At 43.0% G+C, this 60948-nt stretch overlaps 1 protein-coding gene across 2 annotated transcripts; it reads left to right on the top strand.

Annotated features, from left to right (window-relative positions):
- Positions 1-27450: 27450 nt before the first annotated feature.
- Positions 27451-60747, top strand: BEND4 (BEN domain containing 4). Of its 2 annotated transcripts, none has more exons than XM_086407730.1 (5): positions 27451-28403; positions 36042-36608; positions 49895-49986; positions 52741-52910; positions 56533-60747. In XM_086407730.1, exons 1-5 carry the CDS (start codon positions 27917-27919, stop codon positions 56540-56542), a joined length of 1326 nt encoding a protein of 441 aa, XP_086263856.1. In that variant the 5' UTR covers positions 27451-27916; the 3' UTR covers positions 56543-60747. The 2 variants fall into 2 exon arrangements, with proteins under 2 accessions (XP_086263856.1, XP_086263855.1); XM_086407729.1 differs by having other exon boundaries at positions 27540-28403; positions 52741-52981.
- Positions 60748-60948: the final 201 nt, after the last annotated feature.

Raw genomic sequence — 60948 nt, forward strand, 5'->3', positions numbered from 1 at the left:
TCATATGAATTAATTATATCTCCAAAATCCCTGTTTCCAAATAAGTCACATTCTAAGGTACTCAAGGTTAGAACTTCAGCACATGAATTCTGGAGGACACAATTCACCCCATAACACTCCCCTACTCCCTCAGTATATAAGCATGCTCTACTAATCCTTTCTCATAAATAAAACTAAAGAATAATAATGGCCCCTACCATAACCTGAATTCTTTCCATCCTTTCACAGCCAGCTTCTCAAAAGAGTCATCTCTCAATTTCTTCATCCATCTATTCCTAAACCCACTGTAATCTGGCTGGGCACCCCGTGTTCTCAGGGAGGCTGCCAACAACTGTCTAAGCTTTAAACATCTTTCTTTTTAACCCTGATCTTGCTAAACCTCTTTGTGGCTTTTCAACCTGTGAAGCACGTCCTTCAGGAACTGTATCCTTTCTCAGTGTCACCATCACTAACCAGAGCTTCTCCTGCCCGTGGGCACTCTCCACTGAAACCTCTGGAAGCATTCTGGTAGTACCATTCTTAGGTCACCTCTCTTCTCTCCACTCTCTGTCACTCACCCATCTTGTGTCATCACCCATCTCCTGTCCTTTGATGTTTTAAGCCCATGGATCTAGCACACTTCTCCCCTGAGTTCTAGGACATCCCAAGGATTTACTTTCCACCTCCTTCTTCATTTCAATATACAACTATGTGATTGCTTGTGACATTAAAAGCATTTTCTTAAACACTTACTAAACAGGTTTTTTTTTTCCAGCAAAATTGATGTTAAGTATGTTCATCATTCTGTTAAACTATGATATTGGAGGGATGATTTTTTTCTACTCAGAAGGGCTCCTCATATAATAAAGATAATAACTTTTATAAGATTGCATATCTTGGTCCAAGTTTACATGTCTTTCAATTGGGTATTATATTTTTAATCATATACAAGCTCTTAATTAAAATTTAATAAAATCAATCAACTGTTCCTATTTCTACTTTAGAGTTATGCTTTAAAAACCTTTTACCATCCTAAGATATTTCTTTTCTTTCTAATATTTTATGGAGCTAAGTTTTTACATGAAAATCTCCTCCAAATGGAATTTACTTTGATGTAAGCAATGAGAAAATACCTTGTCATTCTTTTTTCCTAAAGAATTAGAAAATGACAGAACAAATTAATTTTTAAATATCCATCCAGTCACTTTCTCACTGATTCTGTTTTCCTTTACCCAACTGGAAGTAATCTGATTCTTATCTTCTAATCTAATCTCCTGCCTAATGAGAAGAGCTGACTCAGTGAAAAAGACCCTGATGCTGCGAAAGATTGAAGGCAAAAGGAGAAGGGGACGGCAGAGGATGAGATGGTTAGATAGCATCACTGTAATGGACATGAGTTTGAGCTAACTCTGGGAGAGACTGAAGGACACAGAAGCTGGGTGTGCTGCAGTCCATGGGGTCACAAAGAGTCAGACATGGCTTAGGGACTGAACAACTGCTGCCTAATCCCTGGTCAACTACTGTTTTAATATTTGTAATCTCACAATGTGTTTTCAAATTACTAGGTTAAGTTCCCACTTTCTATTCTACTTTTTTTTTGTAATTTTGTTGGTTATCCTAGTACTTTTTATCTTTCAGCTAAAAGGAGGGCAACAGAGAGACAGAGAGAGACAGAGAGAGACACACTCAGACAGAGAAGGTAGAGAGGACACTGAAGAAAACTGACTATTTTCATTCTTCCTCAGCCTGATTCCTCCAGCTGAAGAACTTCAGATTCCATCAACATTTAATGAACACACTGTGACCCAGGGGCATTCACACAAGTAATGTCTGTTCCTTCTCCTTAGTGTCAATATCTAACTTTTAATCCATTTCCGTTTTTTTACACATTAAAACCCAAATACTATAGACTAGGCTTTTATGTTTTCAGGATTAAGAAATAAATTTATTCAAGCAAAGAACATTCTAAGGACTGATATTCCTAGATATCTTGATTTCTTGAGGAAAAAGATATTGACAAACATATCTTAATATCAGGGGTTCACATCTAGCAACCCAGTATGTAGGCAAGCACAATTAGTATTATTTTATGGCTATCAAAATTCTGAGGGTTCATTAGGTAATTTTTTTAAAGTTACTTCAGATGGTAAATATCCATCCCCAGAAGAACCCCAAGATGCTGATCTGCAAAGGTTCCAAACCCCAGAGCATTAGGAACGACTTTCATATGTGGTCACAGGATGACAGGCTCACGTGAAGACAGTTTCACAAAGGCACAGAGGCTGTGAAATTTCTGTTACCAAGATCTGGACCACGTCTGGAGAATTCCAGACAAACCACCCTTCCCTTCCTGGGAGAATGGCTCCATGCAGCCACAAAAGGGCTGGCCTTGAGGCTGACAGATCCATTTCCCAAGCTCAGCTCTCCTAGTCGGGGTCAATCATTTTACTTTCTGTGACTCAGTTTATCTGTGGAACGTGAAATAATGCCAGATTCTGGGTGGCGGTGGAGATTAAAACACCTAATGCATATAAAATGAACGTTCAACACAGAGGCTAGCAGAGAGCAAGCTTCCTTTCAATAATGACATACTTTTACTGAGGTTTTGAGTTTTAAAGATTTATGTCTTTTTAAATCAATTGCATTAAAAACACACACCCTATCATATTGTTGTCACTTAGTCAATGTAGCCAATAACTTAATAATACCTTAAAAATACCTCTGTGAGATAATGAATTTAAAAATTCATGAAAATATTTTAAAATACCAATTTTTTAAAATTCCGACATTAGATTTTTTTCCTACTCAAAAAAGTAATGCAAAAGGCAAGAGGCAAAAATGACAAGTTCTATCTAAAATGTAAATTTACAGCTTATGTTTTTAAAGCTCAGTTTTGCACTGCACAAGGAATCCCCGTCTTGACTACATGTGTTCTTAAAGATGGATGTGAACAATCCACTTGTTTTGAACAGCCTTCTATCCCCACCCAACTGAAAAGTATTATAATTTCCCTACATAATCCTCCCCCGTAATTTCGCCCTTTTACTTTGTAGTTAACACAAAGGAACAACCAAACTGGTCTAAATGCAGATGGTCCAGCTGCATTTAGAGGTTCAGATTGACCGCCCCTGCCTTCATAGTCGTTTCCATGTTTGTCTTCTCAATGGAGTAAAATGTATGAGATACTCATTTCCTATTACTTTAATTTTTCCACTTGCCACTCATTTCTATGAATATCAAAAGTAATATAAAACAACAATTTTCAGAAGTTTTTGAAATAATGAGAACCTTTCTTTTAAAAATTTCTATCCAGAAGTCAAACACGTGAAGTAGACCAAAGTGAGGTTGCCCTGGTTAGAGCAAGGTGGGAGTCCTGGAGCCCTTCCAGGGACAACCACTCGCAGTCTGACAACAAAGGCCTCTGCCATTCTGGGATCTCTTGGATGGAACCTAAGTTGGATCATGTCAGACCTTGCTCAAGACCTTCCAAGTCCTGCCCATCACAGAGAGTTTGTTAAAACCTTGCCTGACTTGTTCTGGCCTCCGACCACTTCTCAGACTTTTATGTCCCAACACATTTTCCTTCCCACCCACCATCATCTCAATGCCCCATCCCACACCCACAACTGTGCTTACTATTCCTTGAACAAGTAAAACATACTCATTCCTCAGTTCTTTGGCATTTGCTGTACCCCCTGTGCAAAACCCTGGTGGCTCAGTGATAAAGAATCTGCCTGCCAATGTATATAATGCTTATTACTGCCAATGCAGGAGACACAGGTTCGATCCCTGAGTCGGAAAGGTCCCCTGGAGAAGGAAATGGCAACCCACTCCAGTATCCTTGCCAGGAAAATCTCATGGACAGAGGAGCTTGACAGGCTACAGACAGTCCACAGGGTCACAGAAGAGTTGTGCATGACTTAGTGACTAAACAACTGTGCAAAATGCTCTTTACCCACAAAACCATGGCATTTCTTCCCTTATTTCTTTCAGGTCTCTGCTAAAATGTTATCTCCTCAGAGAGGTCTTCTTGGCTGCCCTGTACCAAGTAGTATACCCTACTCCCATCACTCCCTTTCGCTTGTCATTTTTTTTGTTCTTAGCACTTATATTATTGACATATTTCTCTCTTTATAATACATATATACTTGTTCACTGCCTGTGCCTCTCAGTTAAATGTGAGCTCATTAGGATAGGAAATTTGTTTTGTTCACCACCAGCTCATAAAAGAGCACTTGATAAACAGTGCTTATTGAGCTTAGTCGCTCAGTCATGTCCGACTTTTTGTGATCCCATGAACTGTAGCCAGCCAGGCTTCTCTGTCCACGAGGATTCTCCAGGCAAGAATACTGGAGTGGGTTGCTGTTTTCTTCTCCAGGGGATCTCCCCAACCCAGAAATCAAATAGGGATCTCCTGCATTGCAGACAGATTATCAGCTGAGCTACAAGGGAAGCCCCATATTCAATTAGTACAATAAATATGTGCTGCTTGAATGAATGAATGGATGAGACACTTATGCATGGCTCATGAGGCAGTTTTAAAGTGCTATGCATAAGTCAATACTATTCTATAGATAAATATGGGAACTCTGTGAAAATTGGCATAAAAAAGGGACACTGGAGTATAATATAGACAAATATGGGAACTTATGAAAATTGGCATAGAAAAGGGACACTTGGGTGTTATCATGTACATAACACCCAGGAGTACAAGTTGCTTGGATATCCAAAGTTTGTATCCTTGTCTTAGATGCAGGAGACACAGAGATGGGTTTGTGGATGGTGGAAATAAATCTCAGGAATGCAGATTAGTTTTACTCACAAGCTTCAGGAACTATCAAAAAGGATATGAGGACTTCCCTGGTGATCCAGTGGTTAAGAATCGGCCTGCCAATGCAGAGGACATGAGTTCAATCCCTGGTCCAGGAAGATCCTGCATGCCTCGGAGCACCTAAGCTGGTCCACCACAGTTCCCACAGCCCACTTGCCCAGAGCCCACGCTCCACCACAAGAATAGTCACCGCCACGAGAAGCCTGTGCACTGCAACCAGACGGTGGCTCCCACTCACCACAGCTTAAGGAAGCCCGTACACAGCAACGAAGACCCAGCACGGCCAATAAACAAATGAATAAAACTGTAAAGATAAAAGAATATGAGAATGACAGAAGCAAAGGCTACTGCTAGATGTTTCTGGCATCCACCATGATTCATGAAAACTCCAGTATGTCCAAAGGCTGCACAGAAAGGCTTCTTAATTCTACTTCACCCTCTTCCAGAAAGGTCATGTCAGTTCCCAGAAACAGTTATACCTGTACGTGTGCATGTGTGCATGCTAAGTAGCTTCAGTCATGTCTGACTCTTGATGACCCTATGAACTGTAGCCTGCCAGGATCCTCTGTCCATGGAATTTCCCAGGCAAGAATACTGGAGTGGTTTGCCATGCCCTCCTCCAGGGAATCTTCCTGACCCAGGGATCAAACCCGTGTCTCTTACATCTCCTGCACTGGCAGGGGTGTTCTTTACCATTAGCGCCACCAGATAAGCCAAAGAGCAAGAAATGTGCTTATCATCCAGCTGCCTCACTGTGCCCTGATGTCCAAGCTCTCCATACTGAAATTCTTGCTGCACCTTTCTTACACAGCATGTTTTTTTCCTTCATTTGTGCATCAAGACACAGAAATTTCCTTACATGTACACTTAGGGGCTTTTCAAGCACTGATCCAGCCCACCAAAGCACAAAGCTGACGACCACTTTAAAAAACATACCAAGAAATTCCATGGCGTAAGCAAAGGACTAGGCTCTGGACATGGCTTATTTTTCGGCTGCATCATGCAGCTTGTGGGATTTTAGTTCCCTGTGACCAGGTATTGAACCTGGGCTCTCGGCAGTGAGAGTACAGTCCTAACCACTGGACTGCCAGAGAATTCCCTGGAAAATGACTTAAATTATCAAAAACTAAACAAAAACAAAAACAAAAAAACAACCCTGATCAACCAAAGGGTCCTGACATTCTCATAAATATTCACTTACCACAGGTTTTGCAGAGCAGGAAGCAGGTACAAAGAAAATGTATCCTGAGTCACTGGGAATAAGATGGGTTATTTTGGGTATTATTATTACTACAACTCATGTTTAAACTGAATATGCTGCAGTCAGCCATTTTACTAGTGATAAATTAATGTTTTACATATTTTATAGATTCCCTGATACCTTGATCTTAAAGAATTTTTTATCTGCCTAGAACATCATTCTCCTCTTTACTCCTGTGTAACTCCTACCCATGCTTCAGGTCTCGGCTTCCCTCTTTCAGTACTCAAGGGGGTGCTGTCCCAGAACCCCTTTCCCACAACCCAGAAGACTGTCCCGGTACCCCCTCCCCATACAATCTTAATAAACCTGGCTTTTCCTTTAATGCTCTTAACTCATCTGTAATCAACGTGCATTTGATTGTGTAATACCTGCCCCCTTTTTAGACCACAGGTGGACAGGAGTCATGTTTGTATGGTTCACTGTTGTCTTCTCAACAGGTCATGGAGTAAGCGCTCAGTGGATCTGGTGAATAAAGGAATGAATGGAACACAGTGTGAACGATGCGCTACCACCACCATGGATCCTTGCAACAGTCGGCTTCACTGGGGTAATGGGTTCTACAAGAATAAAGCAGCGATTCTTAGAGCAAGAGGAAGATCATTTTCTCATGGCTCTCATTCCCAGACCTCCCCCCATGGGGTAATTCAAATCCTTGCAAGCTCAGACAGCATCAAGAAGCTCATGTGGGGCTTCCCTGGTGGTTCAGTGGTAAAGAAAATCAGCCGGCCAGTGCAGAAGACATGGATTCAATCCGTGATGTGGCAAGAGCCTACACGCCGTGGAGCAACTAATCCTGAGCATCACAACCATTGAGCCTGTTATCTAGAGCCCAGGAGCTGCAACTACTGAAGTCCGTGTGTCCTAGAGCCTGTGCTCAGCAACAGGAGAAGCCCATGCACTGAAACTAGAGAGTAGCCCTGGAGTGATGCAACTAGAGAAAAACCCTAGCAGCAATAAAGACAGCCAGCACAGCTAAAAATAAATAAAATTATTTTTAAAAAGAAGCTCATGTAGAATCTTGGGTTTGAGTTCTGATTAAAAGTTGACCTTAAGATTTTTGAAACATTGGTAGGAATGGTAGAAGTCAAGTCAACCATCACTTCAAAGCTTTAAGAAGACAATAAACAAACAGCAACCAAAAAAAAAAAAAGCACCCAACAATGCTTTTCAATATCCGGAGGACCAAATGCAGCAATATCCTTGGCCCACAGTCATTCCTCCACTTCTCAGCAGTGAGAACTCCAGAGGACTGGCAGCCTTGGGAGCATCAGGGAGCAGCGGCCCCCAGTGAACACCACCTGCACTGATAATGATGAGTCCTTCAAGAGATGTCTTTGGCACTGGACCTGGATTATGGACAGCTAAAGCAGGAGAGAAAGAATACAGCAGACACCGAATGGTGTCTACAGCTGACATTCAAGTTGTGGGGCTCACCTTTGAGGACTCTAAGAAATACCTATTAGGAAAGATGGTTTCAGGGCAAGAGACTCTGCAGCATAAATGAGGGTAAGAACAGGAAATCTAAACTGATGCTGTGCTTCATTTCTAACTGTAAACTGTAAGATGGTGTGCTTGATAACCTTGAAGGATATCATTATACATTAGGCTCTCAGAGAAAGAAAGGAGAGGAATGATCAGAACAATGTATAACATGGAATGAGGGGATCCTGGCAGCAAAAACGGAGAAGGCAATGGCACCCTACTCCAGTACTCTTGCTTGGAAAATCCCATGGACAGAGGAGCCTGGTAGGCTGCAGTCCGTGGGGTCACTAAGAGTCGGACACAACTGAACGACTTCGCTTTCATTTTTCACTTTCATGCGTTGGAGAAGGAAGTGGCAACCCACTCCAGTGTTCTTGCCTGGAGAATCCCAGGAATGGGGGAGCCTGGTGGGCTGCCGTCTCTGGGGTCACACAGAGTCGGACACAACTGAAGCGACTTAGCAGCAGCAGCATCAAAAAAAAAAAAACCAAACCCTCCTTGGAGAGAGAGGGGCAGCATTAGAATTGTCACTGTGGGCTATAAGTGTTGTACAGAAGCAAGAACAGACAGGTGAATGCCAAGGCAGCAAGTAAACACAGTATGACAATGATGCCCAGAATGTCATAGATTTGGAAGCTTTCCTAATCCTTGTTTAATCTCCTGGGAGACTTTTTTCATTGAAATGCATCTTTAATTTCATTATGAAAATCAAGAGGTAAACAGATTTGATTTCATAGCCAACTTACAAAAAAATACCTATTCCATTAGTGAGTGGACATCTGTATTTATTTATTTTTAATGGGGGGGCAAGGGGGTTTCTAGGTAAGGATCATTTAGCCTCTGAAGAAATTGCCATCAATTCATTAATTCAACAAATATTTATCAAGCCAGGCAGTGTTACAGATGCTAGGGATACTGCAGAGAAAACCACCATCTCCAAGGAGCTTCCTTTCTAGCGAGGGAGGTACACTGCAAATGCAGGAGGCAAGCAGAAAGAAGTAGTGATCAACTCTGGACAGGAAGTGGTGAGCAGGTCAGGGGAGCAGAGATGATCTCAGTGAGAACTGAGGGTTTGCTCTCTCACTCAGGGCCTGCTTTACCTACACGGAGAATTTGATCAAAGACTTAAAGAAGGAAGGCAGTCCAATGGTTAAAACTCCTAGCTTCCACTGCAGGGGACATGGGTTCAATCTCTGGTTGCGGAACTAAGATCCCACATGCTATGGTATGGCCAAAAAAAAAGAAGCTGCTGCTGAAAGAGCAAGTTGTGTGGATATGCAGGGAAGAGAATTCAGGCAGAGGGAACAGCCAGTGCTGAAATGGCAGCCCCTAAAGTGACCCCCAGAAACAGCAAGGCTGGTGTGGATGGAGTGGGGGGAGCACAAAAGGGTGAGAACAAGACAGGGCACAAGATGGGTGGATAGATAAGGAAGTTGTGGCACATATACACAATAGAATATTACTCAGCTAAAAAAAAAAAAGGAACACATTTGAGTCAGTTCTAATGAGGTAGATGAATGCAGAGCCTATTTCTACAGATTGAAGTAAGTCAGAAAGAGAAAGACAAATATGGGATATTAATGCACATATACAGAATCTAGAAAGACGATACCAACCATCTATGCGTAGGGCAGCAAAGGAGACACAGATGTAAAGAACAGATTTTTTGACTAAGTGGGAGAAGGAGAGGGTGGGATGATCTGAGAGAAAAGCACTGAAACATACACATTGCCGTACGTAAAATACATAACCAGTGGGAGTTTGATGTATGATGCAGGGCACCCAGAACCAGCGCTCTGTGATAATCTGGAGGGGTGGGGTCAGGGGGGAAGAGGGAGGAAGAGACACATGTGTGCCTATGGCCAATTCATACTGACGTATAGCGAAAACCAGCACAATATTGTAAAGTAATTATCTCCAATTAAAATGAATAAATACAGTTTTTAAAAAAAAGAGGGGTGGATAGTAAGGGCCTTGGCAGGCATTGCGTTGGCTTTGGTTTGAGTGAGAGCAGAAACCACTGGGAATCTGAGCAAAGCAGTGATGACCCAACTTCCCTCTAAAAATCATCCTCTGGGGCAGCAGTACAGGTGCTGGATACATTGACCTGAAGTTCCCCCAAAAAGATGAAGATCAGCTTCCAAAGTTTGTACCCATCCACCAATTCAAATTCAATATTCCCACTGAGATATTCAAAACTGGACTGAGAGGTCACTTGGCAAAGATGCAGAAAACAGCCATTCCGTCATTTTACACATACTACAGAGAAGACCAGAGCAGTCCAGGGTGGGGTACAGAGCTGCCCCTCCACGGGACGCCAGGCTCTGTGTGCATCCAAGTCTATAGCCTCTGGACCACACTCAGAGCTCAGTTTTGGTCCAGGCAAAGGTTTGCAAGTACAGTTGCCGAAAGGAACCTGAGGGGAGAAGAAAGAAAAAAAAAAAAGACTGCACCTGACCCAAATCCTAAAATTCAGTCTTGACGACAGAACCAAGGATTACTGCCCCAGACGGCAGCATGCCCTCTCTACCAGGAACTCAGCACTTACTCTGATGTTGGATGGTGACCTCCAGTTCTAGAAATCCCAGGACAGTCGTGGTTTCATAGTTTGTATCCCACTGGCCCCACGAATCATCTAAACGAACCTAAAGAACTTCCCACAAAGCTGCAAACAGAAAGCATCAGGGGTGTCTGTCACAGAGAGAGGAAAGAGAATGGAAGGCTGGAGGAGGAGAGATTCTTTCAAGGGAAACTAACTCAGGATTGGTGAGGAAGTGGACAGAGGAGATTTAGCAGGGCACAGTGGTTGAGCCCTAGGCTGGAACCACTATTCATTCCTGCGTTCCTAGGTTCACAGTTCTGATTAAACAAGATAATGTGCATATACCCAGGCACTTAAAAAGACCAATTCTCTTCCCTCTCTCCTGAGTTATCCTATCACCTTTTAGAATGGCTGCTACTGCTGCTGCTAAGTCGCTTCAGTCGTGTTCGACTCTGTGCGACCCCATAGACAGCAGCCCACCAGGCTCCCCCGTCCCTGGGATTCTCCAGGCAAGAACACTGGAGTGGGTTGCCATTTCCTTCTCCAATGCATGAAAGTGAAAAGTGAAAGGAAGTCGCTCAGTCGTGCCCAACTCTTAGGGACCCCATGGACTGCAGCCTACCAGGCTCCTCTGTCCATGGGATTTTCCAGGCAAGAGTACTAGAGTGGGGTGCCATTGCCTTCTCCGAAGTTGTACGCTATGATTTCATTTTTGCTAAACATACACATCAACACACACGCACATACTAACAAAGAACATCCAGAAGAATGTAAGTCAAGTGTTTACAGTCGCTTTCTGGATAGTGGTATTATGGGTAACATTTTGTTGTTCATTTGTATTTTTTCCTTTTTCACAATGAACACAGACTGCTCACATTTTTTTTAAGAGACAGGAAAGTATGCATTATATTGTAGAAGGTTCCAATACAAATGGTTCAGATAAAAAAAGCAAGTCCCTGCAAAGCTAATGTTTTGTTATCTAAATCCTGAATCACTGATCAGGAAGCTGGGTTTGGGTTTTGGAATATAGGACTGCCATGTAATCTAACCCATAAACAGACTAGTTTGAGGATGGCATGGATGTTGGGGATCAGAGTATGTCTTCCACATCTCCTAAAGTGAATGTGCCATACCCATCCTATTGCTTAATTATAAGCTTGCCAGTAAAACCACTTCAAGTCACTGGATCTTGGAAGGGTTTCACTGCTAGGGGAAGGACTGCCTCCTGTCCCTGTCTATCTAGCAGCATATGGAAAAGGCTAAGGACCAGCCACTGACACGATTTGCTCTCCATTTTCCCTTTTCTCTAACTAGGAGTTTTTATGTGTCTATCTTCTTTTGCCTCCATTGTGATACACCCATTGATATCCATTGGGTATTTTGGAAATGGTTAGTCACAGGTTTCTGGGTCATAAAGAGCCACGCATTGGAGCTAGATGTGGTAACTGGATGTGACATCAGGTTGCTTCTCTCAGAGGGAGTATGTGAGTGCGTTTTGGTTGAACATGGCACAGTTATCAGTGAATGCATGCTAGTGATTGTACGATATGCTCATCATACAGACAAGGGGTGGACTGTCCTGGATTCAAATAACAACTATTGGATTGCCTCTTTTCTGGGAACTCACTCTCTGTCCTGGCTACAGTAGGAAGCATCAGACCCAGGCCAACCAATCATAATATCCATCCACAGAGAAGGACTGGTCCAGGGAGTAGGCGTATGTTCCAAAGCAGAGCAAACTTGCTTCCTCACCTGGGATCTACATACAAACACAGGAAGGGTTCCCAGGTGGCTCAGTGGAAAAGAATCCACCTGCCAATGTAGCAGACTCAGGTTCAATCCCTGAGTCTGGAAGATTCCCTGGAGTAGGAAATGGCAACCCACTCCAGTATTCTTGCCTGGAGAATTCCATGAGCTTGGTGGGCTACAGTCCATGGGGTTGCAGAGTTGGACACAACCGAGTGACTGAGCATACAGTGGACAAAAGGAACTCTCTTTACCTGGGTACTAAGCTGAGGTTGAGGGTGGCTGTGTGCTCTGCCATGTGGACAGGGTGGATCTTCAACAGGAGAGACTAAGGATCACTTACACAGAAGCAAGACAAGCAGGGGGACTTCCCTGGTGGTCCAGTGTCTAGGACCCCATATTCCCAGTGCAGGGGGCCCACGTTCAAACCCTGGTCAGAGAACTAGATTCCACATGCCACAACTAAGAGTTTGCACGCCGCAACTAAAAGATTCTACCTGTTGCAGCTAAAATTCAATACAGACAAATAAACAAATATATTTTTAAAAAAATAGGCAAGCAGGGATAAAGTGTGGATGAGGAGGGAAGAGGCCTGCCAGCACCAACCCCTTGATGCCAGTGACTACAACCTTGACTGCTGTAGTAAATCTGTTACCCCATATCCTTCCCAGCTACGTCAATTGACACAGCCCTAAGCTCCTACAACTGGTCTGAGTTGAATTTATTGATGACACTGCAACCCAAGGACTTGGCCAGAATAACTATTATCAAAGAGGCACTGATCCCAAACCCACATTTTTGTCACAAAAGAAGCCAAACTAGTTCATTCAAATCCACACTGATGTTCCATAGTTTCCTATTCTTAGGCTTCCTTCAATTGGTGTTAAAAGGCCTCACGATTACAATGAGATATCAAATAAAGAACATAAACATTTTGTCATTTGGACACTCATTTCAACATTTCTCACAGCAACCACTGTGGGTAAGATAGACTTATGCTTCCTCTGTGGAATTCCCTGGCAACTGAGCATAAATAAAGAAATCAGTCACAAGAGGGGGGCCCTGGATCACGGGGTGACCAGAGTGGGGAGGGATGGAGTTCAAGGCTCAGAGGAGAACCATGTTTCCTGTGCTACCTCAAAGACCCAGCACCTCGCAGGAGTGCAACCTTGACAAATATGCAGAGTGTAGTCTCTCACCACAGGAATTACCAAAGAAGCTAAAAACAGAAACACGCACTGCATAATCTCTAACCTCAGGGGACAACAAAAACAGAGAATTGCTGTGTCAATCTCATTTCCTTGTTAGGCGTATTATCATAAGTGCGGGCCTTTCGTTCTGAACGCCACACTTCACTAACATTTACTGGGCTCCAGCTTCTGAAATATTGAATTCCATAGTAATTTTATTTTTTGCTTTTGATCTTTACTGTTTTGCTCATTTATCCATAAACAAGAGCTACTGAACTGAGATGAAATTAAATAGCTGAGGTTAGAACCTGAGGCCATCCAGACAGGACTAAACCAGTAGCCCAAGAAGGACCTCATGCTGAAGTGAATAATAATAATAAATTTAAAATGTCTATCTTTGGATGATGATCCATGTCTTGATTTATCATAGTTAGGGAAGGGAAGAGATTTCTACGACATGAATTTCCCTGGGTGTGGATGTTTCTCATAAAGTGAATTTTGTAAATCCTCCCCTTTTGTCAAAACACCCTCTTAGAGGATGGTTCTGTGAAGGGAAATTGCTAGAACCGCTCCGCAAAGCAATACTTTGTATCACTTGACTAATTTTAAAAGTAGCTCATTCAACCAATTTTGGCAGCTGAACTATTTTCTGAAATCCAGAATAGCAAAAACTTGAGAGCAAGATAGAGACAAAATGGGAGACTGTTAAAAACAAGAGCACTGTAGGTGTCTTCCGTCTACTGAAACATTACCAGTGTTGGGGGAGAGAGGAAGGCAAGTGTGGAGTGCCTCTGACCTGCTGGCTGCTCACCACTGCTGACCTCAGGCCTGGGGCAGCTGCCAAGTGCCGCCTCACTGACCTGCCCGCCCAGTAAAGCCATAAGTGTAGCAGGACCATCCTGGCTACAGGACCAAGGATGATGGGATGCACAGGCACGCCTAATCTGCCTGAAGTCACAAGACTTGCCCATATTTCAAAGAGTGGTGGAGCCTAAATTTGGGTTCAGGGCTGCTGGTACCAAGGTCCATGCTCTTTATGGGGCTTGGGAAGAGGCCAGCAGAGAAGCATAAGCTTCACAGATCCCTCTCTGGGGCAGCTGTTCCTTTGGGATTAAGATATAGCCAAAACACTTTACTTGATTGTATCTAATGATACAGACAATGGTAAGAACTACAGACAATGGTAAGAACTAATCTTGACCAAATGTTTTCTGTGTGCCAGGCTCTGCTTATGTGCCACATTCCTTTCACCTTCAGGACAATGCTGCCAAGCTGCCACTACTATTATCCCCATTTTAAAGATGGACAAACCAAGGCAGTAAGGGTTAAGTAACTGGTGCAAGAATATATAGCTGGTAAGCAGAAGAGCCAACATAAAACCCAAGGCACTGGCTCCAGAGCTCATATCCCTAATTTCTATTCTATGTTTTCTACTAAGACACATGGATAATGAATGGTTAGCCCAGCCCAGAACTTTGTAATTGTACATTGTACCACTCAGACTTTTACTCATGCTATCCTTCTACTAGCAAAAATGAGACACCTGGGATATGGAGTGGCTTACAAGTTTCTAAACAAAAGGAGATCTCTTTCAACTTTACATCATAGAAAAACAAATCTATACACTTGTAACCATACCTGTGTTCTTGGAAATCAGAAACATCTACAATAGTTTCAACAGGCTGAAAACACATGCCCCCAAGTTCAAGTCTCCCCAAGGTGGGTGTCACATCCATAGGTCTGTTCTTACCTTCCAAATTCATGGATGACCTTTCTTGGGAAGCCTGGAGTTCCACTGGGAGAGAAAAGCAAAACCAAACCACTAGGCTGTATCATTAAAGGGAAAATAACTAACCTAAGTAACAGCTGTTGTCATGCATGTTACAGAAAATGCTGTACCTGGTTTACAGAGCAGGTACAGAGTGGCAAGAGTAAGTCAAGTCCTTGTTTGCACAGGTACACCTGTCCTTGAACAAACAAGTCCAGAACAGTCCTAAATTTCACCAACTAGAAGAGAGAAACAGTTAAACCTAAAACCATTTGATTCTCACTCTTGATATTCAAGCTTGTCTTCTGTTGTCATTTCATTTTTCCCTTACATTTCCAAAGAAGGCTTTTTCCTTGATTTAGGTAGCATTCGAATCCCATAAAAATGGTTTTTATTAAAGGCTGAAAGAAGAGCTATTAATTCACTCTCAAGATGGGGTAGAGAACAGTTGTTTTTGTCTACCTGCATCCCATCCTCAGGGAATCACTTTCCCATGTGCAGTACCCCGGCCTAGCCCATAACAGAACCCTCTCTCCAAAACAATGAAGACCGAACTAAGGATGGCTTGAGACAGCCATCTTTCTGTTGTGGATTTTAAGCTAGTAAGACAACACTTTGGGTCTACTGGAGGCCATCTCTCATGCAACATGGAGAGATGAGAGTTAGATGGAGAGAGAAAAAATTCTACTGTCAGTGAGTCCCTTTTTCTAATCTCAAAGACTAATTCTTGCAGTCCTTTCACCTTTCCTATGAGATATCTTAGAAATCCTTCTGAGCTGAATGAGTCAATAAACTTCCCTTTTTGCTTATCTGGTTTGAGTTGGATTTCTGTCTCTTGCAACCAAAAGAGTTATAATATTAAAGACTCAAAGTTTAAAACCACTGCCTTGACCTCTCATGAAGATGCCTATTTGAGCTGACTATATTTTCTTCTCTTGCAAAGGACTGAGTTTCTTTCATACCCAGTAAACCTGTTTTCTGGCTAGTCTCAATCTCTTCTGCATTCAGTCCATTTCTTCCTATGTTTCAGCCCTGCTTAGCTCAGACTCCAGGCCAATATGATTGCTCTCTAACTGTATCAGTTTATCTTTGGGGCAACAGGGAGATACATTGTTCACTCATTAAAAGCAAAATGCTCAAGCATCCCAATGTATTCTAGGCTTCCACACAGCTACCTTGATATAATGATGTCTAGAGAGTTGGACTGTGAAGGAGGCTGAGCGCCAAAGAATTGATGCTTTTGAACTGTGGTGTTGGAGAAGACTCTTGAGGGTCCCTTGGACTGCAAGGAGATCCAACCAGTCCACTCTAAAGGAGATCAGCCCTGGGATTTCTTTGGAAGGAATGATGCTCAAGCTGAAACTCCAGTACTTTGGCCACCTCATGTGAAGAGTTGACTCACTGGAAAAGACTCTGATGCTGGGAGGGATTGGGGGCAAGAGGAGAAGGGGACGACAGAGGATGAGATGGCTGGATGGCATCACTGACTTGATGGATGTGAGTCTCAGTGAACTCCGGGAGTTGGTGATGGACAGGGAGGCCTGGGGTGCTGCGATTCATGGGGTCGCAAAGAGTCGGACATGACTGAGCGACTGATCTGATCTGATCTGATATTCTAGTGACACTGCTGTTGCTTCAGTCGGTGAGTCTAAAGATAGCTCTATATTGAAATCATCCAAAGAGATTCTTAAACCACCAATGACGAGGCCCCACCCCAGACACTGTTTTGACTGGTCTGAGGAAAGATCTAGGCAACAGTATGTTTGAAAATTCTCCCAGCAAAGTTAAATCAGCCAACATTAAGACTGGCTGACTAAATATATATTTATACATGCTTTTAATAAGTTTTATGTGTGACTCAACTTGTTCTCTGACCATACTTTTTGGGGTGGGGTTGGAGAAGCATAGAGGTATTAGCTCTGAGTAACTCTCGTTCAGCATTTTCAGGGATGTGCTTGAATTCATTAAATTCAAGGGGCATGATGGGAATAGTCAAAGGTCCCTGCTCATAACCTCACTTACAATTGGCCCTGTGAGCTGTAGCCTTGTGGGAAGCCACTGTTTATGCCCAATTGTGCATATCTACTGTGTGCAAATGGAGAAGGCAATGGCAACCCACTCCAGTACTCTTGCCTGGAAAATCCCTTAGATGGAGGAGCCCGGTCAGCTGAGTCCACGGGTAGTGAGGAGTCGGACACGACTGAGCGACTTCACTTTCTCTTTTCACTTTCATGCACTGGAGAAGGAAATGGCAACCCACTCCAGAGTTCTTGCCTGGAGAATCCCAGGGACAGCAGAGCCTGGTAGGCCGCCATCTATGAGGTCGCACAGAGTCGGACACAACTGAAGTGACTTAGCAGCAGCAGCAGCAGCATTATGTGCAAATAAGTCTTCCAGCAATGTATTTTAAATCATACAAGTTCTAGTAGTCTTACTTTTAAAAAAAAATCAAACATTTGACCTTTCTGCCATAATTCATTTTTGTTACTAGAGATTATCATATAATCTGCCTAAACGGTACGTGTGTTAGTTTGCTAGGGCTGAGGCAAGAAAGTATAGAAAGAGAAATTTGAACAGAGACAGGCACACAGGGATAATGCCACAGGAATATGAAGGCAGAGTTGGGGTGATGTTTCTACAAGCCTAGGAACACCAGAGACAGCCAGCAAGCCAACCACCAGAAGTCAGGTGAGAGTAGGGGCCAGGTTCTTCTCATAGTCCTCAAAAGGAAACCAACCTGGCTGACACCTTGATATCAGATTTCCAGCCTCCGAAATTGTGAGAATTTCTGTGATTAAAGCCACTAAATTTGCGCTACTTTATGACAACAGCCCTAGGAAACTAATATCATTTCTTATTGAAAAGCAAAGTCTATGATTCTACAATCAGTCATCTTTGAAGCTATTGGGGGGTGGGGCACCTAGAAGTCTGACTAACCTGAAAACAAGGCCAAAGTGTTATCATTAATATTCATGCAACACATGACATTTATTACCAGTTGCTTTTTGAAGACAAAAGCACAGGGGGGAAAAATAAAACTTTCCTGTTTTGTAGCCTTGAAAACAGATACAAAAAGCCCAGCTGCCTGGACATTATAGAATTCAGCTAGAAAATTATCATAATTTTTGCAGAAAAACATATTTCTCTTGGTTTTCAAAAATGGGTATTTAAAGAAGCCTCATTAAGGGCTTAATTTCCAAAATATACAAACATCTCATATGATTTAATAACAACAACAAAAAAAACCCAATCAAAAAATGGGCAGAAGACCGAAATATACATTTCTCCAAAGAAGACAGATGGCAAAAAAAACACATGAAAAAATACTCAATATCACTAATTATTAGAGAAATGCAAATCAAAACTACAATGAGGTATCTCCTCACACCAGTCAGAATGACCATCATTAAAAAGTCAACAAATAACAAATGCTGCAGAGGATGTGGGGAAAAGTGAGCCCTCCCACACTGTTGGGAATGTAAATTAGTGCAGCCACTATGGAAAACAGTATGGAGTACCCTCAAAAAACTAAAATGAGAAGTACCATAGATCCAGCAGTCTCACTCATGGGCATACATCCAGATGCAACTCTAATTCGAAATGACACGTGCACCCCTATGTTCGTAACACTGTTTACAATAGCTAAGACATGGAGGCAACTTAAACTGTCCATCAATACATGGATGAATAAAAAAGATGTGGTATACAAATGTATAATGGAATATTACTCAGTCACAAAAAGAATGAAATAATGTCACTTGTAACAATATAGATGGACCTAGAGATTATCATATTAAGTAAGTCAGAAAGAGAAAGACAAATACTATATGGTATCACTTATGTGTGGAATATAAAGTATGATACAAATGAACTTACCTATGAAACAGAAACAGACTCACAGACATAGAGTACACGCTTGTAGTTCCCAAGGGGGTTCAGAAGATTGACAGTTTAGGATTAGAAAATGCAAACTTTTATATGTGTATGTGTGTGTGTGTGTGTATGTGTGTGTGTGTGTGTAACTGAACCACTTTGCTGTATGTCAGAAACTAACACAACAGTGTAAGTCAACTATACTTTAATAAAATTTTAAAAGTAAATAAAACAAAGAAGCTCTGTTAGCAAACCATGAAATACTCCAAGCAGCCAGGACAACAGAAAAATAACTTTCTTGGTTGGGGACATATGGCATGCATCAATTTGTAAAAATTCCGGTAAAGCATACAATGTGTGATGTCACAAAATCTCAATATTTAACTGCCAAATACTTCAGATTGCATTTCACTTGCTCATTTCAGGACCTTCTGCATGGAAGTTGGTCCTCTGGTGGTACTATGAACTAAAATTCTGGCTCAAATGCTAATTAACATTAGGAACTGATCGTTTCCTGTTGTGATACAATACTCATATAAAAAATTTAAGAGGGACTTCCCTGACTCTGTGCTTCCAATGCAAGGGATGCAGGTTTGATCCCTGATCAAGGAACTAAGATCCCACATGCCACACAGCCAAACAATTTTAAAATTAATTAATTAAAGAAATTAAGAGAGGGCAAAATGGAAACTGACCTTGCTGGTGAAGACTGCAAATTTTTTAAAACCTGAATCACCCACAGTTCAACTTACTATTACTAGATCTCCTCAACTTTCCCTTAATAACTTGCTCCTCCTTTTGCCCTCCAGGCTTTAATATCCAACTTGATTTTCATATACTTCTCAAGCTCATACTTCTGTCCAGGGTGCTTTCAGCCCTTTGGGAGGAATGTTCGTTCAGAAATTGGAGGGAAGTGAGCAATAGAGAGTAAAAGATTATATTTACTAAGCTTAACAAGTTATATTTGCTACTCTGATTAAACATAAGAATCTTCACTCGAGTTAAATTCCAATTAATTCACTTTTTTACTTCGGGAAAATTCCTTCAGTTCCTTGTTCTCTAGTTCTTTTCCCCTTAAGGGAAACAGCCCCAACATCATAACACTGGAAGGATCAAGGAACAAGTAAACTAATCAAGACACAACAAAACAATGACGGTTCATTCTGGCATTTCCCTGGAGCTGACCGGGAAAAGGGGCTCTCTTTTCACACAGGTGATAACTGCTGGTGGCCAGATGAACACCACAAAGGAAGAGCCTGCTAGAAGATGAATAAACAGAAAGAAATTTGAAGGCAAGCAATGGAGAGAGGTAGATTCCTAATAATACTATATGAGCATATATATCTGCTCTACACATGGCCTACTTCTAGTCTTCAGGGTTATGACAGCCATAAGCATCTTTATGCAGAATTCATTTGTGTTGGGTTTCTGCCACATGCTACTGAAAGAGTCCTAATGAACACAGAATCTTATTAGTGAGAAAAATAGTAATTAGACCAAAGATGTCTATCCTAATCTACTGTTTAAAAGGATGGATCCATTTCAAATAGGTCCTAGGAACCATCACAGGAAGGAAAGAAAAAACGTTGTAAGATTTCATTCTAAATTCAAGTTAGGGAGAGTATTAAACTTCTTCTGAATAGCCCCAACAGCCAACAGTTAGAAGAAGAAAATTTGGGCTTGACATAAGCATAAACTTTCCACTTTCCAAAGCTGTATAAAAAGGAACAACTGCCTCTTGAATATATTCTGCATTTATCTATTTCCTTCCATTGAAACCACCACTGCACTGGTCCAAGCAGTACAAGTTCTCATTTGGACTATTGCCAGCGCGTCCTAAAGTCACCCATTCATCCAACAAGCCCTTCCTGAGCCTCAACTCTGTGCTAGATGCTACTCTAGATGCTGCAGACTCAAGGAACAGAACAAAAACAGAACTCCTACCCTTACGGAGTTTGCATACTACTCACTGGAAGCAAAAAATGAGTGAGTTATTCCTCAGTATCGGTTCCAGGATCCCCTGAAGATACCAAGAGCCTCCAATGCTTAAGTATGTTACATAAAATGGCTGCACAAGTCCCATATACAAAATGGCTGTTCAAAACCCTACATAAAATGGCTGCACAACTTCCTACATAAAATGGCTGCTCAAGTCTCATATACAAAATGACTGTTCAAAACCCTACACAAAATGGCTGCACAACTTCCTACATAAAATGGCTGCTCAAGTCTCTACATAAAATAGCTGCTCAAGTCTCTATATAAAATGGCTACACAAATCCCATAAATAAAATGGCTGCACAAGTCCCATATACAAAATGGCTGTTCAAGACCCTACATAAAATGGCTGCTCAAGTCCCCTCCATAAAATGGCAGTGGTACAGTCAGCTCTGCGTATCAGTAAATCAAATTTTGAAATTCAGTCCTTGGTTGGTTGAAATCAGATGGGGAATGCAAGGATATGCAGGGCTGACCGTGTAATATACATGATGTTACACAGCATATAGTCTGCATAGCATGACAGACGGTGATAGGTGCTGGATAGAAAAAGCGGTGGGGAGTATGGGGAAGGGAGGCGGGGCTTCAATTGTAAATAGGGTGACTAGTGAAGGGCTCATTGAAAAAGAGATACTAGAGCAAAGACTGGAATGAGATAAGGTACGGAGTTATGCAGACATCTGGAGAAACATTTTAAGCAGAAGGAACATTAAAGGTAAGAATCTTGACGTGGGACATTTGGAACCCTTATGGCAGTAAGTGAAGAGGAACTCAAAAGCCTCTTGATGAAAGTGAAAGAGGAGAGTGAAAAAGTTGGCTTAAAGCTCAACATTCAGAAAACGAAGATCATGGCATCCGGTCCCATCACTTCATGGGAAATAGATGGGGAAACAGTGGAAACAGTGGCAGACTTTATTTTGGGGGGCTCCAAAATCACTGCAGATGGTGACTGCAGCCATGAAATTAAAAGACGCTTATTCCTTGGAAGGAAAGTTATGACCAACCTAGATAGCATATTCAAAAGCAGAAACATTACTTTGCCAACAAAGGTCCATCTAGTCAAGGCTATGGTTTTTCCTGTGGTCATGTATGGATGTGAGAGTTGGACTGTGAAGAAGGCTGAGCACCAAAGAATTGATGCTTTTGAACTGTAGTGTTGGAGAAGACTCTTGAGAGTCCTTTGGACTGCAAGGAGATCCAACCAGTCCATTCTGAAGATCAGCCCTGGGATTTCTTTGGAAGGAATGATGCTAAAGCTGAAACTCCAGTACTTTGGCCACCTCATGCAAAGAGTTGGCTCATTGGAAAAGACTCTGATGCTGGGAGGGATTGGGGGCAGGAGGAGAAGGGGACAACAGAGGATGAGATGGCTGGATGTCATCACTGACTTGATGGATGTGAGTCTTAGTGAACTCCGGGAGTTGGTGATGGACAGGGAGGCCTGGAGTGCTGTGATTCATGGGGTCGCAAAGAGTCAGACACGACTGAGAGACTGAACTGAACTGAACTGAAAGACCATTAAGGCTGGAATGGAGTGACGGGGGGAGGGGACAGAAGGAATGAGGCCTGAGAGGCAAGGGATAGTTGCAGCTCCTAATGGGACTTTAGCAGGCAATGGCACACTCTGGATTTTAAGGAGGGGGAAGACAATGGAGGGCAGTGGAAATACATGATTGTATTTTGAAAGGGTTACTCAGTCACTGTTTGGAAAATAAATGTCTCCCTGCTTCCTGTCTGATCCTCTACAGTCCATTGTTCACAAAACAGAAGGAATCTTTTTAAATATTGTAGAAACACTCAGAGAAACAAAACTTGCATCTACACTAAAACCTGTGCCAGACTATTCAGAGCAGCTTTATTTGCAATAGTCCCAAACTGAAAGCAACCCAAATATACTACAACAGGTGAAGAGTTTAACAAATTGTGGGATATTCACTGTGGAGTACTAGTCAGCAACCAAAAGGATCAAACTGATGATACAACAACATAGATGGATCTCCAGGGCATTAACGTAAGTGAAAAATCTCAGAAGATCACATGTTGCACGATTCCACCCTTTGGAGGAAATGGATGAAGGGTACCTGGGACCTCTCTGCACTATCTTTGGACCTTCCTGTGAATCTGTAATTATTTAAAAATACTAAGCTTATTAATAAGCTTATTCTAAAATGAAAAGTTTAGAATCTATAACTGTCAAAATTAAAAGGTTTTTTTTAAAGTATTGCAGGAAGTAAATTGTATTTCATTGGAAAACTGCATTGTCTACGTACAGCACACCTTCCCCAGTTATCTGAATCTACTCTTTCATTGTCTTTGAACTGTTTTTACAATTTTGAAAGTTTAGATAACTGATAGATACACAAACCTGCCTTCATGGTAGAGGTTCCCTTTCAGCTGTCACCCACATCCCTCGTGGGAAAACCAACTAACATACACAAAATATTTATGCATTCAATTCAGCATTCCTTCTTCCACATCAAATTGTCCTTTGAATACTATGATGGCACTGAGCAAGTTAAATAAAAGCTTTAACATCTGTTCATTTTTATGTATGGGAGTCATGATTTTACCTTTTCTGAAAATTATCTTTTAAAAACATAAATCTGGTCATGTTACTCCCCAGCTTAACTGCCTGCAAACTTCCAAACTGCTTTCGGAATGAAACCAAACATTTCCTCAGATGGATAAGGCCCTGCCCAGCCAGGGCCCAGCCCGCCTCTCGGACCTCATCTCCTCACTCTGCCCTTAGCCAGGACACTGGGACTACTGGCCTTTTTTCCAGCTCTCTGAGAACTTCAAGCCTGTTCCTGCCTTATGGCTCCACAACTATTGTCCCTCAGCCTAGACTGCTCTTCTCATCAGTTCAGTTCAGTTCAGTCGCTCAGTCGTGTCTCTTTGCAACCCCATGGGCTGCAGCATGCCAGGCTTCCCTGTCCATTACCAACTCTCAGATTTTACTCAGACTCATGTCCATCGAGTCAGTGAAGGCATCCAACCATCTCATCCTCTGTCGTCCCCTTTTCCTCCCACCTTCAATCTTTCCCAGCATCGGGGTCTTTTCAGATGAGTCAGTTCTTTGCATCAGGTGGCCAAAGTATTGGAGTTTCAACTTCAGCATCAGTCCTTCCAATGAATATTCAGGACTGATTTCCTTTAGACTCTTCTGATGGATGGCTCTTTTTTAGGAGTAACTCTCAACTGGGTGGTTCCACCTCAAACAACTCTTCTCAGTCACCCTATCAAAAGTAAGATCCCCATGCTGTTTTTTTAATCATAACTATTTCTATCTGAAATAATAATAATAGTGTTATTATGCATTATATATTATTTAACATTTTAAATATTATATAAGCATAATAATTTATTTTTATAAATATATTTGTAATATAAATATATTAATATCCTTCAGCTAGCTACTTGATTATTTACTACCTGCCCACCCCAATTCTATCATAATAGGATCTTGATATTTGGCTCCACTATATCCAGAGCTTACCAGGTGGTGCTATTGGTAAAGAACCTACCTCCAAACTCAGGAGACTTAAGACATGTGAGTTTGATCCCTGGGTCAGGAGAATCCCCTAGAGAAGGGAAAGGCAACCCACTCCAGTATTCTTGCCTGGGAAATCCCATGGACAGAGAAGCCTGGAGGGCTACAGTCCATGTGGTTTCAACCAAAGCCACTTAGCATGCGTATTGTCCACTGCCTAGAAAGATCCCAGGCACATAGTAGGCACTCAATAAATATTTGTTGAATAAATCTCTGGGTGAATGATGCTCCTAGAAGTAGTGAAGTCCTCATCCCTGGAGGTATTTAAGCATGGTTTATACAACCACTTGACAGGGTCTTAGTAAAACTATGGGCATAGACTCAATCACAAGAATAAAAGACCATTTTGGTCCCTCTAGGACTGTGAGCTTATGATTCCGTGGCTACCATGCCCTTTCTACTATGCAAATGGGAAAAGTAAAGGAGTATTCCTCAGTCATTTTCCACGGAGTGATAGTACGCACACCCCTGTTCCTGCTGCAATATCATCTCAGCATTAAAATGTTGAAGCTAATCAGACATTTAATTTCAAAGTGGAAGGTCATTATCTTGTCACAAAATTTTATTCCAATTACTTTTTTTTTCTATTATACGAAATGAATTAAAAGTAGCACAAAACACTGGGAGATCAAACAGTCAATCAGAAGCTCATTAAATATCATTGAAATTGGTGCAATAAAAAGCATTTCCCATGGCTGACTTATTATTTAAAAGCTATATTCTGGATGGCTCAAGGAATTGACATGCTGCCAATCAAAAAATCACCCTATCCATAAATAGCCACTTGGCTTTTTAAAAGTTCATTATCTTTTTTTTTTAAGTAAGAGTAAATATATAACAAGATTTAAAGCATGGGTGTAATTACCATCCTGTCAGCCCCTTAGACCCTAAAGAAAGGATATCAGCAAAATCACTGATAATTTGGACTAAAATTTACAGTAAGATGCTTACAAAAGTGCTGCCAGTGATTTTATAAACACCTCAATATATTACATTTATATACAGTACTCAGGTATGTACAACCCCAGGCGGGGAACAGTGGTCACTTACAATTTTAAAATTGAGTTCAACTCCACACTTGGGAGTAAATGCCAATTTCATTTTCTAAAACGTGATTATTAAGCACTTCATTTTTCAATGGATCCAGATATAGGTGACTGCTAGCATGTGGACCTAAAAGCTGGTCATTTAAAAAATTCTAATATTTTTCCTCTAGGGTTTCTTCTTATTTTTTTAGCTAAACCACTAATTTTACCATTCAGTATTACAGAAACATCCACTTTTCAACATACAGAATGGCAGATCCTTTTCACTGGTAAACCATAACAACACAAGTACTGTTCCCAGTCTCTTAAGGTGCTTAAGTGGTGAGGCTGATACAAATTAAAAATACATAAGAGAAGAAAAAGCTCCCAGGTATAGGAAATTATTTCTTCAGTAGTAGAACTGATGAATTTCTCCCCTCTAACCACCCCCTACCTACTCACACTGGCACCACCCAATTTCCTTTCAAAAGCCAGGACTTATTGGCAAATTATCTGGGAGTAAAGTGGGAGGAAAACATTTCAATGCAAAATTCAGAACTGCTTTATAGAAAGAAAAGCGTGGGGAGGTTTGTTATCATTTATTTCCTCCAGTGTATCATTCAATTTCAGCTGTCTCACCTCTGAGAAGAAGCTCCCCCATTTTTCACTTATGTGCCTAAGAAACATCTCCCTGGCATCTCATTCTCTTTCCCTGTCTTTCACCAGCATTTCATTATTTCTTAACTGTCCCTCTCATGCTTGTCTCCCTTTTTCTTACTGATCCACGTGTCCTCATTTAGCAGTTTTCAGAAGCCAGGGAGAAACGTTGCAAATAATGTTAAATATGATTAATATCTTGAATTCCTTGAAATATGACATGCATGAGTTACAATGAAACCTCTTTTATTTCCCCATGAAATGCTTTTGCATAATGAGAAAGAAAATGTCCTCTATGCCCTAATCAGCCCTGACAGTTCCTGGACTCCCAAATACTTTTATTTATGGCATTATTTATTTCATCTCTAATAAATGGAGGGGAGAAAACCGCAGCAGGATCTGAGGAGGCCGCAGGAGAGAGGGAGACTATGGAGGGTGGAGGAACGCAGAAGCTGATCCCGCAAAGAGAGAGGTTTCCAGAGGAAGGGAAGTCTGGCGAATGAGAGACCAAGGTCCTCAGCCCGGAGAAGAAGAAAATAGGTCACTCTTCCAAGACTAAAAGGAAACTAACTTCACAGTGGAGAGATGACAGTCACACATCAAGGAGGAGACATACCCAGAATTCTAACCTGGAGAGTGAAGATTGAAGGCTAGAAACCAAACCTGGGAGGGAGTTGCTGATATTGGAATTAACCTAGGGGAGGGGAGATTTGTTCCCAAAGTGGCTGGGAGAAGCCAGGGCCGTCCTCTAGATTTGAAGACATCTCTAGCCCATGGGATCCTTCTCTGAAACACAGAGGCGCTTCCCTCATTCAAACAACTACTGAAATTGTGTGTCGTCCAGAAACCCTGCCCTGGTGGCCCCAGACACAGTGAGGAGCTGCCTGGGCAACGCAGAGAGCCAGAGCTTTTGGGCAATCTTGGTCCAACAAGGGCACGCGCGCGCACACACACACACACACACACACACCCCCCCCAAACGATATTGTTGCCAGTATCTAATCACCATCCCCAAAGGGGGTATCAGGTCATAATTTTTCCCCTAAATTGCAGTCTACCTGCTACAAGAAGTGAGAATTTGCATATCTGGGTACATCTGTGTAACTCAGCCACACACTTGAGTATCTGACTATGGGCAATTTCCTCAAAGAGCCTCAGTTTTCTCATCTGTAGAATGGGGAAACGGATTCTCTTATGCCCTCTCATAGAAATCTAATGAAATAATGTAAAAGTCTGATGCTTAGTGTGCTCTTATGACAACATGAACTCGAAGGCCATGAGCTGGATATAGACAAAAGCCCCTGGGCGCGCAAACAACTCGCAGCAACCTGGGTCAAGCCTTCAAGATGTTCTTTTCAGAAGGCTGGCGCAGAAATTTCCCATAGGCAGAAGAACGCGGTGTATTATCTTCCCAAGGTACACACGCACTCCAGCTACCCCAACCCCGCCCCGCCCCAACTACTCCCAGCTGGGTGCAACCCGAGAGTTTGGGGTCGTGCAGGGGTCGCCAAGAGCTTCTTCCTAAAACCGGGCCCCGCCCATAACAGCAGGAGCCTCAAGTGCACGGGGCTCCAAAGTCTCGTCCCGGCCAGAACCTCGCGCTGTTACCAGGACGCCCTCGGGGTCCCGGCTCTTTCCTTCCCTTCCCCCGTCGGAGGCGCACACCAGGCTCGGCGACCACGCGGGCGGCAGCGGCGGCACCAGGCTCCGCCCCCGCCCCCATTATCATTAGCAGATATTACCCTAAACACTTGCTCTTTACCTCCTTTCTCCCTCCAGGCATTGGCGAGGCAGCCTGTCAATCAGGGCTCGGGCGGCAGCCCCCCGCGCCGGGGTTCGGCGATGCCAGGCTTCGCGACAGGCGGCGGCGGTGACGGCGGCCGCGGCACAGACACCCACCCTCCCACACGCGCGCACCCGGGCAGAGCCGGCGGGCGGGCGGCAGCGGCATCTTCGGAGCCCGGCGCCGGGCGCCGAGGGGGCGTGCGGCCGGGAAGCGGCCGGGAGGCGCAGGATGGAGGAAGAGATGCAGCCGGCAGAGGAGGGGCCCAGCGTCCCCAAAATCTACAAGCAGCGCGGCCCCTACAGCGTCCTCAAGACGTTCCCCGGCAAGAGGCCAGCGCTGGCCAAGCGCTACGAGCGACCCACCCTGGTGGAGCTGCCGCACGTGCGGCCGCCCCCGCCGCCCTTCGCCCCGCACGCCGTGGTCTCCATCAGCAGCAGCGAGCCGCCGCCGCCGCAGCAGCAGCAGTTCCAGGCGCAGGGATCTTTCCCCCCCGGGCCCGGCCGGGCCAACGCCGCCGCGTCGTCGTCGTCTCCGTCCGGCACCCCCGCCGCGTCCCAGGGCCACCTGAGGACTACGGCGGCGCCGCCCGCGGCCGCCGCCGCCGCGTCATCATCCTCCTCGTTCGCCGCCGTCGTCAGGTACGGGTCGAGCCCGGCGGCCTCCGCGGGCAGCAGCAGCACGGGCGGCGACGGCGCCAGTCTGGAGCTCAGCGCAGGTACCAACTCTCGGGCGCAACTTTCCGTCCCGCCACGGCCGGGGAGAGGGGTGGGGCCCCGGGAAGGAGAAGCCCAGGGACCGCGGAGAGCCTGCGGCGCGCTGGGCCCAGCGGGAGGGCCGCGAGGGGAGCGCGGGGGTGGGCAGGGGGCGCGCACACCGGCTGAGGGAGGATTCGGACCTCCGAGCGCATTCCGGAGGCCTCCACGCGCTGGCGGCAACTTCTGGCGCTTCCCGGCCGCCGCCGCCGCCGCGTCCCGGGCTTCCGACGGCGCGCGCGCGCCTCTTAACAGGTGTCTCCGCCGCTCGCCTCCCGCTCGGCGCCCGGGGAACGCGGCGGTGGCGATGGGCGACCTGGCTGGTGGCGGGGGGAGCCGGGGGCCGCGCGCGAGCTGGGAGTGGGGGCGGGACACCCTCGGGTGGCAGCGGCGGCCGCTCCGGGAGAAGCTGGCGCTCTCCGGCGACTCTCGGGGAAGCCCTCCCTTTCTTCTCTGCGGCTTCACTTTTTCCTTCTACTTCTTCCCTTTATCTCTCTCTCTCCCCTCCATTTGCTTTTTCTTCTCTTTCCTTCTCGTTTGCTTTCTGATTCTCCCTCGCTGTGTCGCGGTCACTCAGCGGGCCCTAGGGCAGTTTCGTTTTTTCTGTGTGGGCGCGCGCGGTCTCTGCCTGCCCCTTTTCCCCCCAACCCCAGGGTCCCCGCGGGTGGCTGTAAGACGCGGGGCTCCCCCCGCAGCAGTCACGCGGGTGGGGCGGGCGGCCGCGACTTCAGGGACGGAGACTCCTGCCCCTCCCCCAGTACCTAGAACCCCGGGCGCTCCAGGTCCCGCCGCCCTCCCCGCACCGGGTGGGCGCTGCTGCACGCCGGGATCCCGCGCCTCTCGAGCTTTCTGGGCCCGGGCCCCTCAGAAATGCCTTTCGGGGAGCGCTCACCCCGGGTACGAGACTTCTGGTAGAAGCCGGTCCTCCTGCCCAGCTGCGGGGAGGGAGGCGGGCTGATGGAGAGGCCGCAGCCTGGGGCCTGGCCCAAGGGTGCTTTCTGCTCCCTGAGGACGCGCAGCCCCGTTTATCCCGCTCCTCGGAACTAAAAAGTTCCTGCTCAGGCCTTTTACTGCACTTTGGAGCCCTCCGAATCCTGCATATAAGTGAATCCAAAGGGTTTTTTTTTCCCCTAATGAAAATAGGAGCATTGTCTTGAAATGAGTTATAGAAGCCTAAGCTCATGTTCTGTTGTTTGTCAATATTTTGACACATGAAGGATTGGTTTTGAGAAAGAAAATCTAATTACAGGTTATAGTGAAGACTTGTCCTGTCACATCCCTCACTGATTTGGAGGGGTTCTTGTGTGGATGTCCTCACTGTTTGCAAGAGGTGGTTTTTTTTTCCTGTGTTTATATTCTGTTGTACTTTTGTATTCGTTGTTAGGCTATCTACTTTCATTTTCCTTATTTTTCTAGTGTTTTCCCGCTTTCTTAGGTTTGTGTGCTTTCTGGGTTTGGGTTCTGATTTTCTTATAAACTACTTCATGGTCATTCCTTGTTAATTTCCTAGCTCTGCTTTCTTGTTCAGAAGTTAGGGTCTTTTTCCCATATTCGGTACTTGGCGTACCCCTTAGCACAACCTCCAAGCCATCGTGTTCATTGGGGGTTTCCCCCTCTTTATCCGCCCACTTCACTCTTTAATCTCGTCTTGCTTTCTCCTTTGAGACTTTGCTGACTGTCTTTCAGTCTTTTACCTTTTTTAAGACCGTGTAAGTCTGCCCCCTTTCATTTCCGTGTTCATCCATAGTTTTAACCTTGCTTTTTCCTGCTGTTTTTCCTGTATTCTGTTTTCTGCACCGTTACTTGCTATCCTTTCCAGGGTCCCTTCTACTCTGGTGGCAGTTTCCCCACTCTTATCCATAAAGAGTTTTTGTTGTTTTGTTTTTCCTTCTTACCTTGTTCTGAATGACCTCTCTCAGTATTTACTCTGATGGCCTGTTAGTCTGTCTCTGTCCCCAGGTGGAAATCATGTCACTGAATCTAAAAGAGTGAAAAGGAGCTTGCTGATGCTCCTCAGATTCCCTGTATTTCTTATTTCCCTTTATTTTCAACATTTCTTCTTATTTTTTTTTTTTAAGAGAGCTCCTGGAGTAGTAAGCTTGATAGCCCCAAGAATAGGATGCCATGTGCTTGTTGGAAAGACAGGAATTGGGTTGTAGGTTTCTTCTTCTCAGTAAGGAAAATCAGATCAGTTCAGTGGCTCAGTTGTGTCCAACTCTTTGTGACCACATGGACTGCAGCACACCAGGCTTCCCTGTCCATCACCAACTCCCGGAGCTTGCTGAAACTCATGTCCATTGAGTTGGTGACGACATCTAACCATCTCATCTTCCCTCGTCCCCTTCTCCTGCCTTCAGTCTTTCCCAGCGTCAGGGTCTTTTCCAGTGAGTCTTGGCAAATGGTCAGGGGCAAAAAAAAAAAAAAAGACCTTAGTACTAGACATCATGAATTTTGGTCATAATATTAATCATTGGGGACAAAGCCATCTCTTAATGGGCACAGTGGCATTAGTGGCCCTCAGAAGGACAGGCGCCTGAAGAGTTGATTGGCTCTTTGAGGAACTAGTGGCGCCACTTTGAACCAATGAGCATGTGTGCCCAGACAGCCATGTGAGCATACTTGGTGGAGTGGAGGCAGGGTGGTGATTGGCTTGTTGCACCCTCACTGCAGTGTTACTGCAATGTCTCAGGCCCCCTGGTAAACTGAAAATAATCAAAACATCAATGAGATGAAATAAGTGAAGGATGGAAGAGAGAGAACTGAGTGTCCAGAGTAAATGCTGTGAAAAGATGAAAGGGTTGAAGTGAACCTTATTTGCCATTAAGGGCCATAAACCATTGAGAGGAGACACGTGTTTTAAAATAGATTTTTCAGTGTTCTTATAAAATCTCCTGAAGAGAATAATTTTCCTTAAAAGGGGTAATATACCATGGTTCTAAAAGCATATTTTTCCTCTGTGGGAGGCTTAGAGTTAAAACCCACGTAGATCTTGATATGCAGCCTAAATTTGGCATCAGGAAATGGGAAATTGCATCTTTAAGCAGAGTACAATCAAAAATGAATTACAATAAATCCTATATAATTGCATAGGTCATTCTCTTTAATGAGATTTTATTAACCTGACTGTCAAGCTTTTGAGTCAGGCAGATATTTTATCTTCTTCAACTGATAAAAGTGTCAGCTATAAACCACCATATAAATATTCATAAATCTACACATCTGTGGCAGCCTATCAGCATCATTCTTTTGGACATTAAAAGCATTCTAATTACTTTCTGTCTAGCAGAGCTGAAATGCTGCCTGTTATAGTATGTGCTTGGCAGGCATGATTGCTTTTGTTTGCCATCACAAATAGCAGCATCCTATTTTATATACCGATGGTCCAGAAAATATTCAGGGATTGACTGAGCAGGATGAATATTAGGAAGCACCATCTGGTTTTGATAGCACCGAGTATATTAACTCATCTGTTAATTTTTGACACATCATTGATTTATTTATTTAGAAAAATTGCATCCTGTTTTGCTGTGTTGATGTTTGCCATTAGGGAAAAAAAAACTGATGGCATTTTTTTTTTTTAAGACATACAGTAGTTCATTGATTTAAGAACAGGATGATGCTTCCATAGATGCTTTCATTTTGTAACTTCTATTTTCTACGCCACAAAGTCCTCCCATAGAAAGAAGTTATATTAATGTTTTAAGAAAATCATCCATTTTGAGCTAGTTGGAAATCCTTTTGGTAGATTGTAATAAATATATGGATACGTGGTAGTATAGGTCACAGAAATTTTTTTCTGCTTCTGCATTTTTAATATTAATATATTTCACCCTTCACTGGGCTAAAATCAAAAGGTTACCACTAATCTTGACTACTGTGATCTCCTTCATAGAAGCAGAATACTCTTGGGGATCTGCTGTGATGGGCAAATTCCATTCAAGGCTTTACTTACAAAGAAGGATGTTAAAGTAGGGAGCCTGTGTTTCATTGCTGAGTTCCCATCCCTCTTCACTTATCAGATTTAGGATGGATTAAACCTCTTAAATTCTGAAGAATTTCTAGAAATGATTTTTTGAATTACAAAAATAATCATGGGTTCAGATTCTGGAATCAGACTAGGCACAATTTGCAACATGATGTTATCTCCAGACAGGTTTTACAAAAAAGCAAAATAAATTTGAGAAATGTGGTCATTTTAGAGTGCTTTATGATTGTGATTTTTTTTAAAAACATTTTATGATCTTTCATTTTAGAGAAGTTAGGGATAAAGTAGGTTGTGTTAAAGCCTCTCTGTAATCTGTTAACTTTGTATTCCTTGCTATCACTTGAGTGGAACATTCTGTGACTAAGGGCGGGGGGGAGTTCAAAAAATTTAAAATACACGTTCACACTGCTCAATTAAGAATCATGGATCAGTGTGTCATACAACTGTGTTCATATAAAAACAGAACTTTTCTCCATTTCTTAGCAGTAAGGGGCATTACACAATACCTGCATTTCTAATTATATTCTGTCTGGAAAGGTGAAGTATTGCTGGCTGCAATATGTGTTAAGTGGAAAGATTTGCTGTTTTCCACCAAGTATAATAGTAACATTTTTCATCACACTCTTCAATGTATTGACATAAAATACTATTCAAATGTTAGAAGGTACTGAAAAGAAGAAAATTCAGCCTTTTAATGGCTACAGTGGCTATTTTTACATATATCAGTTCTGAGAACAAATTCTGAATAAAACATTTGGAAAACCTGCAAGCAAGAACTGTTTGGTGGCTATAACTATTCTCTGATGTTCTGAATGCACTTTAATACATTATCTTCATAATATAGCATAATGCATAATGACTTTTTCTCAACATATTACGAGTTTATCCTTCAGTTAAGAAAACAAATCATGCTTGTCTATACATCAGATTTTTTCCCCCTTAAAATCTATACTGTAATGTGACTTATCAGTATTCAGACAACTGAACTCCTTTTAGGACACTGGACAAATATATTCTAGCTGTTCTTTCTAAGCAATTCTGTTTTCGTCTTTCCTTTCATATTTTGTTTCTTTCATCAGGGTTGTATTAAAGGTGTATAGCCTATGAATCGATTAGGACTGTTCTGATTAAAATGCAAACAGTAAGTACAACTTCAGGTCTGAAATGGGATTATAGGATTAAATGAATGAAAACTGCTAATGTGCCAGAATTGAGAATCCCCAATCGATATTGTCCTTTGATTTCACTAATAAAAGAACAAAAACCTGGGAGTGAAAAATGAGAATGCAACATCTTAAACCTCCCCACTTGTATGGTTCAGCTGTTTACTTTCTGATTTATTCAGTTTTGGCCATTGCAAAATATAATACCCAACTATTTGAAGTCTTTCTCCATTACGATTCAGTTCAAATCATGAGCTTGTTTCTTCCTTTCCACCTGGCTGGGGGCAGAGTCATCATGACTTCCAGTGTTTGATGTAGGAAAGATAGTTCCCATATACACATCCCCTTTTCTCCGAAGTAGCAAGCCAACTTTATCTCGGCTGCTACTTGGGTCAAGTTTCACGGCCCATCAGTCAGCTCTAGACGAACACTATACGTGGCATCTCGTTCTTTCGTTAGCACTCAAAGTAATTGTGGTTAAAAAGCTGGCCTGTGCCTAATATTTGTGGGATTCAGGGTGAGGATACAAATGCTGTAAACTAAGATACTATTTTAGCTATAAGAGTCCCCGCATGTATTCAGTAAATACTTCTTGAGATACTGTGCTGGCCCTCAAGCTCGAGTCCACTCATAGAATATACAGTCTCTTAGGTCTCTGCTGAGCTGAAGAGTACTGGCCTCTGTGTTCTGACTTGTCATTTTTCCTGAGGGTTTAGGAATGGTAGCATTTTATAGATTTGGGAGATGTGAGGGGTGCTTCCTATATGCTCTGGGCCTTAGATAAATCATTAAATAATTAGAAAAGGAGACTTGAACCCCCTCCCCCTGATATCTTAGTTACTTTAGGAAGACTAGTAAGAAAAAGAAGAGCATGAAGTACTGCATGGAGGTTTCTAAAGGTTGGTTTTGCTGGTCATTAACCTGGGTTTTCTAGAGAAACCAATTTTCTTAAGTCACAATTATTCTGGTTTGTTGTCCCCAAAGAAACCCTTGAGCATCTCACCATTTTTCACTTTTAAAGGTCTTTTTTTCCTCAGTAAAGATACAGCTACACAACATTTCCAGGGACAACAAGCAGCTAGTTGTTGTTTCAGTCACCGAGTCGTGTCCGACTCTCTGAGACGCCGTGGACTGTGGCACGCCAGGCTTCCCTGTCCTTCACCAGCTCCCGCAGCTTGCTCAATCTCACGTCCACTGAGTCAGTAATGCCATCCCACCATCTCATCCTCTGTTGTTCCCTTCTTGTGCTGCTTTCAATCTTTCCCAACGTCAGGATCTTTTCTAACGAGTAGGCTCTTTGCATCAGGTGGCCAAAGTATTGGCGCTTTAGCGTCAGTCCTTCAGTGACGTTATATTTCTATAATAAACAATAGTTATTGGCATCTAGAATCTACAGTATTTTGTTTGTTGCCACTATTTTACATAGAGGGGAGAGGAAATAAGAGGCACCCTCATTGCCAAATATAAACCCTAAAAAAATATCTCTCTCTGGGTATTTATAAATTGCCCATTCTGGGTGGTGGTCTACAAAGAGAATGTTGATGTAGCATTTACGTTTAGGGTGAATTTTCAAAACCCTTGGACTGACAACATTGAGTCACATCTTCACAATACTGACTGGGGCGGGGCGCGGGGGCCTTTCCATATTTTTTCTTTTTGAGGTGAACTGATTGCTTTCTATCCGTTTTTTGCTTTCCACTGATTGACAGTTAACATGCTTTGGAATACATTTGTGGAAACTGACTGGCCCTGTCTGTGCGTGCCAGTTAAGAGATTTGGTGGGAAAAGCCCTGAGAAGGGCCTTGTTGCTTTTCAGATGCTACTGCTATAGATCAGGCTAAGGTATCAGATACAGGAAAGGATTGCCAGCCCAGATGGTGGATGACAAAGTGTTGCTTTGGGGCTCCTCCTCATTTGCCTCAGGCCTACTCCTTGTTTTTTCTTAGGTGTTTAGTGAGCACTTCACAGACACCTCTCGGTCTTCTCCAGTTTGCATCTGGGAGCAACGTACTCTCAGTGGGGATTGTATCAGCTGATTAATAGCAAGGGCATGAGGGCACTCCAGAAATAGCAGTAATGATTGCTGTAAGCTCCGCTGTCAATGAGGAGTTGAGTCTGCAGGGCTGGCTTGATTCATTAGAGTGAGGATGTTAATGAAGCCAAAGGTGTGAGTCCAGAGCTGTGCGGGCCAGCCAATGCCATTGAGAGGGGAGTCTCTATTCAGTTCCCCAGTCCCATCCAGCCATTTCCCAGAATCGAGTTGGGGTGGCTCATCAGGAGTGACAGGAAGCTGTGCATCCAGGTACATGTGGATTCACTATGTCACACTGTTGTGCGGCAGAGAGTAGAAGTCCATGTTTCTGACAGTTTCAAATGTTGAACTCCAAGTCGAGGACCCTCTTTGTCCCTTGTCTTGGCTGTGAGTCTCTGATGTGTCTTCTCTTCTGTTTCAGAGAGTCGTATGATCTTGGACGCTTTTGCTCAACAATGCAGCCGAGTCCTTAGCCTCTTAAATTGTGGAGGCAAACTTCTAGACTCCAACCATTCTCAATCCATGATATCTTGTGTGAAGCAGGAAGGCTCAAGTTACACTGAAAGACAGGAACCATGTCCTGTTGGCAAAGGGGTCCACAGTCAGACCTCAGACAATTTAGACATTGAAATGCAATATATGCAAAGGAAACAACAAACTTCTGCATTTTTGAGAGTTTTCACTGACTCCCTGCAAAATTACCTGCTCTCAGGGAGCTTTCCAACTCCAAACACCTCCTCGGTCAGCGAGTACGGCCACCTGGCGGATGTGGATCCTCTGTCAACATCCCCCGTGCACACGCTAGGTGGCTGGACCTCCCCAGCAACATCTGAATCCCATGGTCACCCATCATCATCTACGCTGCCTGAGGAGGAGGAAGAGGAGGAAGAGGAAGGCTACTGTCCCCGATGCCAAGAGCTGGAGCAGGAGGTGATTTCACTGCAACAAGAAAATGAAGAGCTCAGAAGAAAGTTAGAGAGCATCCCAGGTACCCTGCCCTGTTACTTAAAAGCCACTTGCTGCCCATTTTCCGTTGTCCCATTTGTGTGTGTGTGTGCATGTGTATATGTACGTGTGGTTTCTGTTGTTGTCTGTTGGAACCAGTGATGTAGAAAAGTTGGAAAAGCAGGCATGCGCAGTTTTAGTCTGCCAGCGCCAAACGAATTTCAGGTTGAGCTACTAATCCTGTCCTGTGTTTAAGTCACAGTCCTCTAGGGTATAGACCTGAAGGCTATAGTCCTATTAAAAGATGTCTCCATTGATACAAACATGATCCCAAGGTGTAGTGCAATGAGATTGAAATAGGCCATGTGCTGTGGGCTTGAGTTTTCTTCAAAAAGTGATCCTGTTCCTTTTAAATAGCTTTTGTATCTGTAAAGATTTTGATATATGTGTTTTATCAGTCTGTGATAGAAATTGAAATGAAATGACACCTACAAAGGCAGCACTCAGAGAACAAATTGTCTCTTCTATTCCATTAATCTCTCGCCTTTCTTGTTAAGTTTCAACAGGTGTGGTTTCTTTAGCCTCCAAACTCCCCTTAAAGTTAACAAGCTACTGTGAACTAAAAGGAATAGTTCAAAGATAGGCTAGTTGGTGAAGGCAATGGCATCCCACTCCAGTACTTTTGCCTGGAAAATCCCATGGATGGAGGAGCCTGGTAGGCTGCAGTCCATGGGGTCGCTAAGAGTCGGACACGACTGAGCGACTTCTCTTTCACTTTTCACTTTCATGCATTGGAGAAGGAAATGGCAGCCCACTCCAGTGTTCTTGCCTGGAGAGTCCCAGGGACAGGGGAGCCTGGTGGGCTGCCATCTCTGGGGTCACACAGAGTTGGACATGACTGAAGGGACTTAGCAGTAGCAGTAGGCTAGTCCCAAACCAGTTGTGCTCCTGGCTAAACATGAGGCATTCACTGCCTCTCAGAGACACTAGATTTGCAGAGTAGTAAAGTCATCTTTATGGCAAGATCTTCTGTGGGTTGCAAAGCCATTTTTTCCTTATTTGGGAAGGTTCTGATTTTGTATATAGCTTTGACTTCATTACTACATGTCTGTGGCTTTGCAGAGAGACTGGCACGATATTGTAAATCAACTATACTTCAATTTTTTTCAAAGAATATATAGCAATGCTAAATAAATAAAAGACAGTAAAACCTTTTTTTATGGGAACTCTGGCTGTCCAGTGGTTAGGACTCTGCTTTCATTGCCAAGGATTTGGGTTTAATCCCTTGTCCAGGAACTAAGATCCTGCAAGCTGCAAGGAATGGCCAAAGAAACAAGAGACAATAAAACCTTTGTAATCATGCAGCCCATTGATAAAAAATTTTGAGCATGTATCCACCAGTGTACACATCCATTGATTATTTACCTGCATGTACTACTATACTAATATATTATGTTCAAAGTAAAGCATACATAATACATTTAAAAATTTTAAGGCTGATCCATAAACAGAAGTTATGTTTTTTTCCTCATTCGATGTCTTTGCATCACAAAATTTGGCAGCTTATGTAGAAAGAAGGAAATGTTGACTTAAGTTACCCACTTGTTTATTAGAAGTGCCAAACAAAAAGTCTACTTTGCTCCTGTCCTTTCATTTAAAGCATTTCCCGGATAGTGCTGAGGTTTGGCTCAGAATATCTTGGAGTTAGATTGAGTGCAGTTTGTCCTTCTGGGAGACAAGCAAGAGGTGAAGTAAATCCATTCTTGGTTGTTGCAGTTGAGCTCTGGAGTTAGATGCAAAGTCTTGGCATTGTCCCTGCCAGGCAGACTGATTACAGGAGAGAGACTGGCGGAACCCAGAACAATGCAGTAGAACCAGAGCCCTATTGGTTTCTCCTGGTCAGAGAGATATGGGTGCAGCTAACAGACTGAAATTTTACAGCTTTCACAGTTGTGTGAATTATGATCCATTAATTGTGGGTTTTAATACCAAAAGGGTATGTCACATCTCACTCCCCACTGCTGTTTCATTAGGAGAGAACACGGTGTCCTGGGGTCAGCCAACTGCAGGTTCTTGAATTAGCCATTCAGCACTGTGGGTAGGGGTTTCATGGTGCAAGGATGGGTGACTCGCACGCAGAGTACTGCTGCCCAACTCCTCATCCTGAATCTGTGGCAAGCTGTCTGTCCTTGGTAAACTTACTCAGCCAATGTGGGGTTCACTCCACCTGCTTTTTCCTGAATCTGCACAGGTGCAATGTCTGTGTCAGGAGTAAATCATTGCTGGCCTGCCACTAATCATCCTTTTCGACTACCCAGAAAAACAAAAATGCTGCAATTTCTTGAGTCCTCTTGATGGCCAGACATTGAATGACTCTTGCTGAAAATAGGCTAATGATCCCCACTGTTAGTGTAAACACCTACCACTGCTGCTATAGAGAGTCACCTCCAGGAACTTGAATGATTAGCCATTCTACATAGAGAACCTTGATTGCTTTAATTAGTCCATGTGTTGTTCAGTCACTCAGTTCTGTCTGACTCTTTGTGACCCCATAAACTTCAGTACCCCAGGCTTCCCTGTCCTTCACCATGTTCCGGAGCTTGCTCAAACTCATGTCCGTTGAGTCAGTGATGACATCCAACCATCTCATCATCTCTCGTCCCCTTCTTCTGCCTTCAGTCTTTCAAGCTTCAGAGTCTTTTCTAATGGGTCAACTCTTCCCCATCAGGTGGCATTCAGTTTCAGCATCAGTCCTTCCAATGAATATTCAGGTTTGATTTCTTTTAGGTTTGACTGGTTTAATCTCCTTGCAGTCCAAGGGATTCTTCAAGAGTCTTCTCCAACACCATAGTTCAAAAGCATCAATTCTTCGGCGCTCAGCTTTCTTTATGGTCCAGCTCTCACATCCGTACATGACTACTGGAAAAACCATAGCTTTGACTAGACAGACCTTTGTTGGCAAACTAAAGTCTTTGCTTTTTAATATACTGTCTAGGTTAGTCATAGCTTTTCTTCCGAGGAACAATCGTCTTTTAATTTTGTGGCTGCAGTCACCATCTTGCAGTGATTTTGAAGCCCAAGAAAATAAAGTTCGTCACTGTTTTCTATTGTTTCCCCATCTATTTGCTGTGAAGTGATGGGACTGTATGCGATGATCTTTGTTTTTTGAATGTTGAATTTTAAGCCAGCCTTTCCACTCTCCTCTTTGACTTTCATCAAAAGGCTCTTTAGTTTCTCTTTGCTTTCTGCCATTAGGGTGGTGTCTTCTGTATATCTGAGATTGTTGCTATTACTCCAGCAATCGTGATTCCAGCTTGTGCTTCATCCAGCCCAGTATTTTGCATGATGTACTCTGCATATAAGTTAAATAAGCAGGGTAACGATATACAGCCTTGATGTCCTCCTTTCCCCATGAACCAGTCCGTTGTTACAGGTCTGGTTCTAACTGTTGCTTCTTGAGCTCCATACAGGTTACTCAGGAGGCAGGTCAGGTGGTCTGGTATTCCCATCTCTTTCAGAATTTTCCACAGTTTGTTGTGATCCACATAGTCAAAGGCTTTAGCATAGTCAGTGAAGCAGAAATAGATGTTTTTCTGGAATTCTCTGCAATTTGATCTCTGGTTCCTCTGCCTTTTCGAAATCTATCTTGAACATCTGGAAGTTCTCAGTTCACGTCATGGTGAAGTCAGGCTTGGAGAATTTCGAACATTACTTTGCTGGCATGTGAGATGAGCACAGTTGTATGGTAGTTTGAACATTCTTTGGCATTGCCTTTGGGTTTTGAATGAAAACTGACCTTTTCCAGTCCTGTGGTCACTGCTGAGTTTTCCATATTTGCTGGCATATTGAGTGCAGCACTTTTAACAGCATCATGTTTTCGACTTGAAATAACTCAGCAGGAATTCCATCACCTACACTAACTTTGTTCGTAATGATGCGACATAAGGCCCACTTGACTTCACACTCCAGGATGTCTGGCTCTAGGTGAGTGATCATACCATCGTGGTTATCTGGGTTTTAAGATCTTTTCTGCATAGTTCTCTGTATTCTTGCCACCTCTTCTTAATATCTTCTGCTTCTGTTAGGTCCATACCATTTCTGTCCTTTCTTGTGCCCATCTTTGCATGAAATGTTCCCTTAGTATCTCTGATTTTCTTGAAGAGATCTCTAGTCTTTCCTATTCTATTGTTTTCCTCTCTATTTCTTTGCATTGTTCACTTAGGAAGGCTTCCTTATCTCTCCGTGCCGTTCTTTGGAACTCTGCATTCGGTTGGGTATATGTTGACCTTTCTCCTTTGCCTTTCACTTCTCTTCTTTTCTCAGCTATTTGTAAGGCCTCCTAAGACAGCCATTTTGCCTTTTTGCATTCCTTTTTCTTGGGGATGGTTTTGATCACCACTTCCTGTATAATGTCACAAACCTCCATCCATAGTTCTTCGGGCACTCTGTCTATCAGATCTAGTCCCTTGAATCTATTTGTCACTTCCACTGAATAATCATAAGGGATTTGATTTAGGTCATACTGAAGGAAATCAGTCCTGAATATTCATCGGAAAGACAGATGGTGAAGCTGAAACTCCAGTACTTTGGCCACCTGATGCAAAGAACTGACTGAGTGGAAAAGACCCTGATGCTGGGAAAAATTGAAGGTGGGAGGAGAAGGGGGATGACAGAGGATGAGATGGTTGGATGGCATCATCCATCGAATGGCATCATTGAATCAATGGACATGAGTTTGAGTAAACTCTGTGAGTTGGCAATGGACAGGGAGGCCTGGCATGCTGCAGTCCATGGGGTCACAAAGAGTCAGACACTTGTGAGTGATTGAACTGAACTGAACTGATACCTTAATGGCCTAGTGGTTTTCCCTGCTTTCTTCCATTTAAGTCTGAATTTTTGCAATAAGGAGTTCATGATCTGAGCCACAATCAGCTCCCTGTCTTGTTTTTGCTGACTGTATGGAGCATCTCCATCTGTGGCTGCAAAAAATACAATCAGTCTGATTTCAGTGTTGACCATCTGGTGATGCCCATGTGTAGAGTCATCTCTTGTATTGTTGGAAGAGGGTGTTTGCTGTGACCAGTGTGTTCTCTTGACAAAACTCTATTAGCCTTTGCCCTGCTTCATTTTGTTCTCCAAGGCCAAATTTGCCTGTTATTCCAGGTATCTCTTGACTTCCTACTTTTGCATTCCAGTCCCCTATGATGAAAAGGACATCTTTTTTTGGTGTTAGTTCTAGAACGTTTTGTAAGTCATCATAGAAATGTTAACTTCAGCTTTTTTGGCATCAGTGGTTGGGGCACAGACTTGGATTACTGTGATATTGAATGGTTTGCCTTAAAAATGAACAGAGATCATTTTGTCGTTCATGAGATTGCACCCAAGTGCTACAGCATTTTAGACTCTTGTTGACTATGAGGGCTACTCCATTTCTTCTAAGGGATTCTTGCCCACAGTAGTAGGTATAATGGTCATTAAATTAAATTTGCCCCTTTAGGTCCATTTTAGTTCACTGATTTGTTAAATGTCGATGAGTTTAGTTGCTTTTAGCCCAGACTGAAACTCAACTATATAGGTAAAAGTCACTTTGTCCATTACGTATAGTGAAAAACAGTGTGAAATGCAGGAAAGACCAGCTATTTTTGATTACTTGACTCATGGGTTTATTGCCTAGGGACATGAGTGTTGGGCGTCAGGTTGAAAGTGCCACTTAAGATGAAAACTTGAATCAAAAGGACATCATTGAGCTCTTGCCCTCACCCCCCAAGCTCCATCTTTGGCTAAACACAAACCAGACTGTAGGTGATCACCCAAGAAACCAGTCTGGCTAGCTGTTCTGAGCTAGTATCCCTTTGGTGTTGGGGGTCAGGGGAATCTGTTATTTTTTACCCATATGAAGAAAAGTGTGGCAGATAATGTCTGGTTTTGCACATAACAAGAGTATTTTGCAAGCAGTAACTTTCCTGTGAGACTTGGGGTCAGTTTTCCCTAAGCAGTATCCATGCTTCCCAGCAATCACAGTGGGCCTTTGTTATCCTAGAGGCCAGTATATTTCCGTGGAAGGACCTGGGGCTTTCTTTTCGTAGGATCTGCCCTTGTGTCATAGGATCACTCTTCTTGCAGCCAAGCAGGTGGATGAGTACAAAGAGGAGAGGAGCATGCAGAGTGAGCAGAGGGAGTCAGGTGCAGGACATGATGGGGGCACCTGTCGTGGGTTGCAGTAGGGGCGGAGTTCCTCGAGCACGTCCCTCTCTCCAGAGTCATGCTGTTGAGCAGCTCTGAGATTCCAGTTTCTTGTTTTTCCCCAAAATAAGGCATTCATACCTGGGAGTAGTTCTTGAACTAAGAATTCAAAAGAAATGAGTCTATTTAGTCTACAGGGGGAAAGTACTTTTAGCTATAAGAGGGGGACAGGAAGGCGACAGCCCTCACCTCAAGGAAAGAGACTGGGAAGAGGTGTTCTTTCCAGCACCACCTGAGACAGCCTTTGTTTATTGTATTATTTGTGAAACATCCAACAAAGTTGTATTGAGTATCAGCTACATGCAAGCGAGGGGCTTCTAGAAAGTACTCTGTAACTTACTTTCCAGAGTTATTTGCAGATGTAGGTAACTTAACATTTTATCCCAGGAGGTAGCATTAGCACATTTTCTTTTGTATTAGAAGTTACACTTGACATTACACTAGATAACTACATCACACTAGAAATTACAGAGTCTTTGGAAGTTTTTTTTTTTTTTTTTAAGAAATAGGTTAAAAGAAAGAAGTCACAAAAGGAAGATACTGGGGTCAGGGATACAAAGAGCTGAGAAGTTATTAAAAGAAGAAAAATGATGGGCAGACATCTCAGTGGAGAAGGTATTAAGTTACAGTAGTCACTTTTATTTAGAAAGCTTGCAGTCAGCACTGGTTAAAGGGAACTCATAAAGGAGATGGGTATAAAATACCATATTTCATCTAATTTCAACCTTCATTGAATGTAAGACACACCAATAGTTTATGTTCCATTAAGAAGAAACACTTCAAATCTTAATTGCCCTTTATAATTGTCTTTGAACACCAAGTTTAGAGATTTTAAAATATGATAAAATGTTGGTATTAAAAACATAATATATGGTAATTAAAAAACCACTTCCAACAGTACTCTATACAAAATAGATAACCAACAAGGATCTGCTATGTAGACCCAGGAACTGTGCTCAATATTATGTAATTACCTATATGGGAAAATAATCTGGGAAAAAATACATACATATATATATATTCATACATACACACACACACATTTATATGTAACTGAGGGCTTTCCAGGTGGTGCTAGTGGTAAAGAACCTGCCTGCCAATGTAGGACATAAAATTGCAGGTTTGATCCTGGGTCAGGAAGATCTGCTAGAGGACGGTGTGGCAACCCACTCCAGTATTGTCTGGAGAATCCCATGGACAGAGGAGCCTGGCAGGCTACAGTCCATGGGGTCTCAAGAGTCGGACACGACTGAGTGACTTTCACTTTCATGCATATATAACTGAATAACTGTGCTGTACACCTGAAACTAACATGATATTGTTAATCAACTACAATAAAATTTTAGAAATAATGGTAACTTGCAAAGTAAAATAACTATGACATTAAAAATACCTTCAAATTTTCTAAGTGCAGATATAGGGAAGGTAGACTTAACTGTTGATATTATTAAAGAACATTCTCCTTTTTTAAATGTACATTTTTTATCGTCTCAATTTATCTTTATAAGTCCAAAAATTAATGTTCACATTTTACAGAGCTAGTTTATTACCCTCTTCCACCCTCAAAATATAGTCGATTCTTGTTATTCACTGTATTCTGTGCAGCCTCAGGTCGCAATGTTTTTGTCAACCAATCAATTCATAACCTCATTTTAAGTATATTTTTGTTTAAAGGGGCCTTGTTTAATATATAGTGCTGGTCAGTTGACACTGAACTCACAGTGCTGTGCCTCACATCTGAACAAAGCTTATCTAATACACGTCTCCCCTGGAAGCGCGTCCCAGCCTCGTGCTCAGGACACTAGACAGCACTTCAGCCCTGCGTTGGGACCCACTTTAGCAGAATCACCAACAGGAAAAGCACGAAAATGAAAAGCATGGCACTAACTAGACCATGAAAAGAACCCTCACTGTCATATGAGGGCTGAAAGAAGCGGGCAGAACGTATCCGTGCTCAGCCTCAGCTGAGAGTGTGTGATCCCAGCAGCTCGGGTTTCTTGGTGACCTGCCAAAGCCCACCAGTGCTAATTTGACCATTACAGATTCGTGTCAGTGGGTCGTGTGCGCTAAGTCACGTCATTCGTGTCCGACTCTGCGGCCTATGGACTGTAGCCCACCAGGCTCCTCTGTCCATGGGATTCTCCAGGCGAGAATACTAGAGTGGGTTTCCAGGCCTTCCTCCAGGGCATCTTCCCGACCCAGAGATCGAACCTGAGTCTCTCATGTCTCCTGCATTGGCAGGTAGGTTCTTTACCACTAGCACCACCTGTGAAGTCCATTAGCGAGTAGGCAAATGTACAGAGTCTGCAAATAATGAGGATCAATTGTACTAACTCACAAGGCTACACGCTGGAGAACTAGCCTTGAATTACGCAGTCTGATCTTAAGGATATTCTAAGAAGGTTTTAAAAAGATAAATCTGTCAGTTTCTGGATAACTAGTTTTGCAAGAACAAAAAGCCCCTGGAGGAGCTGCAGTGTCTCTGTGGTAGTGCCTACCGTGCTTGCACTGCCCTCCAGCTCACACGCACCAGAAGTGCCTGTGGGAGAAGGCTCAGGTCGACTTCCAGTCCTGACAAACACAGTGATCACATTTAATGCGGGCGTTCTAGGGAGAACGAAGAGACACAAATATGTTCTGAGTAAAAAAAAATTAGATAAGTGACAGGAACAGAGGAGTAAACAATTGAGTTCTTTGACTTAGGATTTGGTAAAAGTCACACCGCTCTTGCTGTAAGCTGTGAGAGAGACTGTGGGACACAAAAGAGCATGAGCCGAAGAAAATGGTTTTAGAGTCAAACCTGGGCTTGGATTCCTGCTCCTGCTACTTGCTAGCAGTGGTTTGGGCAAATTGCTTAACCGTTCTGAGCCTCAGTTTCTGTTTTCTGTAACATGAGGTTAGTAATACCGGAATGCTGAAGCATTAAGTTCATCAAGTAACAACGAAGTGCCTGCAGGATCGTCTAGGAAACACTCCGTACAGAGCAACCTTAAGAGACCGAGAGGGACACTGTCCTGTGCCTGAGAATACAGAAATCTTAAGTGGTTTTCTTAGATTGGTGGTGGTTGTAAAGAGGTGATAAAGAGGTCAGCGTTCAGTTAGTTACCCGGGTGGGGAACTTCAGCTCCATTCATAAGCATCTCTGTTCCTATTTCATGTCAGTCTTCTGTCCTTTGGATTCCACCTCGTACGTGCCCATCGGTATGGAGTCCTCCTCTCTCTCCCCACGGCTTTCATCCACGCCTGACTCAGAACGTGGCCTCTTGCAGTATCTGTTCAATCCCAGGCTCTCCCAGTTGAAACAGCCCACATCACCCTCTGCTGAATGCCTCTTTGCTTCACGTGGTCCACGGAGTAAATTCCAGCACCTGTAGTGTGGCACGGCATGATGTCCTTCACTACCCGCGTCTTCCTGTTCATTTTTGGAGGCTCACCCCTGAGTTCCCACCATGCCCCGAGTGCTCCAACCCCTCTGGACAATTTATGATTCCTAAACCTCCATGCACTTGCTTCTGCGTGCTCAATCACTCAGTCATGTCTGACTCTGCAATGCCATGGACTGTAGCCTGCCAGGCTCCTCTGTGCATGGAATTTTCCAGGCAAGAATACTGAGGTGGGTTGCCATCTCCTACTCCAGGGAATCTTCCTGAACCAGGGATTGAACCCACATCTCCTGCACTGGCAGGCAGATTCTTTACCGCTTGCTTCTGGTCTTCCCTTAACTTCTGCTGTCCCTCCAGTCGAAGGACATACCCTCCCTTTTCCCCACTCGAGGAGCTCCTACTCATCCTTCAGTACCCTAGTCGGGTGGCACTTCCCTAACAGACCCGTCCCCCAGTTCCCAGGCAGAATTGACCACTTTCTATAGCACATCATGCTTGCTTCTCTTGAAGTCAGTAGCAGGGCAAGTTTTTACTCTTTGTCTCTCCTGGTGTCTTGGTACAAGGAGAGGCAGGCCATGTAAGGTTCTTGAGGGCAGAGACTTAAGTCAGAGTCATCCTTGATTTCCAGCCCAGTTTCAGGTATGTTCTGTTATAACATTTATACATATCAGTTAAATTAATCAGAGACAGAACATTTTCATTATCAAGAGAACAGCCGTGTGTCTGTAGGCTGAGTAATATTTAAAGCTCACTGTTTATTTCTAGATGTTTACAATTCAGGAACTTATACTCTCCAGAGACAGTGTGACTAGGACAGACACTAGTACAGCACACAGATGGCATGCTTGTCGGGATGGTAAATAATTTCATTCTCCCTATAAAACAGTATGTGCTGGATTTCGAGTAAATGTTTTGAGTCTTTAAAAACAATGATATGGCAGAGTAGATTAAATAATGCAGAATGAACAAGAAGAGAAGCTGATCAAGACGTTAATGCAATGATCTGTCAGGAAAATTAGGTACTTGACACCCAAGCATCCTTAACAAGGGCAAAGAGAGCAGTTTTCTGTGAAGAACCTTACTTAACAAGCCTTTCAGACAATCAGCAGCCAGAGTCGATTCCAGTAGCTAGACCTGAGCTGAGTCTTGTCCTCAGTGCTCCTGGCTTCAGCCCTGCGCCCAGATATCAGCCCGCAGGACCCACTTGCCTTCAGCAGAGCCCCATGGCCGGTAAATGCAGGTGAAATTCCGTTTTCTTCCAGAATGTTTGGGTCAACTGGCCTTGCTCAGAGGTTATCACTGCTCCTGAATATTGGGGATGTAGAAATGGGAGAGTCTGCCTCCAAGCTTACACAGGCAACACTGAAGGTCATAGATGGCAAAGGAAGAGGAGATAACAGTTATGTAGACATTCTTTAAACAACTTTGAAGTTATTATGGTCCATGCCCACTGTAGAAATTTTTTTTTAATTGGTCTTTACAAGGATGGTAAAGGATAAAGTTTTTAATTATTTTAAATTAATTTTTTTAAATGATTTTAATTTTAAAATCATTTTTAATTATTGACACTTTGGTTTATTTCTTTCCAATCTCTTCTCTTTGCACATAATTATTTTTTAACACGGTTGAGGTCACACTGAATATTCAGTTTTATAAGCATTTTGTTCTTAAAACATTTTTTCTGTAAACATATGTAAAATATGGATAAAGCAGCAAAAGGAGTTTCATTCAAATCCTAATTAGTCGGTGAGTATTTACAACTTTTACTAAAACTTCCAAACTAAATCCAGAATAATACCTCACGCAGATTGCTTGGCAATGCACTGACATATATACAGTTGCATTGCTGCTACTGAAACCCCTATATTTGGCAATGTACAGAAGAGACAGACACAGAAGTTAAATGGCATCCCAAAGGCCACACAGTTAGTGAAAAGCCAGAACTCAATAGCAAACCTGTTTCCTGTCTCCATTAGCTTCTCAAGTCTTCTACGCTTTTCCTGTAATCGATTCCCGTTGCCAGAAGATCCACTCTGACTCACTGTGGCGTCAGCAAGTGGGTCGGATTGTCTGTTTATGGAACAAGTGGTTGGACTTTTGCTTATGGACTCTAGTAATATGGGAAGTACCGTTTGTCATTCAGTTAGCTTGCTCAGACTCTTCCATGAACTTTGCACACCTGGGCAGAAATGGTATGGTTTAGAAAGTGGAGTTTCTAGCTCTCAGTGACTCAAACTCCCTACTCAGCCATATCCAGGGTAAAAGTGTCCATCAGAACACAGAACTGTTATCCAGTAAGTGCACCCCTTAAGAGGAATTTGGGTGAGATTTGGCAGAATTGTAAATCACAGGATTTAGTTACATCAGGATGGACTTTAAAGTGAGTTAGGCTTTTAACAGAGTGGTAAAATTAGAGATACTTGACAGGTTTTATTGAACTTTGGCTTAGTAAAAGTCCTGCTTCAAACTGAAACACATATGCCTTCTTTTTGTTGACTTTTGTGGTTGTCCCCAAAATGCTTCTTTAATTTGAAGAACATATTCAGATGACTATGCAAGAGTGACCTGTGACACTGATGTGTAAGACAAATCTGTAAGGATGTTATTTAAGAAAATATTTCTTGGCAAGAAGAAAAATTTCCTAACCTACTTCTACTCATTCACATTCTCCCAAAGGATGTTGATACAGTGATTTCTTATGTTGCAGTGTAATGTCACCTAAAAAAACCCAGAGCTGTTAGCAGGGGATAAAGATGATAACTTCAGTTTGCTCTCTTAAAAAAAAAAATGTGAGAGAAAAAGTGAAGAAAGCTCAGTGATAATACTTTAAAATTAAGGTTTAGGTTAAATATTTACTATTTTCTCTAACGTGATGAAAACATTCTAAGAAAACACATAGCCAGGACAGATAATGCCAGTGATCCATGTCAGTTAGGTTATTAACTAATCTACTGAGACCTTTAAAAGCAATTAGTTAATACTCCAGAAAGGGCTCTAATATAAATCTTAAGATGTAAGAATTATTTCTGCAGTGGTACAAAAATATGTCAGGCTCCATATTGGGCTCGTGTGTTCAGTTTTATTGTAATTATTTGATAACTCTATAAGACTATGCCTCAAAAAATATAATACAACAGTTAATGATATACATACTGACTGAATCTGAATTGGACCAGATCAGGTGAGTGTCTGGAGAGAGGATGCGCTACATGGTCAGGCATGTCCATGTCAGGAAGCAGGTCTAAAGTGCATGACTTACTGCTTTCCTGAAGAACTAGGGATGAATGGCACTAATAATGAGCATTGTATCATCGATTTTAAATGAGTGAAACATCACAGTCTTCAGTACCTTAATTTTCAAAAGCACCATTGGGTGCTCATGTTACAACTTGAATCAGAGAAGACATGTCTGTTCTGTGACTTGTTCAGTGTGCCATCATTATTATTGACCCAAATTCATCTTAGAGTCAGTTTGACTTAAATTGTGCTGAACCCGAAATTTCTCCCCAAACTGTAGCATCTGTTCCATGTTTACAAACTGAAATAACTGCGGATGTCAAATGAAAGAAGATTCTGTTTCCTTTAGAAAATCTTTTTTTTTTAGATGTTTACATCAAAAATCTTTTTAAACCTTAAAAGAAAGCTTTCTATTTTCCCAGCACAGTTCAGCTCATGTGCAATTGTTGCAATTTCTTCCACCCAGTGCCCTGCCAGACTGTCTTAGATTACCTGAAGATGGTGCTCCAGCACCACAACCAGCTCATGATCCCACAGCCAGCTGACCAGCCGACCGAGGTAGGTCTCCAGTGGCAAGGTAAACGGTACACCATGTGGAAGGGCCCTAAGATGAAGCATCTCGGTTTTTAACCACCTATACACCAGAACAGATTGGCTAACAGAAGACCTGGGAGACTCTGAGGTTTATGAGTGAGGATATATCCTGCAGAGAAAGGCCATGCATCATGAAGTACATTCACCTCTGTACTCTGAGGGCGGGAAACAGAAGTTCAATATTGTGGGCAATATTCTTTTGGCTCAGAGGGACCTGAAATGGGAGAACCCACCTGTCATTCCCTCAGGCAGAGACAGTGTTTGTTCCAAGTCTTCCCACTCTGAAAATCAGCCCCTCTTTGATGCTCCCTCCCTCCCTCAACGATTATCTTTTCTTTCTCCTTCCGTCACCCAAAGCACCCTGCGGCACTTTCATCCTAACACCACAACGCATCCTGCTCCTTGAAGGGTAGGTTCAGGCCTCAGCCCTGTTGCCTGTCATTGAAGGCACTTGCTGAATGGTAACCTCAGTGATCAAACCCTTGAAAGACTGATCTGTCTTCATTTCTCCAGTCTCATTTCCGTTTGCTCTGCCCCCACCCTGCCCTGTCTGTAGTCTGGCTCCACCTCCACTCCTTGTCAGAATGCTCTAAGAGAGCTGCCCCCTCCCCACCCCAGGCTACTCTCCCAGTTGTCCCGTCCAGGGCCCATTTCCCAGCCCTCATCATCCCCAGAGTCTCGCCTCTCCTCCCTGCTGCACCTGCTCTCTTTCTCTAGGCCTTTGTGTCAGGACTCCCTTCTGGTTCCCCATTCCTTTCTCTTTTTTCCCCTTTCTTTCTCTATTTTATTTTTGACTGTGCTGGGTCTTCGTTGCTGTGCATGGGCTTTCTCCAGTTGAGGCAGGTGGGGACTACTCTTCATTTTGGTGTGTGGGCTTCTCATTGTGGTGGCTTCTCTTGTTGCATCTCCCAGGCTCTAGAGTGTAGCTCAGTAGTTGTAGCTCATGGGTTTGGTTGCTCTGCAGTGTGTTGAATCTTCCCGGACCAGGGGTCAAACCTGTGTCCCCTGGACTGGGAGCACAGAGTCTTAACCCCTGGACCACCAGGGGAGTCCCTGCAGTAGTCATTCAACAGATGTTCATTGCACCTGCTGTGTGACAGACATTGTTCCTCATTAGTATCTGCCTCCCCGTCCCCCAGCCATAAACCCTCTGTTGCTTATCTTTGTGGAGGACGTCTTGTTTCACCTGGGAATCGGCAACACCTCAGTCCCCTGTAGCCTGGCTCACGGGATTGGTTGCCTAACCCCCTTGGTCTTACGTCTTTCAGCCTCGCTTTCCTGTCTGCACTGCCACACATGCCAGTCAACCCTCTGTCTCGCCCCTCCTGCCATGAAACAGCAGTCTGGGCTAAGAGGCCCTTAGGAACCTCCGGGCTCCTGCCCGTCTTTTGATCATATGTAGGACACAGCCAAGGGCTGGTTTATGCTCCCAAATACTCATAGTTTAAACCTATGATAGCTTAGTTCTTCCTCTCAGTTGAAGTAACTTGCTCAAGAAACACCAAATAAGATGCAGAACTAAGATTCAGTTCAAACCCAAACTGACTAAATTCAAACCTCAAACGCTGTCCCTCAGTTGCTTTCTATAAAAAGGACACTCAGTCGCACGCCTGCTACTTCGCGGGAGTATGACACTGCGGTGCTGAGTTTCTGTGGGTATAGTCCAGTGACAGTTTCATAGCTGTGTCTGCTGTCTCTTCCTTTCCTGTTGGCTCCTGTACCATTTGCCCTCCTCAGACCTTGTGAACAGAGCACTTTTTAAAATAAAAACCTGTGAGACCCAAACAGTGCCAATTTATAACCTATAGTAAATTTGCAAAGTTGTAAAACTGAATGAGTTTCCCTTCTTTATTTTGTACACCTTAATTACTGGGGAGAAGTACATTAAAACTGAGATCATGGGTTAATTAATTTGTCCTGGACTGTAGAATTTTATGGACAACCAGAACTAAAATAATGGTTGTGTAGGTGCAACTGACTAAACATGGCTTATAAATGTTACAGAAATTCCTATAATTAGTCCCATTGCAGCTATTTAGCCTGGGAATTTTATAGCAGACATAAATTATAAAGGTGAAAAGTAAGAAAAATTTTGAGTTGATAAAATAGTGGCATTTGCAGAAGCTATAATTTGAGGAAACTTGTTTTGCATTATTATTAGTGATTTTTTTTCTGTTTCCACAATTCCACTTTTTTTAAATTCACTTTTTAATGCTGTTTCACTGAAATGCAACAGCTATCAGATATTAGGTACATTAAACACACAAAAAAAAGACCTTATGGAAATAACCCACCAGCGTCATTTCTAAAAGTACTTAACCACCAGCCAAAAGATGAGGAGACCTGTTTGATCACACTCTTCAAAGTCATTTTTGCATATTTTAATAGATTGAAAAGGAAAGTTACAGGTTATATTTAAATAGTGTTTCCTGTCATTGGATCTTGACACGTTTTAACCTACCTGTTAAAATGCAAGTTATAAATAGCTCCTCTTTCAAAGGTGTTCATTAAACCTCATTGGCTCTTGTTATAGAAAATGCAAATGTAATTTGAAAAGTGCCCGTTTTGAGAGTGAGCAATTACTTGTGCTCTTCAGTACCCGGTTCATTGTCAGCATAGCCACTTGGTTAAAAAGCATGTTTGCCTTTGAAATGGAGATCGCCTGGGCTGCCGGCTGGCCAGCTAAGTAGGTAATGAGAAAATGTTTCGCTTTTCCAGGGAAGCAAGCAGCTGTTGAACAACTATCCTGTCTACATAACGAGCAAACAGTGGGATGAGGCTGTAAATTCTTCAAAGAAAGATGGGAGGCGGCTCCTTCGATACCTCATCAGATTTGTTTTCACTACCGATGAGCTTAAGTACTCATGCGGCCTTGGAAAAAGGAAAAGGTCAGTGCAGTCAGGAGAGACAGGTCCTGAGAGACGCCCTCTGGATCCAGTTAAAGTAACATGCCTCCGAGGTACTGCATCCTTCCGCTCAGTGTCCATCTGTGATCTCATTTCACCGCATTGGCTGTGGCTCCCCGTGCAAGTGTTCAGCCTTGACTGTATTTTGGTTTTTTTCCGCTGAGACTTTGTAGGCTTCATGTAGCCCATCTCTTTGGTATCGAGAAGTTCTTTAAAAATTCTTTGTTTGCTTTAGCGCTTAGTGGCACATAAGCACTGCATAGCACCTCATGTTTCACGCTTTAAGTTCAGATTTTCTTTGCTGCCTGGGAAGGCCACCTCCAGGAAAGCTGGAACACTGGGTAAAGCACACAGGAAAAGAAGACAAGGGATTTTAAAATTTACCCCGTTTTCATTTGAAGCCTATGGCACCCTCCCCCAGTCTAGCTACCCTTGTCGAGAATACTTGCCCCTGCTCCTTAAATTTATTTAGTTAATTTTCCATAGGCCTAAAGTATTTCTCGCCCAGTCAGATTCTGTTCTAGTTTTTTTTAAGTTTCCGTATTTAAAAAATACTGCTCAGATAACACCATGTCATCAGTATTAAGAGCTGATGACTCTAGCTGATGCACACTACGGATAGGCCAGGCAGAGAGTGAGGAGGAAGAGGCCAGATGTAGATGGTTGACCGGGTGGGTGCAGATCAACACAGACAAGTGCAAACGTTACAACGCCAGCGTAGGCTCTGTTCACACCTGAAAAGTCCGTATCAGAGTGTTGACTTGTATACAGTTCAAGAGTGATTTTATTGCTTGGAAGACTTAATAATGATTTACTCCTGATAGGAATCAAAATATTTCCTGGTGAAGAAGTCACAGTGGAAAAACCTGATAACTGATAAGGCCTTCCTCATCAGAAGGACACTCACTCCCGCACCCCTGTCCTGACGCCCACAGTGACTAGGGTGCCTGTGCAGCATTCGTTAGCAACAGAGATCCCCAGAGCCACCCTGAACTTCCGACTGAGCGGGTCTGGGGGGGAGGACAGGAGAGGCGCGCATTATTGCACCTCGCAACCTCCCCAGGTGATTGATCCAGGTGGCCCAGACTTGACAGGCCACCTAGAATGAAGATGCCACCATTATGGACAACTTGGCGCAGGTGCGCTGGAGCGCCCCCTGTTGGCCAGTCTAAAAATTCCATTTAGAGTGTCTGGGTGATGGACATTTCCAGTGTCTGTCTTAGCAAACTAGCCACACGTTCCTTTATTCCCCAATATCGTCAGAGCAGACAGAGGTACCAGAGGGGTGGTAAGCTTAGCAGGGGGAGGGGGTCTGCTGAGAGCGTGCTCAGTATGTATTCAGGAATTTGCCGTGCGGCTTGTGAAGAATCAGGATAAGGGGGCTCACTGTCCCTTTCCATAAATCCTTGTTAAACATTTTACATTTTAATGAGCAAGTCTTTGAAACTGAGGGATTAACTTACATCCCAAAGCACTAGTGTTGCTGCCCTGGGAATGCTGCCAGGCCCGCTGGGACACCGATGCAGCCCAGGCTGCCCAATCAGAACATGTACTCTCCAACACAGGAGAGCTGCGCAGGACGCACAGGCCTCCCCTGCCCATGGGTGGAGAAGGCATAGGCAGGAACTGCTGATGTGTCAGGGCAGCTGGTTAGAGCCCTTGTGTGTGTCCCAAAGGCTGAAATCTTGGGGCCTTCTTTGACCTAAATGGGATTCCCTTCCTGAAGGCTGAGGTGTGATGACTCCCAGGGTGACGTCCTTGTGGTCAGCAAGTGTAGGAGGGCCAAGGAAGTGGCAGATGTTTGGACACTTGAGGGATGGAGAGCAGGGTGCTTCAGGGAGTGAAATCAAATTCTAGGCGGGCCTGTTCCCTGGGGTGGTTTGACTCCAGCAGGAAGAGAGGGGTCAGGGATGTGACAATGCTTCCAGTCTGTGTAACAGAATGACCTCTCCTTTGAGCTTGTAATCATCTGGCACAGTGTTGGAGTAAGTCCTGTCACAGCAGTGGGTGCTAAGGAGGGGGCAGTGTAGGTATCACAGAGCAGCACGTTCTCAGAGTGGCAGGGCTACAGCGCCCTCGACAGTTAGCCTTGATTTCTGCTCACAGGCACCTTTCTTTCATTTCTTTATGTTCCTATGAGAATGGGGCATCTGGACAGAGGTAGGGGAACTTCTTAAACAGTTATGGAATACTTGTAAACACTTGAGGTAGGAGACCTGAGAAAGGCAGAGAGGAGGAGAAAACAGAATCCCTGACTTGTGGAGCTCACAGCCTAGCTGGAGGTGATCTGAGGACAGTTATAGTTGGGAATAAGTGTGAACACAAGGAAGATAATAGGGAGAGATCTAGCTATGTGAGCCCTAGTGGTCCCATTTGCTTTCTCTCTGTTCAGCGTTGTAGTGACCATGACCCGGGTTTGAGGATGTAGGTGTCCTTCGGTGTTTCCTAGGCTTGCACCCCACCATCAGCCATCTGGTTCCTGACGATTTTGCAGGATGAGATGCTGAATAAACACAGTTCTCAACCCCAGCGAAGGCCACCGGAGCTGGGACTTGAACGAGATGAACGAGTCTCTCACCTCAGGCATGAAATTGAAGGGAATGCCCCTGTTTATCTGCTAAGATAGACACAGTTCAGTTCATGAGATTTTTCTGGTCCAAGTTCTTAAAAGCATCAGCTTCAAAGGGCAAATAGGATCAGGGTTTCATAAATAAATTTCAGACAAATCCAATCCTATGACCAGAACCATTGTCTTATAGAGGGAGCAGTGCTGGAGAAGAAATGATGTGTAAACAGCAGTCACCCTGAACTTTGAATCAGCTGTGCAAAAAATAAAAAAACACAGTTTGACTTAGGACCTTTTCCAGAGTGCTCAGTTCAGCTTTCAGATGCCCATGTTATTAATGAAACAGCTGTATGGGAACTCTGCATGTCCCCTGACTGAGAAAACAGGATAGGTTGATCTGAACTCAGCTGGAGGGAGGCCAAGATTGTTTTACTGGAGTCTTAGCTACTCTTTATACACTTATCTCTTCCTAATTGTATCTGGTGAAATTAAATATTTAGAGGAAAACTCATCTAAAAAATATTTGTCAGTACATGTATAGATATCATAATTAGAGACATAAATACAGCCTGTAATAATGTGGAAATCTCTTCTGAACCAAAACTTATGCAGGTTCTTACTGAGATTTTATTTTCTTGCACTTAATCTACAAATTAGTAGCTGGTTAAAGAATACCATACTAATGATACTTGCTGTGCTTCTGGAAAGAGTTAAAAATGTGGGCATGTAACAACAGGGTTTGAACCTAGCATGGTGCAGACCATGCTTCACAAATCAGATTTACCATTCATAGCAAATGTGTCTTAGAGGGATCACTCACATAATTTTTATTTTTGCACGTGAGTAGAAAATGTAGATGGTGTAAGTTTTAAAGTCTAATAAGTGACGTCATCATGGCACTACATCTGATGTCCCATAAAGCTTTCCTTATAGAGCTGCTGTTAAAGTTTAAGCATCCTTCTTGTCATCCACTGCAAAAACCAGCTGTTTCTCTCTCTCTTTTTTTTTTCTTTTTTACTGTTGTGTATATTCCCACAGAATTCATTAGGATGCACTGTACCTCCAACCCCGACTGGTGGATGCCCTCAGAGGAGCAGATAAACAAAGTGTTCAGCGATGCTGTGGGTCACGCCCGGCAGGGGCGAGCCGTGGGCACTTTCCTGCACAACGGAGGTTCCTTTTATGAAGGGATCGATCACCAGCCTTCCCAGGATGAAGTCTTCAATAAAAATTCCCAGGATGGATCTGGTGATTAGTGGACAAAATCTTTCCACACGAGCAGCCAGTCCTCTCGAGTTCCAATGGTGAATGTTCTGTTACCATCACTTTAGAATCCAAAGCATGTCACTCTGTCAGACTTTACACATCCTAAACCTTAACTCTCTTGACCTACTGCCAAACAGCTCCCAATACAAGTTTGGAAAGTGTATGGAGCCTGCAGAGGTTTTCAGAATACTATATTATACAAAGAAAAAACTACAGTTGATTTCAGTTAGATGGTGAGGGTGAAAAAAGATAGGTGAGTTCTTGTTCGCCTGTCTGATGCCTTCAGGTAAGCTCTGCTTCGTGAGCAGGGCTGGTCCCCATGGAGGTTGGTGTGGTGCTCATGGGAGAAGCTGGAGACGCAGCATTGTCCTGAGGGACACGGAACAGGCATTCTCATTTTAGTTCAGATAAGTTGTCTTTATGTTTTCCAAAGACTTGAATTTATACTTCTCAGCAAAGACATAGGATAGGTGACATTGTATATTGTGTCTGCATTGACAAGAACCTGTTACTAAAACAGAAACCAGAGATCAGAGGTCACCTCTAGACAATGATGAGTTGGAAGCTAGCTGTTTCTCTCTGTTACTTTTTACCAAAAAATAAAATTTCTACTGTGTTGATAAGGAAGGCACTATATGATCTCTGGAGTTGACGAACAGTAAAAGTTTTCACTGTGTTAGTCAAGAAACATCCAAAGATCCAAAACCATTTTCAAATGCTCAACTTTGTAGGTTCATAGATGCACAATTTCCACAGCCTTAAATCAGGCTCTGTTGACACAATGCCAAAGTGAGGGGCTGCACAATGAGAGTTTCAATCAGCTAGTCGTTTGGTGCGCTGAGGACCAAACAAACGGTGAGGCCGATGGTGTTCACTGAATTTGTTCTGGAATTGTACACACACAGTTTCAAGGCCATTCTGACAACTATGCAATGGGCGTGTTTGTAATGTCTCTGAAATTTGAGGGTCTTTTTGTGCTGAGTTGATCTTTAGAATTTGCATAAATCTTGTTTCTCTTTGTCACCAATGGAAATGTTTCACCCCAGTTGTTGTACTTGCTTCCCTCCAGTATTCCCCTGAATTTCCCCACTACTTTACCCAGTTTAATTTGTTGAGCTCAAGTTTGTAGTAATGTCTTTGGAACCATTTCGTGTCAGCAGATGCTCTAGAGATGATAGAATCTGTTTCTGCTTCAGGTGTGGGTAGGAGGGGAGGCTTCCTTTATCACCCTAATCCAGATAACTGCATTCTTTGTAAAGCTTAGGGCTAAATGGGCAGCTTTTATTAAAGGCTGCTGCTTTTTAGGCTTCACTGGGAATGGAGAGGATAACGTTAGAGCATTTGTTAAAAAAAAAAAAGTCATCATCTCTTTTGATAGGGAAATTGAGAGATGTTATATATGTGGCTGCTTCACAGCCGTAGAGCAAGTGGGTGATTTTATATTCTGGATCTTTCTTAGCCCTTCGTTAGTCACAAACATTGACTGTGTAGTCTTCTGTCAGTCATAAACTCATTGACCTTCATCAGAATTATAAGGTGATATATTAGTATATTATTTGATCCAGCTTCCCCGTGTGTCAGATAGCAATAGGATGATTATGTCCAGTAAATTCTTATAATAGCAGATTTTTTCCCCAAAATCTAGACAACAGTACAAACTGGGGAATCTGCAAGTTCATGATGTCTGCATCTTCCTGCCGCTTTGAATGGCTTGACCTCCTGATGCTCTCAGAAAACAAATGGAGTATCAAGTAGGAAGCATGCACTGTTTTCAGAAAAACAAGTGAATATTGCCCTCATTTGAATTCTGTCACTCAACGTGAACTCTAGAACCTGACCTGATGCCCACAGACCACCTCCTTAGTTTTTCTTAGATTTCATTCATTTTAAAAAAGTCTCATTCTTGGATAGCTTCATTTTTAGAAAACATTTAAACTTTTCTCATTCAATGCTATGTCATCTCACCATACAGATGCTAATTTTTGACAGCTCTTATATACCAATTTTTAAAACGTAATAGTGATTTTCAACATATGGTGCAAGTCTTGCTGGTGTGTGTTTAATGTGGTGACACTTGCCAAAACTGCTTGGCAAAACATGTCAAATAGGATGCTTGAGTCAGAACGCTAGTGGAAATGTCTCTAAACAGCAGTATGTATCATTATGATATATTTTTGTAAACATAGTGATGGCTTCTTTCAGTCATGTAAGTACTGGATAAAAATAACCACTTCACTTGAAATAATATGGAAAATGCCACCCAGTTGAGGGCCCTCTGCAGTTACTTGAATTATCAGCCAGTGGTTAAACAGTGAAGAATTAATGCTGGACAACATGAAGTGCAGAAGTAATAACTCACCAGTACTTGCCTCCTAATTAAAATTCAAAACTATAAAGAGTATATTTACCTGTTAGAGACCACTTTCACCCTCCATGGTGTATTCAGTTGCAGAGAACACTCAGAGGACTTCAGTCATCTAACGACCAGCTCGGTCAGTACGGCTTATTGATAGCACTGAATTACTGTATCTTTGTGGTAAAAGCACCAGATTAAATTTCCTCATGACTGTCCAAAACTGGCTAATAGAAGCACTAGGCTTTCACTGAATCACAGTTCCCCAAATTACAATAAAAAATACATCTGCTAAGATGACTTACTCAAAAGCATGTTCATTGTCAGAATTGGCCCAGTACAAGTAGCCTGATGGGTCTTGCCTGCATTGGAAACTCTTCAGACCCATTCAGAACCACTGACAAAGCTATAGCTTATAGTTCAGAGTCCTGTGTGCAGGTGTTTTGCTAAGCACTTTATGCCTCCTCTCATTTTAATCCTCACAAGCACTCCCTAGGCTGTTATTGTTATCCCATTTTATTGAGCTTATTATTACTCAGCTAGTAAGGGGAAATCTTTGGGTTTAGAAAGTGGAATGACTCGTTCAGTTTTCTCCAATAGTTCCAGTTTTCTCCCGTTCTCAAAACCCATCAACACTTTGGGGATAGATTTGTTGTTTAATTGAAGTAGTGAATAAAATGACTAATTTGTTCACATTTCCATCATAGGGTTCCCAGTACAAAAATGCAGGGATATAAAAGCAAAACTTTGAACTCAGTGAAGTGATGTTCTTTGGGAACAGATAGATGTTAGATGTGGCACTGGACATCATTAGCCAGCATTCATTCACTTTTCACATCAGTTGTATTCGTAGCCTTAGATTTGATGAGTCTGGTTTGGAAGAGAGGGTTCTAACCATGATGTCACTGTGAGAATTGTCGTGAAGGTTTTGTAGGAAAATACAGTAATCTGTTGATCCTTTCCTTTAGTTGTGGCTTTAACACCTCTGGCTGTGTTTGAAGTTTCAAGAGCTTGCCTCGGCCATCAGTGCCTGGCTTTGTTTCTAGGGAACAGGGCATGCCAGGCCGTGAGAGGGGTCCTGAAACCCTGAAGGTCGCTGCTCCAGTCCGACCCTGCCCCATGTAGGCATTGCCTTTGTGTGTGTCTCCTCCCTGGAACTCGTGTAGCAGCCTGACACTGGGGCCAACTTGCCTTTACTCTATTTTCTATGAAGAACACATGTGCAGAAACTGTGACAAATCCATTGATCCTGATATTTTTATTGTTGAAGTCTTGTTGATTCTTTATTAATAATTTCTATTTGATTGTACTGTGTAGAGTTAATACCCACTAGAGATATGTTAATAAAGCTATAAATGCATAGTGTAATACAGGATAGCAAGATTTTTTGTGAACAATTTATATAGAAGAGTAAGTTGTTTTTTAAGTGTTAGGCACATTTCTTTTAGGAACTTAAAATGTTATAAGAGTTTTTTAAACATTCAATATTTTTAATTATAAGCAACATTTGTTACTAGAGCCAGTTATTTCAGGTGTTCTAACTGGAGTATTGATTTTATTACTTCATATACCTCTAGAATGCCACTTGTTCTGTTGGAGATAAAGTTGCACAATAAATGTCAAGTTTATGTTAAGTGTTTTAACTTGCTTTTTGCATCTTTCTCAAATTTATTCAAGACGCTTTTCTGGGTGTTTTTTTCTTTAACAAAACTTTTTTTTTTGCCTTGACACTAGGGCTTTTCTGCATGACTCAGAATGCCAAGAAAATGTTACATGCTTAATACCCATATAAAAGATAGTTATGTCCGGGAACTGACCAGAACTCGTCCAAAAAA

This window comes from Bos grunniens, chromosome 6 (assembly GCF_055505025.1).
Source record: "Bos grunniens cultivar Pamir isolate PY7600 chromosome 6, Bosgru_T2T1.0, whole genome shotgun sequence".
Taxonomy (NCBI): Eukaryota; Metazoa; Chordata; class Mammalia; order Artiodactyla; family Bovidae; genus Bos; species Bos grunniens.

What these genes read in the sequence shown, in the direction of transcription:
- BEND4 (XM_086407729.1), top strand. Translation starts at nt 27,917, where the DNA reads ATGGAGGAAGAGATGCAGCCGGCAGAGGAGGGGCCCAGCGTCCCCAAA. An exon ending in CAGTCTGGAGCTCAGCGCAG is followed by an intron (nt 28,404 to 36,041) that starts GTACCAACTCTC and finishes CTTCTGTTTCAG; the next exon opens with AGAGTCGTATGATCTTGGAC. An exon ending in AAAGTTAGAGAGCATCCCAG is followed by an intron (nt 36,609 to 49,894) that starts GTACCCTGCCCT and finishes TCTTCCACCCAG; the next exon opens with TGCCCTGCCAGACTGTCTTA.